Below are 72,089 nucleotides of genomic sequence, written 5' to 3'. Positions count from 1 at the left end.
CTGCCAGGATATTGCAATATTCTTGGATCAGTATATTTAATGTCATTCTGTTGTAGCTCAGAGCAGATCTGTGCAATGCCATTTAGATTCTTGACATAGTTATAGAATGCTTTGTAGTTGTCTTTGGAATCTGGCAATTTTATTTTCATAACTAGCTTTGGAGGATTTTATGAGGGCCTCAGTTTCTTACTGAAGATGGTAAAGGAGTTTTTTGCATCCTGGAATTCATGATCATGAACAAAAAATCATCAGTAAGAATCATGTCTTTTGCCCAAGCATAAAGATAATTTAGGAATTGCTTAGTATCCCTTAGCACAGTGTCTATGGCCTCTAGCACTGGTCTTAACTGCTTCTCCACATAAATAGACTGGCATGTCTATAAAATCTTTGATTAATTTTTTCATGCAGGGAATTCCACAGCAAATGCATACTCCTGGGTCAAAGAGAAGGGTCAACATTAACCTTATGCATCTTGGGTAACCCATATATTATGGGAAATTTCAGTTGATTTACTACAAAGTAAGTATACAAACCATAATCTATTAAATCAGTCATTAATAAGTCATACAACTAAAAATCGACCCTATTTATAAGGCCCATTGTTAGAGAAAAATACTTTAAAAAGACCAAAAGCATAAGGTTCAGTTCAGGTATCTTTATTCTTGTGCAAGTAGGCAAAAATGCAGTTACAGAGTTTGTCTGACTAAATCAGGAAGTGTCACAGTTATTATACCTTTCTTTCAAGACATTGCCCACTACGACTGACGTAGCAGATCACCAGTTCACAATTCTGTTACTTTACAGATATTTCTCACGTTTCTAGCTGACTCTTCAAATTTAATAAATATTTTTTCAGTAAACAGGATGGCCTTGACGACCACCGGTCAATTATAACTTTCTTGTTATGTGATGTTACAAGTCTAGGTACTATGGCTAATTTAAGCACAATGCAAGTACAGATTTCTGAAGCAGTTTATTGTTCATAATATCTAACTATCTTGCAGCTTGTGCACTTTTTCATCAACACAAACAGAGCTTATTGTCTATAATGAATGGATCTGCAGAAATTATTATTATTCTCCTTTTAATTTCCTGACCTAGCAGAAAATCACCTGCTTTCCAGTACATTTCCAAGGCATAAATATGTATTTTGCTGTGCTAGCAAACTAGGTCAAAGTACATCTTGCAGTGTCAGAAAGCACAATTTCAGAAAAGCATATTTTCAGTTTCAAATAAAACCATGCTGCATATAGAATAAAAACGTGTTAATCTTCCCTTATTAAAATAAGCATTGCACACATATGTTAATACATATTTTTCTAACATTTCCCCCCTGTTAATACTTTTTATTCTATTTCAAAAGCATAAACAGTTTGTTTCTTCTCCTAACCTCTTCCTTTGAGGATTTGCAACTAAGAGAGTCATTCAGTTTAAACTTATGAAAGTGTTTCCTTTTTCAACAGTTCTTCAGTTTCAGTACTTTGATACAAAGTCTCAGAAACTGGCATGTCTATAAAATCTTTGATTAATTTTTTCATGCAGGGAATTCCACAGCAAATGCATACTCCTAACAATAGTAATCCCACACAAATGGCAATCAGGATGTTCATTAGGATGGAACCCCACCCCCCAAACAAATTCTGGAAAAAGTCCATCAGTGGGTTTGGGCCTGGCCTTTTCATGTCTGACACTTGTTGGATCACTTCCAAATGATCATTAATTTTGTGCTTATTGTCGGGAATGAATGAGCAGCACTCATCTTTGATTAAAGCGCACGTACCACCTCTCGCCGCTGGGGTGAAGTCAAGAGCCATGTGGTTTTGAAGTACCACAGTTCTCATTGCATTCAGTTTATCAGTCATTAATTCAAGAGCAGAAAAAGTTGCATTGCTCATGACCTCGAGAAGTTTGGATAGCTTTCTCAGTTCCCAAATTGATTTAACTGCACTATATGCAGGGGCTATGCCAGCCCAGGATATGATAGTGTCACTCAAGTCTATGTGTGCTAGTTTACTTTTGTCTTTCATGGAGTTATGGTTTCTTCAGCCTGCTACGATCTGTCCCTCTGGATTCTCAGGTTTCTTGATTGGATTTTCAGGTTTCTTTGCGACATCTCTGACGTTTCGAATTCTCCCATGAGGCAAATCTGTAGTGTGTCGTATGGCCGGGACCAGGTAACCCAAAAAACAACTGCCGGATCAATTCTCAGGCAACCATTTGTATGCCTTTTTCCCACATATGAAATAAGAGTTTTCTACCTTAGTATTGATATACACCTTCCCTGCATGAAACATTTTCTTATCTATAATAGACAGTTGCTTTAAAAGAACAGGATTATGTTGTATATCACTGACAGTTTTATGCAAGGACTCAAAGTATGAGTCATAATCTGCATCACAAATTGTTTCTGTATTTTTAGCATTTTTAGGTTTAATATAACATTTATAAGAAACAGTCACATTACATCTACTCCAACCTACTTGAATCGTGTCAATCTTAAAAAAGCATACAATTCCTGTTTGTGTAACAGGTAGAAATAATGCAATTTTGTCTCTAGATTTCACAGGTGTAGTCTCAAAAATCAAGTTTTCCCAGGTCTCATTGACTCCTAGGGGGACAGCAGCCATCAATAATCCCCCGTATGCTGTTGGTATAGCTGTGCAAATCCAACAATTTGAAATATTAAAAGTCTCAGCATGCACATATTTGATTGCTTGGTAAGTGTTAAAGTTCGGATGCCAGTCTATGAGTGTTGAATCACGTTTGTTCAGTCTAGCTGGTGTGGCTGAAGAAAAGAAAAGCCACAGCAAAAGCCACAGTAAAAAGAACATTGTCACTAATGCAGTTATTAAGATGATTATGCAACACTGCTGAATATACTGCTGAAATTGTTCAGTATTTCTATTGTCTCTAGGTCTTGTCGTCATTTTACTGCTGCTGTGTGTTAGCAAGAGTTTTATCAAGTTCAAAGTTTTTGACTAGTTTACAGTGTGTCAAATGAATCCAAGATGAACATTCCGCAATCTTGACTGCTGTGGGCGTGCTCAGCAGTACTTGATACGGACCTTCCCACTTTGGTGTCATCCAGTTCTTCTTTTTGATTGTCTTCACCCAGACCCAAGTGCCTGGAGCTACTGCTACTTCAGATGGGTTAGTTTGGTCTTTATCTGAAACAGAATTAAACTGTAAAAGATGTTTGTTATTTAGCATATTCCTCATGTAATCTGCAAGTGTCCAATCTGCTTCCTGGTCTGCAGGCATGAGAGGTTTCCACTGAGGTATATAATAAGCTCTTCTGGAAATCTTTTTGAAAGGTGTCAATCCTTTTGCATTTGGAACAGTTCTCATGCTCAACAGTGCCAGGGGCAAACAGTACACCCAGTTCTTTTGTGTTTCTACTATAAGTTTCTTAAGCTTATTCTTTAAAACTCCATTGTGCCTCTCTACTAACCCTGCAGATTGAGGGTGATATGCACAGTGATGTTTTAAAGAAATCTCAAAATACTGACTTAGCTGTTGTATAGTTTGGTTAACGAAATGTGTACCATTGTCACTGTAGATCCTTTCCGGTATGCCAAATCTAGGAATAATCTCTTTAACTAGGGTCTTTGCAACAGTGGCTGCATCTGGTTTACTAGTCGAAAAGGCCTCCACCCATTTGGAGAACATATCCACAATGACAAGGCAGTACTTTTTGTTTTCACATTTGTTCAATTCTATGAAATCCATACAGATAGTATGAAATGGATATGGTGGTATAGGGAAACTACCTTGCTTGGGCTTTAATGCCCCTTGTGCATGATGTTTATTACAAGTGTGACATGACAGGAAAAATTTTTTAGTGTAGTTTAAAAACCCATAAGTAGAGAACACCTGATTCACTAACTGTACCATCCCCCCTGTTGAGACATGGCTCTGCCCATGGCTCAACAAGGCTGCATATCTAAATAAATTAGACGGTAATATCGGTTTTCCCTCTTTGGAGATGTACAGCCCTTCCTTGAGAATTGCTCCTCATCTTTTCCATTTTTGTTTTTCAGCTTGTGTAGTAAGTGTCTGCATTGTTTTCAACATTTCTAAGTCTAAAATCTCAGAAGGTTGTAATTCCTCGTTCAAAAGAAATGCTTCTGAGGCTGCTTGCTTTGCAGCTGTGTCAGCTCCCGCATTGTCTTTTGAAATCCTATCTTGTTGTTTTGTATGAGCTATGCATTTACAAATAGCTACTTTCTGAGGCAACTGAATAGAATCTAACAAATCTAAAATAAACTGTGCATGGTTAATTGGTTTGCCAGTAGATGTCACCATTCCTCGATTCTTCCACTGTTGTGCAAAAACGTGTACAGTAGAAAAAGCATACTGGCTGTCTGTAAAAATGTTTACGCTTTTACCCTTTGCTAAGGTACATGCCCGTGTCAAGGCAATCAACTCTGCTGCTTGTGCAGATAAGTTATGTGGTAGAGATTTCGCTTCTACAATCTCAGTATCAAAAACTACTGCATAACCTGTTAGGTTCTGTCCTGTAGGACTCCTTTTGCATGAGTCATCCACGTAATATGTCACCTTGGCATCATCCAAGGGAACATCCGTGAGGTCTTTTCTAGGCAGTGTCTTTTGCTCAATTACCTGCAGGCAGTTTTGGGGTGTGCCATCCACAGGAGTTGGGAGCAAGGTAGACGATTCAAAGTAGTACATCGTTCAATTGTCATGTGAGGTTGGCTCAGCAATATAGTCATACAAGAAAGATGCCTAGCAGGGGAAAGATATGCTACTTTTTCTTGCAGTAAAATGATTGCGACTGCATGAGGCACTCTCAATGTGAGAGGGTGGAATAACACAACTGAGGCTGAAGCCTGCACTGCCATGCAGCTGCAACTACTGCTTGTACACAGTGGGGTAGAGACCGTGCCACTGGGTCCAGTTGTGATGAATAATAAGCAATGGGGCGTTGTTTGTCCCCATGCTGTTGAGTCAATACTGATGTCATATAACCTTGCTTGCAATCTACAGTTTAGAAAAAACGTTTGTGATAATTTGGTAATCCTAAAACTAATGATGATGCTATCAATTGTTTCAGCTTGCAAAAAGTTAATTCTGCTTCTGATGTCCACTGTATTAAATCTTGTGCTGCCATAGGCTTCTTAAAAATCAGGTCGGTTAAAGGTGCAGATTCCAAAGCATAGTTTGGGATCCAGCTCCGACACAAATTAGTCGTACCCAGGAAGGACATCATTTCCTTCTTGGTTGTGGGTTTTGGTGCTTGTAAGATCACTACTTTTCTGTCCTCATCTAATGTTCTGCCATCTTTGGATATTACATATCCAAGGTATTTCACTTTTTTTTTGCTTACTTTGTGTTCTTCAACTGCTAGGAATTTTAATAATGCTATAGTATCTTCCTTACAATCTTGCTGGGTAGGGGTGGCCAGCAGGATGTCATCAACATAAAGTAAAATTTGACTACCTTTCGGTGGGATAAATCCCGCTAAATTACTTGCCATCTCTTGTGAGAATATTGTTGGACTTTCACTATAACTCTGTGGTAGTCGCGTATATATATATACCGCTTCCCCTGAAATGTAAATGCAAACCAATACTGGCTGTCAGGGTGTATCGGTATCGAAAAGAACGCATTGCTGATATCTACCACAGAAAAATACTTCTGTTGAGGTTTTAAATCATTCAACAAGGTATGTGGATCTGGCACCGTAGGTGCTCTTGGTATTACTGTGTCATTTACAGCTTGTAAATCTTGGACCATACGCGATTCTCCATTTGCTTTTCTAACTGGGAATAAGGGTGTGTTACATGGCGAATTGGGAGATTCCACCAGTATTCCCTTCTTAAGCAAAGCTGCTATGATAGGTTTAATGCCTGCCTCTGCATCTTTTCTCAAGGAGTACTCTCTTTTGTGGTCTAAATGCTGACTTTGGCGTGATAGTAACTGGTCCTGCTGTGCGAATAAGTCCTACGTCTGATTTTCCTGTTGACCAGAGAGTTTCTGGTATATCTAACAAAGCTTTTTCTTCCTCTTCTAATAAGAGGGCTTCTCAGCTGTCTTTGCTGGACTGTAAGTGTACAGCTGGATGTGTTTGTGTTATCCAGTTCAGTTTCTGTCTTTGTATTCCTTGTTCTGACAGTTCTGATTCTGTCTGTTTTTCACATTTTGTAACTTTTTCTCCTAGGTCTATCCATTTTAAACCTTCCTCCTTAGTTAAACTAACATGCGGTATTAGATTCGATTTGTAAAGTGAAAATAACTCCTGGGGGTAATGAACAGCTAACTACACTGTTCGCTTTCATGTCCCAGTACAAATTACACAGTACTAATCTCTTTGCATGATTTTTAAACAATTCTTGTTCATATTCTTTGTCAGGTCCTGGTGTATTACAATAATACAGAGTACAGTGCAACAGGTGTTGTATGTCAATGCAAAGGGAGGGGAACTTACTGATAGCTACATTCATTAACTCTTCAGTTACTGCTCCAGGACCAGTCGTAACTAAGTCCTGGCTGTACCAGTAGAATGTTTCACCTTCCGTTTGCACTGCAAAAGTATTAGTTTGTTGCTGTGCTTCCATACCCTGCATGGTTGGAACTACTGCTATGCCTAATAGTTGCATAAGATCTCTGCCCAAAAGGTTCACTGGGCATTTTGCAGAAACAACAATTTTGCTTTTCTGGGTTAATTCTGAAACAGGAACTGTTATTGTAATGTTATGGGAGAGAGACTCCCGATACAGCTGTCCATTAGCTGCTTTTACTAGTATAAAGTCATGTGATTCTGAATTTTCTGGTAGTTTGGAGGGGTGTACCAGGGTTTGTGATGACCCTGAATCGCACAAGAATTTGACTTCCCTCCCTTCTACCAGGAGTGTCACTTCTGGTTTTGTGTCAGCCAAATGGAGCTCTAAACTCAATAAGGCTAGGTCTAATATTTCGTTTTCTTCACTATCGGTAGCTTCCTGCACTTCCTCTACTATCACATTCTCTGTTCCTTCTATCACATTGTCATTTATCTTTTCTCTATTATTCCTATCTAGTGATTCTTGACTTTCATATAGTCAGTCCTCACCCTCATCGCTTTTGTCTTCCACTGCTGCCTTCTTATTTTTCCTGCAATCCCTTGCCATGTGTTCTTTTTTCCCACATTTGAAGCACTCACCTCTTTTCATTCTCCCTTCAAAGTCCTCTGATCGCTGATCAGATTGTTTGTTTCCCTGGGCATTCTTTTTGCCCTTTTGTCCAGACTGTACTAAATAAACTTCTCCATCTTCCATAGCAAATACTTGGGCTTTCTTTTTCTTTTTATTGTTAAAATGCCTTTCGGCATGTCTAGCATATTCAAGCAATGATTGTAATCTGCTTGTACGATGGTCTACCATGTGTTTAGTAATGAAACTACTTATGGGTGCAATACTGCCTTTCAAAAATGCATTCTTTAACTGCTGCTCATATGGAGAATCTTGTGTCTGATCTTCAAGCACTTGCATTCCACAGTGATTGTTAAAACATTCCAATAATCTAGAAAAATATCTATCAACAGTTTCACTTTCTTGTTGGATGCATTGATTAATGCAAGTCCAGTCTGCCCTAGGCTTCCATTTCTCAGAAATTCGGTCTGTCAGACCTTTCACTCTGTTGTCTAGTTCTGCGCTGCTATGTGGGAGGGGCCTAAGTGCAGCATCACGGGGATTCCAGTTGTCACTGATCATGTGCCAATCTGGACCTACTATTTGCCTGACCACTTTTTCTACTTCCTCTCCGTTTAAGTGATAACTTAATCTCATGCCCTGTAAGTCTTCTAAGAACTTTCTAAAATTAACTTTTGGATGGGGAATTCCCTCTGTGGCTTTTCGGATGTCTTCCGGTGTCCACGGTCTGTATACTAAGAGAGTTGGGTTCTGCCCTTCTTGTCCTGGATGAGGATTTGGTACTTCTATGAGTGGGCATATCTCTTCTTCACTCATAGCCCGTAAATTTCCATTCATTTGACATAATTCAATATCCCCTTTTAAATTATGTGTTCGAGACCTAGTCTCGATAGGATCTCTAACAAACAGTAGTGGTTTTATAGGAACAACTGGATATCGTGGAGGTGGGTCAGTTTGTTCTTTTGCTTCATATTCCGGTAAGGGAGCTGGTAAGGGAACCAAAACCGGAGTGGGCAGAGGGGCCAATGCTATAACTAAGTTATTATCCTCTTTGTCTAGAAACATTGCTTTTGAATTTTTATTCTTTTGTTCTCTTCGGTTTGCTTCCTCAATTCACCTGTGTGCCTGAGGAACTCCTAATTTACGCTATTTTTTTAACCCGACCTTTAGAACCGGTTTTTAGCTGTCTAATAAGTTTGATAAGTGAGGATCTTTCTAGTTTCCCATCAAATTCATATTTATGAACCCATTTAGTATAATATTTAACGTTGTCGGCGCGCTGTGATTGCATATATTTTGCGTCTTTGGTTAACGGTGGGCTTTGGGGTCTTTTCGTTTTTGTGCACATATTACCCATTTTGTTCTAACCTTTTTAAATGTTATGTAACCCTTTTGTTTATTAATGTGGTACCACCAAGTGTTTACAGTCTCTTCAGACTACCTGCCTACTTATTCTGTTTCCCTGATCTATGACAAGATAGCAATATTTCTGTCCCTGAATTTTAAAAATTCTCACAGAACAAATACAATCAAGTCCCTGATCTAAAACAGAAAAAAGTAGATTCACCTTACCTGAGCCTCAGCGATTGGTCACTCACTGTTCAAATGGAACCCGCCTACAGTCGTAGATCAGAAAAGTGGCTGGCCTCTTTTGCACGACAATTCAGTGGGAGGTCTTTCAATGAAGAAGATCCGATGTGGTATCTTCCCTGCACAGTTTCATGCCACCTGGCCCATCTGATCCCAGGCTAAACGAGGGTTTCCAGCTCCAAAGGACCAAAAAATGTTGGAGAAAAATACTTTAAAAAGACCAAAAGCATAAGGTTCAGTTCAGGTATCTTTATTCTTGCGCAAAGAGACAAAAAATGCAGTTACAGAGTTTGTCTGACTAAATCAGGAAGTGTGACAGTTATTATACCTTTCTTTCAAGACATTGCCCACTACGACTGATGTAGCAGATCACCAGTTCACAATTTTGTTACTTTACAGATATTTCTCACTTTTCTAGCTGACTCTTCAAAGTTTAAAAAATATTTTTTCAGTAAACAGGATGGCCTTGATGACCACCGGTCAATTATAACTTTCTTACAATGTGATGTTACAAGTCTAGGTACTATGGCTAATTTAAGCACAATGCAAGTACAGATTTTTGAAGCAGTTTATTGTTCATAATATCTAACTATCTTGCAGCTTATGCACTTTTTCATCAACACGAACAGAGCTTATTGTCTATAATGAATGGATCTACAGAAATTATTATTATTCTCCTTTTAATTTCCTGACCTAGCAGAAAATCACCTGCTTTCCAATACATTTCCAAGGCATAAACATGTATTTTGCTGTGCTAGCAAACTAGGTTAGAGTGCATCTTGCAGTGTCAGAAAGCACAATTTCAGAAAAGCATATTTTCAGTTTCAAATAAAACCAATGCTGCATATAGAATAAAAACGTGTTAATCTTCCCTTATTAAAATAAGCATTGCACACATATGTTAATACATATTTTTCTAACACCCATGACCTGACATTTATGTAGTCTCATATAAACATCTCCATTCTCCAACATACTAAGCATCCTATCATGATACTTACATATATCCAGTAACACAATCCCACCCCCTTTGTCAGCTGGTCTTATAACAAGCTGTGAGGCTCTATTTAACTGGTTAAGGGCTTCATATTCTTTAAAGTTCAAGTTGTAAAAAACTATCACTATGTTGTTTTTCATGCAAACAAATTCTCAGATCGTCTTCACAAAGATTAATGAAGGCTTCTATTGCTGGTGTAAGGTCTGATAAGAACACACTGGGTTTCTTAAAACAATTGTTTACTACAGTTTTGTTAGGAAACAACAAATCCAACATGATGTGCCTAGCAAATAATTTAAGGTCCAATAATGTCTCAATCAAGTCAGCCTTAGCTGCTGGAACAAAGGATAATCCTTTGTTAAGTGAAGCAGTCTGTTCTTTTGACAGAGCAAATGATGATAAATTAAACACTAATTCACCTGCTTGCGACTTCTTGTTGAGGGTCCCATCTGGATCATTGAACTGTTCAAGTCTTTCCTCACTTGTCTCTTTCTGCTGCGGGAACATCCTTTCCTTGTATCCTGCCATATTAGCAATGCCTCGGCTAAAAAAAGGTTTCCAAATGATCGCGAGTCCTTTGAGATTAATGGAATTCCTGCTTGTTGCTCAATTCTCTCATTCATGTTACTTGTGGTTAACTTTGAGGTGTTTCCTCGGTCATAAAAGCTGCTGGGAGAGGCAGTTCGATGAGCTATCATCATTCAACAAAACAAGGAAACATATACCACACAACGGAAAAGCAGCAATCAAAACCAGGACATCAGACAGAATAAACAGTTTTATCTACTGCCTTGTGTTGTCACTGGCTGTGTGGTTTTGAAAACAAGGAAACATACCTAAAGGCAGGTCTACTTAATGGCAGACTCATGGCAATCAGACTCCAGTGTAATGATAGGGCAGTAATCATAATCTCAGCTAATGCCCCACAGCAGGGTTGTTATAGTGAGGAAAAGAGTGCATTCAGACAGCAGCTGCAGGAGCTACTTGACAAAGCAGGATATGAGGACTGCATGGGTCCACATGGGTGGTTCAACAAGAATAAAGAAGGAGAAGCCATTCTAAACTTCTGCCTACAAATGGCTTAATAGTAGCCAACACATGGTTTAGAATGAGAGACAATCACAAGATCACTTACAAGAGTAGGTAACATGCAACTCAGGTAGACTTCCTCCTAGTAAGGAAAAGGCACCAGGGTAGAATCCATGATTGCAAAGTCATCCCCAGTGAAACAGTCAGCCCACAGCATAAGCCACTGGTTGCCACAATCAGCTGCAAGCAGTGGTCAGAGAAGGCACTAAGGTCAATAGACCAGGCTGAAGACCTGGAAGTTGACTGGGGAGAAAAGCTCCAGTAGTAGACAAATTGATTATAAAATTTGAAATAAAAATACAAGTGATGCAAATCATAGTTGATACATAGTAAATGAAAGTAGTTAAGTAAAGATACTAGAAGAAGTGAATAAAAAAATGGAGATAAAAGATGACATGTACATTAATATAAAAGTTACAAATATTATGTGCTAAATTAATTACACAAAGAAGTGAGAAAAGGGTCTGAACAAATAATGAAAATAAGGGTGTTTTGTGATCAACAACAGTATAAAGTCCAGTCTGTTCCATTGTGTTCACCAGTTCATTTCTGCTTCAAAAAGTATGCAAAGTGTTTGCAATATATAGAAAGAGGCGCAAGTAAAAATTAGCAAAACCAGATAGTTAGTCAGGGTTATAAGGTAGAAAAAGCAGAAGGTTAGTCAGGGTTACTGCAGGGGCATAACCAGTGTGTTTTAAGGTGTTTTTTGAGGTTTTGTTTAAAGAGAGGCAAGGAAGTAAGTGATGTAAGATCGTTGGGGAGTAGGTTCCAGTTTTTTCCCACTGCATTAGAAAACAGGGAATCACCAGCTATGTTGTTAGTCTTGGTTATGTTAGCTAGAAGTTTACTAGAAGAGCGTAGGGAGTTTAGATTTTTATAGGGGATTATGAGATTGGATAGTACAGGAGTGCTATTAGGTTGATAAAATATCTTATGGGCAATGGTTAGTTGGGAGATATTCAGATGGTATTCAAGTTCAGTCCAGCCTAGCTGCATTCGATTTAAACAGTGGTGAGTTCTAAAGGCATTGCCATTGGCAAATCTGGCGATGCTGTTGTAGGCATGTGCTAGTTTGACAAGATTATTTTTTTTGAGGTTAGTGTATATGGGGCAGGCATATAGAAGAGTTGAAATTAAATGGGAGTGTGCAATTTTGGTTCTGGCTATTGGAGTTAGGAAACTTTTGATTCGATATAAGAAGCCTATTTTTCTGTTGACAGTTTTTATGGTATTATTTATGTGGATATCAAACGTAAGATTATTGTCAATAGTTATTCCTAACAGTTTGGTGGTAGAGTCGGGGTATATGGTAGTGTGATTATTGGAGATGATAGAGAAATCTATAGGGGGGGACTTTCTAGTGGGTGTAAAGAGAAGGAGCTTGGTTTTTTAGCATTAAGAAGGAGGCAACGTTTTGTAAACCATGTTTCAACTGTATTGAAAACATTTTGAGTCAGAGACTGTAGCTCAGATGTGGAACTTGCTGAGCATATTAATGTTGAATCATCTGCATATTGAATGCAGGTGGCTTGTGGGATTGCTACATGGAGGTCATTGATAAAAAGGGAAAAAAGAAGTGGGCCTAGAATGGACCCTTGAGGGACTCTAAGGGTGACTGGTAGAAGGGATGATATATTATTTTCCCAGAGAACTGCTTGTTGTCTATTGGTTAGGTAGGACATGAACCATTTAATAGCCAGAGAGTCAAAGGAATAGAATTCAATAATGTTGATAAGAAGGGTATGGTTTACCATGTCAAAAGCTTTTGAGAGGTCAATAAAGAGTGCAGATGAGGGGTTATTGTTGCTTCTATTTCTATTTATGACATCTGTAAAGGATAACAAGGCAGTAGTGGTGCTATGTGCTGGCCTAAAACCATGCTGGAACTTAGTTATTGTGTTATTTTGAGTTAAATGGTTTAAAAGTTGCTGGTGAACACATTTTTCCATGATTTTTGCTAAGGGTGATAAAAGAGCTATTGGTCAGTAGTTAGAGTAATCATTTGAGTTACCACCTTTGTGAAGGGAGATAATGTGGGAGATTTTCCAGATGTCTGGAACTTTTCCTTCTTTAATGGTTCTATTTATGAGGATGGATATGGGATAGGAAATTACTTTGGCTGCTTTTTGGAGGTATTCAGAAGGTAGCTGGTCGGCAGAAGGAGTACATGGCTTAAGTTTTTGAATGAGTTTGTAGATGAGGGTGGTAGAGATTGGTTGCATATAAAATGCTGGTAGAGTGCTAGGTGTGGTGGTGGGTAGGCTTGAGTTGTCTGGAGTAAGTTGACTAGCTAGTCCTTGTATGGTATCTGTGAAGAAGGAGTTGAAGGCATTGGCAGTTTGAAGGGGGGTATCAGGGTCTGCCTGAAGTGGGGTAGGAGTACGAGAGTGCCCTGGGGAAAGGAGTTTACTGATACTAGACCAGAACCTCTGAGGGTTATTTTGGTGATTTTGCTGTAGTTTGTAGTAGTAGTTCTTTTTATCCAAAAGTATTCCGTTTTTTTGTACTATTTCTTAGTTGCTTAAAAATTTGTTGATCAGAAATATTTTTGTTAGCTCTCCACTTAGCCCAGGATTTATTCCTAAGTAAGATTTTTTTGTCTGGTTTCTTTGGAAAGCCAGGGGGCTGGTTTGGCTTTAATTCTGATGGACCTTTTGGGTGCACGCCTGTCAAGGATAGTTAGGAATTTAGTGTTTAGATAATTGACAGCCTCTTCAAGAGGTAGGGTTTTTAAAGGGTTCCACTCACAGGCACTTAGGTAATTTTGGAATGATACTGGGTTGAAGTGTTTATTGGTGCGTATGGTTCTGTATATGGGTGGAACTGTGATATCATTCTTATGCCTAAGGATGTAGGTTAAGGTATGATCACTGACATTGTCAGTTAGAGTTCCTACATTGTAAGTTTGTTTTTGTATGTTTATAAGTATCCAGTCTAGGGTACTCTCTTTTTTGTTTGGTTTATTAATTCTGGTTGTAAAGGTGATAGTTTGACTGAAACCATGAAGGTTGATATGGGAGGTAGGATTATCGGCATTGATAGTTTTCCAATCAGTATTAAAATCACCAAGTATAATAGTTTCTTGGGGGTAAGTTAAGGACACCCAGCTTAGTATATACTCTATAGTACTGATATTATTACCTGGTGGAAGGTAGATGCAGATGATGTATAAAGATTTGTTTTGGTTGATTTGAAGTCTGGTGATAAGTACCTCTGCGTTACTATCTTGAGGTGGGTTGAATGGTAAAGTGGAGATCTGGAGTTTGTCTTTGAAAAAGACTGCTACTCCCCCACCCTTTCTTTTTATACAGTCTTGTCTCAGTACATTATACCCTTGGGGAATGATTTCATTGTCTTTGGTCTCAGGTTTTAACCATGTTTCTGTCAGACAGAGGATGTCAAAGCTATGGGTGTCTAAAAGGGCATGGAGATGGGTTACTTTGTTGTTATGGCTGCGGATATTTAGATGTCCTATTAGGAAAGAATTGGGGAGTATGGGTTGGTTTATTAGGGTAGGTGGATTGGTAGGGCCAGGGTTAGGGTGGATGTCACCATCTTTTAAGGAGGGTTTAGTGAGTCTTAATGCCGAGTTATTAATAAAGTTGGTCAGATATTTCACTTTCTTTACTGTGGGTATATTGTACTTAATGTGGGAGAGTCTATGGTATTTTGGTTGTAGATAGCTGGGAGTTGAGTTGATATTAATTTGACTACTTGGTAGTGTAGAAGTGTGTATTGCTGTCTGTTTAGTAGAGTAGTTAAAGTGGTAAAAGTATGGTTCTTCAAAGGAGGTGAGGATATATGCATATGTCAGGGCAGTTGATAGTATGGTTATGAGTATGGATCTGGTAATGTTTGTTTTTACTGTTAAAGTCATCTTTAGAGTTTATGTATAAACATTTTTAGGAGTAGAGAAGAGATGTAGCAAGCAAAGGGAAAAAGAATGGGAAGATGTAGCAAGCAAGGGGAAATAGAATGAGAAGAGGAAAGAGAAGAGAACAAATTGTTAGTGGCTGAAAGGAAGAATTAAGGTACAATAGGAGGGGGTTGTAGAAGTAATAGTTAAGTGGGAAGGGTGAGGATAGTTTAGTTAATAGGTTGGCAAGTAAGGTTGTTAGGATGAGGGAGGGGGTGTGGTAAGAGAAGTATAAGTCTAGGACCACTGGGGGTGCTTGGAATTTGGGGGTAGGGTAGGGGAGTGGAGTGAGCCCGCAGGGCGAGCGGAGCGGGTCACAGCTGAGAGTGGCTGGGAGACAATCAGTTATACAGTGAGAGTGTGTTCTATAGGCTAAGAGAAAGGTAAGAGTTGTTTCCTATATTTACTTATTAAAAGACATAAAGGGGTAAGCGTTTAGAAAAAGATGTATAAGAGAAAGAGGTAATAGTAAGGAGGTCTAATGCAGGAAAAGTGACTAGTTTAGAAAGTTGATTAAGGAGTTCTAGGACAGGAGTAGAAAGGGCAGTCAAATAAGCTTTCTGGTGAATGAGTAATAAACAATAAAAGGTTACTACATTTGCTGTCTGTCAGAGGAGTTCACTTGTATTAATAATAGACACTAATAAGGTTAATTCTTTACCTATCTGATAGAGGGAGGTATTTACATACAGTAATGGTTCTAGTAGGGATAACAGATGAAGGCTACTCCACAGGGCTGCAGGCGTTTGGCTAGCAGTAAGAAATAATTCTACTTGTTTTGAGCTCTGCTGCCCTCAAGTGGAGTAAGGAGGGAGTTACAAATTAAGCCTAAAATAGGAGGTAAGGAGGATAGAGTAAGTAGGAGATGGCCTAGGGGTAGGTCCTCAGGTGTGCAGGCCCTTACAATAGGTTCTACTTTAGCACTTACAAAAGTTAAATACCTATGAAAACAGTAGGTTATCCCCTAGACTGTGAGGCTAAACGAGGAGAGTCTAGGTAGTTCACGTAGGGTTTCCTGGTGGGTATCCCTTCTGTTCTTGATTGGTTTCCTTCTACCTTGCTATGTTACAGTAACGGAAGAGCCTGTAAGACTGTCACAAGGCTTATAAACTGAAAGAAAGATGGAGAAAAAAAGAGATATAAGATGGCAATTAGGTTAAAATCAATGCAGAAGTAAGATAAGAACTGGTGAAGCAAATGCAAGTCAGTAGATGAATGGAGTGTGAGATACAGTACAGTTTAAACACAGGTAGTCAAGATATACCTTTACAAAAACTATTAAACTGCAAACAGTAAAAAAATTTTAACACACATGCATTGGTTACTAGCTAGATAATGTGTACAGAATAAAAGAGCAAAATGCCATTAGATAACATCAACAATCTATGTTAAATGCAGAACACAGCATATAATCAGCAGTTATAATCATTTTCTAGTGTTCAGCTTTAATTTCAACTTTTGTGCGTCAACAGCATACCGGACAGTAAAAGCTCATTTATAAGCTGTTAGCAGTTATAAAAATAGAGTTTACAATTAGGTCTCTGAATAAATCAACTCCTAGTAACATGCAGAAGGCGTGCTACTTAATGAGAATAAAAGGACTTTATATGCGCATTGGAGTAGACTGCTCAAAATATGCACTCTCAGGGAAGCAGGCGGAAAAGAGCACAATAGGGTATGCTCACCACTAGCCGAAGCATTAAACAACAATTTATTACCAGTCAATCAACAACCAAATACTGGATAAAATCAGAATGCTTGAAATACGCACTCTCAGGGTAGGAAGCGGAAAAGAGCACAATAGGGTACACTCACCACTAGCTAGAGATAAAGAAAGAGTCCAACTGGGCATTCCTACACCTGGAGAAAGTATGTGACAAGGTACAAAGAAAGCTGATCTGGGCAGCACTGTGGTGGTTCAAAGTCCCAGAAACATTGGTTGAATTAGTGCAGGCTATGTACAAGGACTCAATGACTCAAGTACAAACAGTGTTCAGCCTTACAGAGGGGTTCCCAGTGGGAGTGGGTGTACACCAGGGTTTACCTCTGAGCCCACTGCTGTTCATACTGGTGATGGACTACATTAGCAAACAGGTTGGAGGGAACAGATCAACAAAGTTACAGTATGCAGACAGTGTGGCATTACAGACAGACTCTCAGCAAGAATGTCAATAAAGACAGGGGAAGGGAATGCAAAACTGAAGGCACATGGAATGAAACTAAGCAAAGATAATTCAGTGATAATGGCAGCAAACTGGGGAAATCAGAATAAGCTGAGATGAGATAGAAGGGAAGTTAGTGGAACAGGTAAATAGCTTCAAGTATCTGGGAGGGGTGGTTGAGGAGAAAGGAAGTCTGAATGAACAGGTCAAAGCTATAATCAGAGGGGCTGCAGCTGACTGACATAGAGTCTCAGATGTAGTCTATGCCAGAAGAATGCCAAAGAAGCTGAAAAGTAAGGTGTACAGACAGTGGTGTGACCAGTACTACTGTATGGTACAGAAACCTGAGCAGTAAAGGCAGAACAGTTGAAGAAACTAGAAGTGATGGAAATGAAGAGCCTGAGAAGCGTGGTAGAATGCACACTGTGGGACAGATGAAGAAATGAGGACATAAGAGCAGCAGCCAAAGTAGCTCCAATTGCAGAAAAGATCAAAGAGAGCAGAGTGGTTCAGACACATGTACAGAAAAGCAGAAGACAATCTGCTGAAGAAGGTTTGGGATCGACAGAAAGAAGGTAAGAGGAAACAAGGACATCCAGCAAAGAGATAGATGGATTATGTGAAAGAAGATCTGCGACAGTGAGGCATGAGTGTTGAAGAAGGCAGAAGTATGGCACTGAATCAAGAGAGATGATGACAGTTAACACAATGCCCCGACCCCATGTAGAAAATGGGAAAAAGGGGGCTGATGATGATGATGAATGATACCTAAAGAACATGACTCATATGACGACGCTCTTATTTACTGCCAGTGCCCTATACATATGAAAACATCTAGAAGCAAATTTTCTCTATAGAACTGCCCATAAAGCAGTACTTTGTAAGGCAGCAAGTGTATAGCAAATGCCTTGCACACTTTTAGAGCAGCTAGGTTGTGCAGCAAGTGACAATACAAATACATTTTGTACAATTTTATAGCCTAGTCTTCCTCCAACCTCCTCCCCCCAAAACACCCTTAATAGTCTTCTGTTAAATCCTGCACAACACGCCAATTAGGAGGACCAGACAGTATGGTTATGCAATTTTCTAACTTCTCTGCATCTAGCCAGGTGGATATGGGTATCTTGAGACAATGTGGCAATTGTGCCATGTTTATTGACAACTACATAATTCTTAAAGTAAAAGATACAGTATGCAAGAGGTGTACATACACAGTGTTACTGGTGGCTAAACTCCCACATACAAGCTCATATCAGGTTGTCAAAACCACGCACACAACACCCACCACCCATAGAACACAACACACACACACATAGATCAACATATGCTGAGGCACTTAAATGCAATCTTCTTAAACAATAAAGACGTCCTAGGCTGCCCATTGACAAAGATTATCCTCACCATACCAAAACACTCTCAACAAAAGCAAAACCTAACACTACACATGCAGTCTCAATCAGTGGAGCTCAAATACAAAATCTGGAGGGTAAGCAAGCACACTTCTTAGGACTCTAGTCATAGGGGACTCTATTGTAAAACATAATGATGCCCCTCTAACTAGGCTGACAAGTTAAAGATAACAGCTATTTGCCTGTCTGTAGCCAGGATCCACCAACTTGCGCACACAGTCAAGCCACTGCACCACAAGTACTCATAGGGTTCCTATTAGAAGAGTGAATGCTTAAAATAGCAAACTCTCTTCTATCGAACTTGAAACCTGAAACCACAAAATGTCGAAGGCACAGAACAGTGATTTTTTTCCCAGGGAAAAAAAATTGCTGGGCTGTTTCCGGGACTTTGCAGTTTTCTCCAGTGTGGTGTGATCTGAGTTGGTATATTTAAGTTTGGGGTGTATGGGGGCACAGTCCCCCACATTTGGGGGTGTGGGGTTAAAGTCTCCCACTTTATTTTGTTTGTACATTCTTTTTTTTTTTTTGGATCAGCGATTTTTTTCCCTGGGAATCAAATCTCTGATCCATGCCATCGGCATTTTAAAGTTTCGCTATTTTAAGCATTCGCTCTTCTAATATAGACCCACCAGTATGATTCTATCATAGTCCATGCGGATGTTAATGACCTGAGACATACTTACCTGTACTATATGAAGAGAGACATTATTGATCTCTCTGAATAGTGTGTCTTAGGCAGGTATGTGTCATGCATTGAGCAGAATTCTACCTTCACCAAGGATTATACCACAGTATGACAAAAAAGCTGACTGACTTCAATAATTCACTTCTTTTCTGGTGTCTTTCCTGGGGGATTCAATATTTGTCAGCATGGTAGGACATGGTTAACAAACCACATTGCTTTGCAAAGGATGGTCTGCATCTTTTTCCCTTAGGCTTCTGAATATTGGTTAAAATTTTATTCACCCCCTTAGAGCCTTTTTTAAACAAAATTGAGAAATGTACCAACACAGCAAATAAAAACCACAAAAAAAAAAAATAAATAAACCTAAAGGATTTACTGCTCAGTGCTAGAAGCCTAAACAAGAAACACCACAACCTGCAAGATCTCCTCACTGTAAACAATATAGACATTTGTACCATTACTGAGACTTGGCTTAAATCTGCAGAAATTAGCCCGGCAATGGACTCAGTGCCTTCCACACAGTTAGACTATCAATTGCACAGACAAGGATAAAAGGTGGAGGAGTCTCAGTCTGCATTAGCAACAAGTATGACTCTAGGTTGATTAAACAGGATTATGCCCTGGAGTTTATTCATGTGAAAATCACCATAGACATAGTCCTATACCATATCCTTGCAAGCGATAGGTCACCCTCCATGTCCTAAGAATGTCGCTAGACCTACTGGAGCTGCTCACCATTAAACCAAATACCTGTTCATGGAAGACTTTAACTACTCCTCTATAGACTGGGAAAATTACACTGCCTCAAACTCACAGGCACAACAATCCATTGACTTTATCAGCACAAATACCCTTGACCAGATTGTGTGTACTCCCACCTGAGGTTCAAAGACACTGGACCTGGTACTCACCAATGTAGCAGAGTACTGCAGACTCTCCAGTGTCACATCCTCACTGCTGAGTTTGGACCACAAAGCTGTCTCCCACAAAATAAAATTAAACTGGGTAACCACAGCAATTGATGTAACAGTTGGGAACTATTCCAAAGCAAACTAGATCCTATTAAACAATATTTTGTCAAAATTCGATACCCTCCTAACCTCAAATTCACAGCAACCTATGGGGAATTGTTCACAGAGATTTTTTTAACCATGTAAATGGCTATTAAGAGGCTGTTGTACCTACCAGAATTAAACCCCAAAGAAAATCTAAAAACAAATCACAGTTGTGGCATCCTACCCTTACTAAAGTATATAACAAAAGGAAAAAAGTCATGGTAAAATCAGGAAGATAAACTCCCATAATGATAAGAGCTCTCTAATTTAACAAAACAGGAAACTAAGAGGACTAATTAAGTCCAACAAGGCTAATTATGAGGTCATGATAGCCTCATAGGCTAAAGACAACCAAAAGGTCTTCTACAGCTATGTCCATAACAACAAAGGCTCAGTGGTCAGTGGTGCCAACTTCACTGAACAGAGTGAGATAGTGAATCTGCTGGTTGACAACTTCAACTCAAACTTTACCCCTGCACTCTCCCTACCTCTCCCCATGAAACACCTGCTAGCATAACCCCTCAAACTATTAGCAGGAGGAACAGGTCCTAGGAGCGCTCATTAAGGACAAAGGCACCATCTCAGTGGGCATGGACAATATTCCCATGATGCCTCCTGAGTAGCCTGAAAGAAGACCTATCAGAACCAGAGTCACTTTTCAACTATAGCATCAAAAAAGGCTTTGTACCATGAGAATGGAGGACTGCAAAAGTTATCCTACTTCACAAGGGTAAACCATCAACTGACTCCAGAAACTACAGACCCATTAATCTGAATAGTGTAATATGCAAAGCCATGGAACAAATTATCATGGAAATGATCAGCAAAGACAAAGGCAATCTTCAGGCACTGGATCCAACCCAGTTTTATTTTGTCAAGAGAAAGTCATGCCTACGAAACATAGTGGACTTTTTTGAGAAAGTCACTAAGGCAATGAATGAGGGGAAATGGTGCATACAACATACTTGTACCTGGCAAAGGTGTTCAGTAAAATACTCCCGCTCAGGAATAGTTGACAAACTTAGCAAATTGGGCCTAAACCCCTACAAAACTCCCTAGATCACCAGCTGGTTCACAGATAGGACCAAAGAAGTCAGGATTGGTGAGACCATCTCCAATATGAGACTGGTCACCACTCACCAGTGGGGTATGTCAGGGGTCAGTGCTGGGGCCACTCCAATTTGGCATCTACTTCTTGGAGATAAAGACTAATGTCAAAGGCCTTTGGCTGACCAAGTTTGCAGCTGAATGTAAATTGGGAGTTACCATAGATTCTGCCCATGACACAAACATCTTAAAACGTGTCTAACACAGACAAATGACTGGTGCCAAAGTCACAGATTAAAACTCATTGCCAAGAAAATAATTATAGTTCTGTGTGGGAAAACTGCCACCTGGACTAATTACTCCATTAATAAGACACCCCCTAAGAGCTGACCCAATAGTTAGGGATCTGGAAACATATATCGACAGTAATCTAACCTTTGACCAAGATGTGACCAAGGTAGTGAAAAATCATCCTACTTCACCCAATATATAAGTAAGGGCATTGCATCTAGGTCCAGGGAAGTCATAGTGCCACTTTATTTGGCCCTTATCAGACCCATCATTGAGTCTAACACTCCCTTCGGCATTTACCTAATCAGACATATGCAACAGACTGAATGCCCACAAAGGTTCCTTACCTAGAGAATCCGGGATATAAACACATTGCACTGTTTGGTCTCCTATAGGTTTCTGAGAGGTGATCTATGCCTGGACTAAAAAGCATCCTCAGATCCATCTCTGATAGACCTTTTGCAGATCTGCAAAATGAGCAGCATCAAAACAAGTAGACCAAAGGATTTAAATTTTGTTTGCAACATAAATAGGACATATTGGTGAGACAGATATGTGTCTCAGATGATCCCCATGCTCTGGAACAGGCTACTCATGCATGCAAAGCAGAGGCCATTCCTTACTCTATTTAAGAGTAACCTTGACCAACAGATGAGAAATCAGAAATTCATCATTGGTCTGGGCCCCATGTCTCTGATAGACAGAGGGAGACAGTAACTATCCCTATGGGACACCACTTGTAAGCCTCACTGGGGCAGACAGATAACCCCTCCCCCCATCTTGATGTATTACATCCTATTGCTTAACTAGTATTATGCTCATTCAGCTATGTATTAACATTTAATGTTACAAATTTGGTAATCATTATCCTGTGTAGAATAATGGTGAATGTCCTAGTAAGGCTAAGTTAAGCAGTATGCACTGTCAGTTTCTCATCAACTGCTGCCATTAGACGTTCATACATCTTTAAAGAATTTCATAAAAAAAACAGGGCACATCGTTCATTAACAAACCCATACAATTCTATTTCTAACAAAAGTAGAGCCTGTGTGTTATTTTAGATGACCTCAATTGTGACTCGTATCATGATTTTGCAGTGAATTTTTGTTTGTCTGAGTAATCTATAAGTGTTTGCCTCTGATGTGTCAACCCTCTTGTGTTGGCATAGATCAGGAACACATCCACATGCTAACATCTTGTTTAGCATGATTGATGGGGTTTACTTTATCACATTTGCTCTCTCTGTCTCTCACTTACTATATATATGTACTGTAAACCATTAAGAGTTGCATGGTCCTTGCAGTCTGAATTTTTAATTTGATATCTGACAGTGGTTATAATACATTTTGTTAAACGGATACCTCCCTTTCTTTCTGTAGTACTCTGACAAATGTCTTCACTTGTGAGGTTTGCACAAAATGTTTCTGCATGTCTGCTTGCTTTGCCTAGCAGCTACATGACTACTTCCTTGTTTACTAATAGTATATAAAATTGATAGTCTCCCTTTCAGTTTTCTGGGGTAATTGGCACCTCATTAGTGATTTCAACATCTGACATAAGTTAAGTTCATAATTATGTCTGGAAGATTTGACAAATAAGTACTTTATGTATTTTAATCTAGATTTTTTTTATAACTATGGTAATATTTGAAAGCTAACTAGTATATCTTTTTTAACATGTCTTACATATCTTATTTATTTTCTGATTCCACCAAAGGTATGTTTCTCTTTAATTTAACAGAATGTATCAAAGAATGTAGAAGTTAATACCCTATAACCCATTTATTGTATATGGGGAATATTTATTTGGTTCATTAAGGAGAGTTTTATTGTATGTTTTCTTGATATGCCATTCGCTTCATAATAGTTTTCATTGATAAAGTCTAGCAATTATTTAGGAGTGAGTTTGATTTTACTCTAAGTTTAAAGTTATGATAATCTATATTAATTACAAAATATATAGCCAAGGATTAGGATGAGCAATATTCTAGAATTTGTAGCATAATAAATATGATACTATTGCCTTTAGTTGTATTTTGTATTACTTGTTCCGGAGTGTTTTGATTAGCATAGTTGCTTGATCATATTTATTTGATGATAAGTCGTTCATCACATTAACATTTTATGATATAAGGTCACTTTTAAGGTTTGCATTATCAACAAATTCTACAGCCTACAGTTTAATTAGAAAATTCTTGTGTTTTTTTTTTGGGGGGGGGGCATGGATCGTGTACAATTGGTTATTACTATATTCATTTAATGACAACACATATACTAACCCCGGGATTCATGAACCTTACGCCAGGCGCACGCATGGCGTAGGCGCCACAACGCCAGACATGGCCGCCGAGCGATTCAGGTACGATCCAATTCCACGTGTACTACCGGCGTGCGCCTGAGTTGCGCCGCCTCCGGCATAGGTATGTTAAACACCCCATGTGCGGTGTTGCACCATGCAAATGAAGGCATGTAGTGATTCACGAAGTGGCGCAGGCGTAGCATAAGGGCACGGCAATGTAAACCAAAAAAAACAGTTTACATATATCCAAACATGACATAGGAGTAACGGAAGGCTGTCAACGTCAGGTATCATACTGGTGCAATATGCCACCGAGAATGTCAAAAGAAAACATGCAGAAAATGTAAATAATGACATAAATGGTATGTACGCAGAAACCACAGCAGAACCCCAGGACATGTCCGCGGAAGGTGCGAAACAATGAAATAATATGACAATGTCATAAAAGAGCAGTATAATACACATCAGCTTCACAGCCACAATACACCATAGTATGCATGGAAAGCCACAACCACAGCTCAAGGGTTGCCAAGGAGTGGCGGCAGTGTCCGGCGCCGTAACCATGTATTAGTAGTCAATGCCATGCAAATGAGGCAGATAATACTGAATCGCAAAACCCCCGCTGGCGTAAGGCTGCACCAAACGGCGCAGCGGTAATACACCGAGGAGTGGCCTAGAGGGAATACATGTCAACCGCAGAAGGGTGTGCCACTGTAGGAGGAAGCACATTGGAGCCCAGCAAACATGGGCTGTACAATGCACATCACAGCAGCAGGACCGGCGTGTGAGGAAATAGATGCGCTGAGAGTACACAATGCGCGCACAGATGCATGTGCACGAGGATGACTACGTTCCCCAACCCAGTCATGTGACGGCCGCCCGTCAACAACCACGGATACAGGAAGGTGATGCAGAGAATATGAGGAAATGCGGAAGCAGTGTAATTGGAGTCGTAATGAGCAATCAACACCAATCAACCCACGAAGGGCAATTGGCGGCAGCTGACAACTCTGCATGCAGAATCCCGCAAAACGGGAAAGGGGAGGCATATGAATGCAAAGAAAATAGGGGATGTAGCAGAAGTGCAAAGAGTGAAGAACCGATACAGCACAGCCAAGTAGAGAGGTAGCATAACGGCGGCGGCAGACAAAATGCATGATATGCCATGTGCCTGCAGGATGCACTCCAGGCAATAGTAGGTGCAACATGCAGAAACAGTAAGGTAAGGTGTAAAGCTAACCAATGCAGGCAAGTGTAATGTAACACCAAAGGCAACAGCGTTGCAGTGCCAACGGTAAAACACGGAAGATAATCCACAGATACGGCCGCACAGACACACCCAATGACATCACCGGGTGTACAGCACAACAGTATAAAGTGTGAATGCACACAACACACAGCGCGTATTCCCAAACGCTACACTTTAGGGTGTAAACACATGGGGAACTTTTAAAATGTATATGTTGGGTGCCGCCGTGGCCGTGATACATCGGCATGTGTCAGAGACAGACGGAGTTGCGGAGGAGGGTGCCGACAACTACCGTAGGCCTCAGAGGAGAAGGAGAGTGTTCAGACCAAGGGTAACCTACCAGGGGCTTCAAGACCTGGAGATAGTAGAGCGTTACAGGGTGGACAGGGACACGTTACAGCAAATAGTGGAGCTGTGCCGGCCACGCCTGAGAACAAGAAACAACAGAGGGGAGCCCATCCCAGTGGACACAAAGGTATGTGTAAGCTTGCGAATACTGGCTACAGGTACCTTTCAAAGGCCAACCGGGGATATAATGGGCATCTCACAGGCATCAGCATCCAGGGTACTACACCAGTTTCTGGATGCCATGTTACGACATGCCCATGAGTATATATACTTCCCCAGATCTCAGGAGGAGTTGGCTAGCAATATGTGCCACTTCCACCGTGTGGCACAATACCCGGAGGTACTGGGTGCGATAGACTGTATGCACATAAAAATCAAGTCACCACCCGGGGAGCAGGGTAGACGCTACATAAACCGCAAGGGATTCCCCTCCATCAATTGCCAGGTCGTGTGCAATGCGCAGGGCATTATCATGGATGTGTGTGCTGGCAGCCCTGGAAGCTACCACGACTCCCATATCTGGCATGCCTCACAGCTGTATCAGGTATTCGCCAGGGGGGACATCACACAAGGTCACCTTGTGGGGGATGCTGGCTATGCACTGGAGCCGTGGATGATGACACCCATCAGAAATGCACACACACACATGCAATAACACCATAATGAGGCACACGCACAAACCAGAATAATCATAGAGCGTGTGTTTGGGATGCTGAAATCACGGTTCCGGTGCTTGGATTCATCCGGTGGAGCCCTGCAGTACTCTCCATGCATATGTGCCCACATATTCATAGTATGTGCCATGCTACATAATATGATCCTGCGGAAACAGCTGCTGCAGGGACATAATGGTGTAGGGCCACCAAGCCCGCCACAACTGCCAAGGCAAGCACAGGCACAGAGCGTTCAGCACCATGAACACACTGTGCCAGCCCCAGTAGGCAGACGGAGGCGTACCCAATATGCCTATGCCTTGGCAAAGAGGGAACGTATAGCACATACTCTGACAGCGTAGGCCCCATGGACTGACACCTCCCTACCTGCACACACAGTGAAATGGACGGCACACAAACATGGCCGCCCGTAATGTGTACCGTATGGGCAGTCCCATGTGTGACTCCAACATAGGTAGCACCCAAACACTGCACACCCAACAGCCAGCGGAGCATGGAACGCCAACACCTCAAGGGTCCTACAGCAGACGGCGTAACCGTATGCTGCCACGTTTGCCGCAAGGTGTATACATATGTACATATGTGCATACACAGATATGGAGATAGATATCATTACACATGTAGAAATATATGTACACATACACAGATATAAAGTACAACAGGTAAGACAGGGAATCACAGGGATGCAAGGTGACAGAGAAGTAAGACGCGATATCTCTACATAGTAAACATAGTGAACGACAACCCGAGTATCTGGGAGGGTTGACAAAACAGGGAACGGCACCCATGGAAAGGTCAACCTACCTAAATGCATAGTCGCGAGTCGGGATGATCACCAGGCCACGGTACAGTAACAGGACATGTGCGGGTAATATTATTAGGATATGAGGGCGGAGGTAGACACCGCCGCCGGTGATGCGGGCAACGTAGGTACTGTGTGCAACCATCTCTGCAACAGCGGCAGTATGTGTATGTGTGAGCTGAGGGTGTCGTGTGTTCCGCTGTGCGAGTGTAATGTGTGTGCCACTGTAAAATGTGTATGTAGGTGACATGTGACAGGCGGAGTGGAATAACATGTGTAGGCATACAGTATAGGAACCACAGGCGTATGTACAGCAGTACCCCCAAAGTAGTACTGAGAGCCCCTCCCTGGCTAGGCGCGTGGCGACGTAAAACGATGCAAAGCGAAAATGTCCCAGAATGTACCACAGGAGTATAGCCAACATGAAATGCAAAGGACGCATGTACAAACCATGACCGTATGTATGGCACCGATATGTTAATTCCGAAACGATACATCGGCAACGTTACACAGCAATAGTCATGTACCGCGGAAATACGCATGTGCTACCCCGGCACCGATCGTGGCTACGTATTGGCCCGTAAACACCGCTGTGTGTTCTACGAGTGTTAAACAAGCAATCGCCACCCGAATAGGTGGCAACCGGTAGCATACAGGCCATCCCAAGTACAGGACCACAATGACCGTAAATATCCGGGACAAAATGCCAAGGGATAGTCGGCACGTACGAACAGCCGCAGATATACTACCGATGTGACAGAGGAATACATGCAGGAAGCACACATGCAGGCGATACCGACACCAGACGACATCAACAAAACCTACACTCCTAGAACAACAGACAGGTAACTTGCAGCTCCCCAGGCAGGGATGGAGCACACACACAAGCATACCGTGTATGTATAAATGCAAGGCCCACAACCCGTACCCATCACCCACAACCGCCGATATACCCCATCGCACATATCAAAGGGATACAAGCCGCAATAGCAGCAAAAACATACAGGCAGTCAATGACAGCGGCATAACCGCAACATCTCGCGTGGGAAACACTATCAGCAGCGGCTGCATACCTGCATCCGTTGTGTAAAGGAATACAAGAGCTATGTTACACATCCGAATGCAAAACACCATCGACAGACGCCGCCAGGACAGGGACACCCACATGTCGAACATAATACCATACCCAACACACACAATCCACGGCTAACACCACTGCGAAATGTACCTGACGCCACACATAGCGGCTGCAGTCACACATAACATAACACAATACATACCATCCCCATGAAGGTAGTGCAACTAACCAACGCCCAGCCGAGGAATGAACCATGCCCTAGTTCCGATGCGTACTGTACAAATGGAGTAGATGCACAGGTGATATGCGCATAAGTACACACCGAGGAACAGCTATTGGTGTGATGAACCCACATGTCACAGGTGACGACGGATATAAGGAAGACTCCTAGGATATTCAAACTGTATGTTCATACCGAACCAATACTACAAAACGGCTCGACTGAGACTAAAGTATATAGCGAGACTCGAACGGAATACGGAAGTCAACACAGGAAAGGTATGTAGAACCCACGAGATGTACTGGTGTGTAAAGCATGATACGTATGACGAAGCTGCACTGTATGTGAACGGTGTTTGTAAGTAAAGATACCTGTCCATAAAGCAGAGAGTGGTGAAAGGTGGTTATGTAGTGCTAACCCGCTGAGCATACCAACGACTGTGGGCACCATGTGCACAGCAGTGGGACATCATGTACACAGCTGGGATAACCCAAGGGCTGCCATAGGGGGGCAAAACACAGAACAATGCCGCCACCCATGCCGATGCTGGCAGTGGATGTCCAACAAGGAAGTGCCACAGCAGGGGATAGGACATGTATGTATACTGTCACAGCACACATGTGTATGGGCATATACCGTCGATGTCATACATAATGTGCGCACGACGTGCACGTATGCCTCGCAGTAGGGGTTACTATGTCAAGTATGTGTAATGTAAAGCTGTCATGGTGGATATGACAGACATCATACACAGTATCACAGGCATAGCATGCATAATGGAGGTATGGCCTAGTGTCATGTACACTAACAGGATATGTATGGCCTGTACATATGGGACAGAGTAGTAGCACAATAGCCACCCGAAATGGAAGGAACACCAAGTAACCATGTCCAAATGATCTGTAGCAGGTGCAATGTGTGCAACAATGACGTCCGGCAGGTCCATGTGTAAACACATGTGCAGTGTACACAGTAGTGTCACCTCCCCATGGTAGTGTCCACTGAACAGCAGAGGTGGATGTCAACTGCATGTCTACACAGTACTGCCGCTGTGGTGGTACCATGTCTATGTGTCACCCTATCAGCAAGGGAGCTATCACATGACCAGTGCCACAGTGTGTCCCTGTGGGATGTGCACAGGACCTACGTTCCACAGCATGGTGTGTGTCGTGTCTGCGGAAGTAACACAGAAGCCCAGGCTAAGCAACATGGCATGTGTGCACATATGCAGGAGTGCTTCATTCACCCCGCCCACTGCAATAGCCATGTAGGAGTACTACATGCATCACTAATGCGGAGGACATGGCCCATTTCAGAGTAGATGACACCCCTGTGTAAGTGGTATGCAGATGAGTACAGATGTGTTCCCCGTCTGTCATCTGCATATGTAAACTGTCTGAGCCTGTTATACATCATGGCATGACTATACCGTGCCATGTAAAGTCGTAGCCGTTGTGGAAGGTACACCACAAATGTGTTATTGTAACCCTGCCCGTGTGTAGATGTGTGTATGGCACAGGTAAAAAGGCTACCAATGTACCAGCAACACACACAGTACAGATATGTGTGGCCCTGCAGTTGTGTACCCATGCCACAGTGGAATATGGCAACCACAGCACCATGTGGGGCATGTGTGTGTACAGCAACCATGTACAATGTGATATGCATGTATGTGGACAGTATCCATGTGATACCCAGTGGATGACTGTTGCTATGCAAAGGTGATGTGTATGCACCATGTGTGATGTATCCAACGCAATGACATCTACACGATATATCTGCCACACCGACACCTGCATGGTTGTTAGCAGTGTGAGCTGGTGGAGCTACAATGCTGCCAGGTATGTAGATGTGGGATATCTAGGCATGGACAGTACTCTGTGACAGCATGTTGTGTATGTAAGCAAATAGTGAACATGAGGGGCCACATGACTGAGGACTGTGTAATGCCACATGTACCTGACATGTAGTAGGTAGCATGATATGCTTGCACCACTATGTGTCCTGTCCAGGAGTCATATAGCCTAACATCCTGAGACACAGGGTATGATGTGATGGTGGATGTGTACATTGCCAATACCAGAATGTGGAATGGTGCTGAAGGGCAATGTGGGGACAATGTCTGATCTGTTACCCTCTGTACCACACCAACCACCCATGCAATGGTATGACAGGTGGCCAGCATGTGGATGTGGCGTGCTGTGGCACACAGAGGCCCAACAAGGGTGCCAGTAAAGGCATGGAGGTCATCAATGAGTGTGTGAAGCACGGATGTGAGGATGTGCCCCAGTGCCATACTGAATGGTCCAGTCATGGGTGTACGAATGCAGTCCCACATGTGCAATGCAGTACCACCCATGTGTAGTGTGATAGATGCGGTAGTGTGGTGGTCAAGGTACACAACGTCCATGAACAGGCTAGCAGTTAATTCAGTGGGCTGCTGCGGAGACACATACCAAACAGGTTGGCGGGACATAACAGCTAGGGAGATTGGAGGTGACATTGGGACAGTGCCCTAGGACATAACGTGTGCATGGCAGTACCATGTATGTGTCCACAGGGACAATGCGATGTCCATGTATGGATTGGAACCCTGTAGTGAGTGAGAGTGTGTATTGTTGGTAGGTACCCCATTGGCTGGCATGTTGCCAACAACATCTCAGTTGGCAATGCCTGGGTGACTGTTGTATGCTACATCAAATGTGGATGTAGCCAAACAACACAGACATACCACCACACTGCGTGAGGGCCCACACTGCAATGTACGGCAGTCATGTGTAGGTAGCTAGCTGTGGAGCATGTGATGGACCACGAGGACCCACCATGACTGTCAAGTGATGCACCCCACACATGTGAATATACCCACCGTGCAACAGCCTGCATATGTGCCCATACAGCAGATGTGCATGGAACATGACTACCACCGTGGTGTCTGTGAAAAGGCCAGTACCGCCATGTCTCTGTGTGGAATAGCATGGTCCCTACCATTGAGTACATGTTGCGGAAGTGCACTGTGATATGTGTCAGCATAGTCACGTATACTGCCCAGCTGCCGGGGTGCCATGCCATTAACCACCCCCGTCAGCAGACGTCAGTAGTACCGGCCGTTGAGCACATGTACCATGTATGCTGCGATGGGTGTGTGTCCAGGGTGTGGCTAGCAGGGCCGCGAAGCATATATGTTCATCTACCAGAGGGGGGATATCCCTAGGTTTAACACACAGACACATGGAGGTATGGTGCATGCCGAGGGTAGTGTAGGTATAGTATGTGTTGTGTAATGTGTCACCCAGCTATGTGTAGTGCATGGCCAAGCATGTGTGGGTACATGGGAGTCCATACTAGGGAAGTGTGGGTTGCTGTCAGCACATGGCAGTAGCAACTATCCGAGGTGCAATGTACAGTATGACAACACAGCCAGCATGTAACCTGTGGTGTACAGTGTACTCTCTGTTGCGTGTCACAATGTGTCTAGCGGTCACAAACATGGGTATCCGAACATGGAGTACCTATGATGCATTGTGTTCGGAAAATATACAGTATGTGTGTAAAACATTGTGTGATGTGGGATCCCCTCACCTGTGTGTGTTGCAGTCCAGGCATGTGCCTGGGAGGTATGATCTGTGTACAATCTGGACTGGCAGGTGTGCTGTGCAGAGCATGGAGGCAGGTCCCAGGCACCACAGATAAATGTCAGGCATGCCTTACTGTGTGTGCAGTGCTTGTGTGCAGCACAGTGGAGGGTGCAAGCATTGTCACACATTACTGCGTGCTGTGCCTGCCTGTTACAGCCCTGCTGGAGACAGACATGTGACACCGTCGCAGAGTCAGCATAGCATGTGAAGATGTACATGTGGGCCACACACCCTAGGCAGATGTCCGCAGGTCATGTGTGCCACAGTAGTGTGGTTGACCACGACTGTCATACTGGACAGATACCACATGCCTGTATAAGTACAGTATGAGCATAGTCAACAGTCGCAGTGACAGAGTAGGCCAATGTACAGTATCCCCGTGTGCAGACCACTGCCTACTGTACACCTGGCTAGACACACACCCGGAGGGTGAATATACCTTTGAGCCATCACATGTCCCAGTCCACGTAGCCTGTACAATGTCATCACAGGGTGGTCACAATAACGTGTGGTAAGACAGACACCTTGTACCAGGTGATGTGTCATGTGTGCATATGTTGAGTTGCACAGCCGTTCACATGTCCGCAACATATCGGTGCATGATGTATACTGTTACATGATGTGTGGAACTGCACTGTGACCCACAACAGGGCCATCTGACACAGGTGTGTTGTGAATGGTGTAACCCATGGTCACACAGGATACACACTGCTGCTGTTGGCAGCCATACTGGTGGCTACCAGTGGTGCCTGCAGTGGTCATACAGACATACTGCACACAGTGTTCAGGCAGGGATGTCCATTGTTGGGGATGATGTGTTGCTACGTGAAGGTAGGTGTGTGTTGTGAATGTTACACATCCAGATGTCACCATCTGGCGCAGTCATGGTCGTCGACAGCATCACACACATCCACAGCGGTCAGAACCCTGTCCTGAGAATGTGTGTCAGCCACCCTCGTACTGTGTGACATATGTGCACATGGCAGAACACCTCCCACTGGCTGGATAACAGTGTCAGCTAGGATGGCTACGTGATGGCTGGAATATGCCATGATAATGTACAATGCTGGTAGCCCAATGAAGTACCTGGAATCACACACAGTACGCCATGGCTGCCATGTAAACCATGCACAACAATGACTGTGTGACAGACACAAACAATGCGTAGACATGTTGAACATGCACACATGAGAACACCCAATGAGGTATGTTGCACATATCGATGTACAACTGTCATCTATGGCCATAGCATGGATGCAGATGCACATGCCCCACAGGCAGTACCATGTGATGTAGGTAGGGAGGCATTGCACGTGTACATGTGACAGTTGCTGTACCGCCACATGTCCTGCATAGCCGTCATGTAGGGGTAGCAGTGGCATGTGACTGTTGGACATGCCTGTACATTTGACCATGTCCCACAGGACATGTGTTATGTGTGTACAACATGTGTTGTGCCGTCATCAAGCTGTGAAGTGTACAGCTGCCAGTGTACCTGTGTGACTTGTTCTTCGATGGGTGCAAAGGCACGTAGTACTGCATTGCATGCCCACATGCCCCACACAGGTGCATAGCCTGAACATACAATACAAAGAGGGTGTTGGATGATAGCAACCCACAAGAGGAGATGGGTACGGGTGGCAACCCACTACCACCTGTTCGGGTACGGTGTGCATGTCTATGACACATTAGCACCCGAGAAGCTAGCGGTACAGCAGTACAGGGTTGCATGCATATATGTTCAACAATATCCCTGTGTGTCCCACCACTGGCCCGTGGACAGACAGACACCAACACAATGTGCAGATATGATATGTGCACAGCACATCACCGATGCCTACTGTAGAACAGGCTTACTGTGTAGACATGTGCACAGTAGGTCTGTGCCAGCTGCACTCAAACACGTTATGTGCCGAACCACACCAATAGTCCAGCCCATGCCACAGACGGATGTGCACGCATCTGTGTATGTACGTCTGTGAATGTCTCCAGCATAGCGGTATAGCTGTGTCAGTGTTGTGAACAACATAATGAATGGGTTGTATGTGTGAGGGGTGCGTCATACGTGTATGGTCAGATCGACGATACCATCAGTGCCCCTGCTATGTGAACATCCCTGTCCCCATACATGGATACCTATGCTGTGCCCAATATCACGTTCCCCGTGGGAGGGATGGCGGTGTGCAGTGCACCAGCAGACATGGGGGTGGCAGCAGGCACTGGATGTAGACATATGTGGTACCCATGTCAGTCCAGGCAACCATCCATGTGCACGGGATAGCAGTGTGTGGGCACATACAGCACTGTGTTGAACAATATCGCAGCACATAGCACCTGTCAGGGTTAAAGTGTATGCATGGATGTGCGATACCTGCATGCACCAGACACACCCCCACCAAGCAGCGTGCAGCCTACCTTGCATAAGGCCAGTGTCCACACCATGATGATAGACATGTGTAATGTCCATATACACATAGCAATGACATATGGAATGGACAGCCACCCTGCCAATATCATTGCCCCCAGGTGGATCACATCCCAGTGCTATGTATGTGGCATACCCTGCCATACCATGCAGCCCTGCCCAGCAAGGCTGCACATGCTATCACAGTCCTACATGGTGCGATGGACAAAAGGCACTGTCACTATCAACCGTCCACAGCAGTAATGTGGCGGTGATGCACCCTGTGGTGTTACAGGTGCTGTGTGTTGCTGTGGACAACGTGCGTGTGCACATGCTATGCATGACCTTTCCTGCTAATGTGACATGGTTACACATTGTCCCATGTGTATCACATGTGCAACACAGGTGAGCCGTGGCAGGTTGCCCAACACCCGTACAGTGCTGTGTGGATGTACATGGCACAACACATGCATGTACAGGTGTCCATGTGTATGTGTGCAGTGCCACTGCTGATGTTCATAATGGCTGCGTACGTGATGTCTAGTGACATATACACAGCATCCAGGTGAACAGTAGAACTGTTGTCACATGGGGACCTGTGCCAACTGATATGAACACAGGTGCAGGCAGGTACACATGTCCACAGCAGGCTAACATCAACATGGTGCGTGTACAGTGTGATGAGGTGACACACAGATATGATATGACACCCACTGCTCAATGGTGTGATGGCAACACGTCGGCTGTGTCACTGCCATGATGCATCGCAGAGATTACTGTGCAGATGTTGTACATGTCATAGCAATGTATGTCCAGCAGTATGCCAGCACAGCAGTGTAAATGTGACCTGTCAACATCATTATGTCTTACAGATAATGCCACGTTCCCGGCTGCCTGCCTTTAGCCGACAGGAAGATGAGGTGATAATACCGTTGCTCCATGATAACTATGACATACTGTTCAGCCACGTGCCACTACAGGCACAACAACGTGAAGACATGTGGCAGGATATGCGCAGGAGGGTGAACACCCTGGGCGGCCACAACTGCACATATCAACAGATCTGCAGGCACTGCACAGACCTAATTCGGCATGCGAAACAGTGTGCCGCTGCAATCGCCAGACAACAAGGTGGGACAGGTGGTGGGCCACAAACCCAGCCCCCACTCACACCCACGGAGGAGCTCCTGGCCAGTCTGGGGACACCCAGGGAACAACATGCTGAAACCCTCGCATCTATCGTGGAGGTGGGTGTCTCCCAACCAATGAGCTTGGAGCTGCCTGGTAAGTCAGTGTTGCATGTTTGTATGATAAGCGACGTAGGAGTGGGTGTCATAGTACAACACATAATGTAGCAACACATGCCAGGTATATGGCCACACAAGCTGCATACTACAGTATGCTACGTTGTGTTTGCAGACATGTGCATAGCACATGCTAACACACAGGTGCATGATGTGACATGCACAGTGCTTACCGTGGCGATAGTAATGGATAATGTGTATACTTTTGTGTCGTCCCTATACAGGTACGTCTGGCGTGTCGCACAGACATGGGTCTGTCGCAGGTAAGACTGTTGCTAGTAATAGGCATGATACGGTGTATAGATATTCCCCATGTGTCCAGGTATGACATGCACACCTGGGTGTGCCCCAGTCACGGTATACAGGTTGCACCACCCGACACACACACCACCCATGTACAGTAGATACAACCATTAGTATAGACCGGCATGACACCACATAACCCATCGGTGTGATATGTGCAGTCAGCTATGCATACAATGGTTGAGGTGTTCCACAATGGCTGCATGTGTAGTATGCATCGGTATGCCTTTGCGGTATGCACACAGTACCACATAGTGAGCTGTGATCTGGCCAGAACACAGGTGTTACCACTGTGACCTATGCCTTTGCATTGGGTGCACACGTTGTGACATGGCACATGACATGTCCCATGCACGTGGAGGTCTGTTCGCAACATTGTCACACCATGACATGACCTATGCACGACATAGCAGACATCCACAATGTCTGCATAGCCTTAGGGAATGTGACACCTCAGACTTGTATGGTTGTATGTCACATGGGTCACCACAGGGCTGTGTGCACGATGCCCATCACACACAATTGTCCATGAACCAGACAAACATGGCCATGGGTGATACCTACAGGCATGTTGCCACACAGTACATCCGCAGTGGGTAGTCACCGTTGCACCCTGTCCACACATAGTGGGGTCATCACTGTAGTGGACCCCCTGGACATCCGATGTGGTACACCAGACAAATGGAATGCCTGTCTGCAGCCACTAGAGGTGCCACCAATGTCTACCATATACGTGCTGTTGAACAGCAGAACTGACTTGCAGACATGGCAATGCAATGCGCCCAGGTTACGCATAGCACAGAAACATACCTGTGTCCTGCTGCCGTGCAGTGGCACAGTGCCCGTACTCCCCACTGTACAGCTATGTACACAGCTCACACCAACCACACCTGCACAGACATCCTTGTTACACATGCATTCTATCTGTAGACTGTACACATAACACTGCACTGTGACAGCCGTTGTGATGTGGTGCATGTGGTGGGACACCATTGTCACATGTCCACATGATATCGCACATGTTTGCGGTGTACATGACATAGTGACGCCAGCCATGTGTACTGTTAACCCGCCCGTGGCCACATGGTGTATCACGGTGATGCATGCAAACTACCATGAATGTGTGTACTGCAAGCCTACTAAAAGACACCTGCCTGATGTAGTGTGCACTCCAGGGCAGTATGCATACTGCCACTATTAATGTCTGGGCTGCATTCACTGGGCTGTGGTGTGGGAATGCTGCATGCCACCTGCAATATCACATGCATGATGTGTCTGCATGTGTGTGTGTGTCCGCATGTGTATGTCAGCGTGTGTGTGTCCACATGTGTGTGTGTGTGTGTGTGTGTGTGTGTGTGTGTGTGTGTGTGTGTGTGTCTGCGTGTGTGTAATGTAACTTACGGTATGTCTTTGTATTCACAGGTGCTGTAGGTGCGTTCCCCTCCTGCGGTCCATCTGATGCTAGTGTCCCCACAGATACTAGCGGTGATGACCATGTGCATGAGGCACAGGCAGGGTCGTCACGGGCAGAAGCTGTGCCATTGGAGAACATCCCACTTATGTCCCCTTCATCCCCGCACACGGTTCAGATGCCGACACATACTACATCACCGTTGGCCATAGATGAAGGACAGTCAGCGTCTGTTGGCACCGAGCAGGAATGTGTGGTGGCTGCAGAAGGTGTGGGTACACACCATGTTGCCAGTGTAATGACTGGTGAAGTGCCAAACAGGCATGTGGCAGGTGCTGCTCGTAGGAGGAGCACTGCTAGACATTCACCTGCCATACAGGGTGCAGCAGCTGGTATAACCAGACGCATGTTTCAGACTGTAATGGCGGCGCAGGCACGTGCCGAACGGCAGAACCAGGAAGGGCAGAAGCTGCAGAGGGCCGCAATCCGTTCCTTAAATGAGAACATCCAGTCATTGGCGAATGCCCAACAGCAGCTTGCCGATGTTCTGGATAGGAGATTAGGTGAGATGGTTGGGATCCTCGACCGAGGCATGGCCATCCCTGAGCGTGAGCTGTCCGTGCTGGAACACCTGGTAGGGGTGAGGAGTAGGGCACGTGGGCGTAGGCCAGCAACACCACCTAGTGCAGGTCGACGTGTGCGTGCCACCTCCCATGCCCACTCACACAGTGCTGGTAGCAGCAGCAGTGCAGCTGCTGCTACACCAACCACACCAGGACACAGCAGGCCACGTGGACGTGGCCCTGGATGGTCCCAGCATGGACACGGTTCCAGCGGACATGTGTCATCAGAGAGTGGCCACTCTATACCTCCACCCGGTAGTGCCCGTGCGACCCCAGGCAGGCACGGGTCACGTGGCCACAGGCGGACACAGTGAGCCATACCACCTGCACTGTACAGTCTGGGGCTGCCAAGTATATCCCGTGTAGGCATCACAGATGACTGAACTGTGTACACACATACCCACGCACAGCAGACACAACTGTAGGGCTCCACCACATCCACATGCATTCTGCACAGTCATGCCCAGTAAATGCACAGGCCCTTACACACACACATGATGTCATCCATTGGTACAGCCTATGCCCGTGGCACACATATCACCCTGTGCATATGATGAAGCCTCTGCCGCAGAACCGTGATCTACACCATCGGTGCACGGTTATGCAAACATATTCTGATGCACAGGGTGGACAAGATAGTGAGAGGTGTATGTGATACCTGTGTCCACATAGTACGCGATGTGTATGTTGCGGTGGTTGTGTATGGCAGGTGGCAGGTGCGTATGTGACGTGGGTCGTGCACTGACATCATGCAGCAGACATACCATGTAGTGCAGGTGCAGCATTCATTGTTTTGTGTACACGGTATGCGTGGTGGTTACATGTGTAGCACCATGTTGGTTCAGTTAACCCGTATGCCAATTATGGTGTACTTGCATGTGCCTACTGGGAGCACTGTTATCAGTTCCCCACGTGTAGCTGTGGGGTACCCACAGGCACATCTGGCAATATCAGCATAGCACAGGTACCCGCAACCTGCATGGACCCCTACATAGGTACATAGGCACATGTACATACCAGGCTATGTGCCCTACGGCATGTGTAATCCTAGCCAGAGTGTGTGTGGCTGCTAACACCCCTTAGGATGAGGATACCACATCCATCGGTCTCCTGTCCCCCTGTCCAGCACTGACACAGAGATGATGCCTGGCGCATACCTATGATCACACATCCACACGTCATGATTATTCCTGGACAAAGTCAGTCAGGGCCTCTGCTTCACATGGGCTGGCAATCCTCTCCATGTTGTAGGGGGTCTCTGGGAGTTGACCCTGTTCCCCCAGCACGTCCTAGTCATCTTCGTGGTGAGGTTTCTGACAGTCGCTTCTGTGCCCGTGTTTGCCTGGAGCCTAGGAGGTGGAACATGTCCATGTCACCCAGGTCGGACATGGCCGTGTATGTCAGGCACAGATCACCACAGAGCAGACGTGCTGGGAAGGTATACAGCCGGAGTCCCCTTGGTCGGGCAGCGTGTGACACATGTCCCAGCACCTTTATCCCCATGTCGTGGAACGTTTGTGGTCCTTCCGAGTGCTGCAGATGTCAGGTTAGGTACAGCCCAGATGTGCCATTGTACGCAATCATTGGTCTGATGTGTGAAATGTACAGGGGTACAATGAACTCCCCTGATGTGGATGTGATTCCTTCCTGACCAGGTGGCCACAGTGGAATGTCTTCCCAACCACATTGGCATTGTGTGTGTTGACAGAGGTTACCGACAGGTGTGGTACCCATGTCCCTGAACACGTCCACCATGTTGAATGGATTACCACCTACATGTTACGTCGGGGCGAACATGTCCTTCCCACTGGGTAGGTCTGCACCTTCCCTGGCATGTAGCAGCAGGCCATGGCTCTGGCACCAGTTATCCATGTCTATGAGGCCCCAGGTGGATGTCCGTGTCAGATGGGGTGTTGGGTATGGTGGCCGGTGTGCAGTCATCTGCATACCTTGTCTGCCACAATCCCCTATGTTTGCATGCACATTGGAAGGTCGAATGCCGAACGGCAGGGGGCCCAGGACTGAGCCCTGTGGGCCTCCACTTGAGACCAGCTTGGAGTCTGACATGGCACCAGGAACACAAACCCTGTGTGGTGTGACCTCCATCCATTCTGAGAACCATCGTGTGACATAAGTCCCCACATGTACGCTGGCGAGCCTTTCCATGAGTCCCACGTGGAGTGTGGTTTGAATGCTCCCGCCAGGTCATGGTAGTCTGTGCAAACCGACGTACCCCCATCAATGGCCTTAGTGACCCCTCCAGACAGGCCGAGCAGGTTTGGGAGGCAGGTTCTGCCCTTGACTAAGTCGTTGTGGGTATGTTCCGGTATTGGCTGTATACCACTGTCTGCATTCATGGGCCCCAGTATGGACCTTCCCGCAGCTTTGCAGACAAGGCTTGTCAAGCTGATAGGGCAGGAATGTCTACAGTCCATAAGAGCACTACCCTGGCGTAGTGGGACCACAGCTGCCGTATGCCATCCAGTGGGGACCTAGCCCGTAGTAAGGCTAACATGACACAGCGGCCTTATGTGTGGGGCGAGGGCCTCAATGAGGTTGGGTAGCACACAGCCAGGGACACCATCTGGGCCCATTGGTGCTGTGTTCACCGCCTAACAGATATCAGATAACTCCAGGGCATACCAGATGTTTGGGAGGCTAGACTCTGGTGGGATGGATACGTCCCCTCTTGGGGGGGGGTGGATGTATGCATGGAACATGTCCACTGGTTTGTTGACAATGTCTGTGGGTTCAGTGACCGTTGTACCATTCTGGATTAATTCCGGGCATGACTGTGCGCTCCCACCCATGTCCCTACCACAGCTAAGGAAGGCCCTATGGTTGTCTCATGTGCCCTCTGCAGTACCACTCCCACAAGCGGCCTTGGATGATTGTATGTGTGGCCGTATATTAACGCTGGTATTAATGAGTGATGCCTTCCCTGGTACTGATATTGCTCTGTCATGTATTAGCTCCAACTGTTGTTGTACAGTTTGTCAGTGGCTGGGGTCCACCAGACCATGTGCCTGCCTTCGGTGGACAAGGTCCTGATGTTATCATGATCGCTTGGTGCAGACATCCCTGGGGGTGCTCAGAGAAGGCATTTGTAAGGGTTTCGACAGTGCGGCCTGTGTTTACCACTGGCATGGAGGCCTTGTAGGGTACCACACCGGTCGTATGATGTGTGTGGTTTGCTGTGGAGAGGTTGTCACTTAGGTCTCCCATGCCGGTGTTGGGTGCAGGATGTGGATTACCAGTGGATCCACTATACGGTCTGACATCACCATTGAAGGATGTACATCCTGTGTGGAGCATATCCTCCCCATGTGTGATGATCAGAAATGGTATACGTCCCCCCCTAGTGGGTATGGTCCATGGCTGTTTCACAGCAGTCAGGTGTATGAACACCTGGGACCTGTGGCGTAGGGTGTTGTGTCTTGGGTAATGTTCTCGGTCTATGTATGGGTGGTTGATGTCACCCAATACGGCGGTGTTGTGAGAGCATGCACACTCACCAGTGTCCTCAGGACGGCTGTGCAGGTATCCTGGGTTTGGGAGGGTGGTCTGTAGCATGCAACAAACTGTAGGGCAGTCCTACCCATGGTTAATTGCACCTGGATATTCCCCGCTGCAATGGCCACGTCTGTGGCATGGCCGGGTTGCTGTTGTGTGGCTGGACACACGACGGTCCACAGTCTGCCACCCATGCCGTCGCACCATGTGTATGCATGTCTGCTCTGTGCCGAGTCTAAGTGTCTGAGCATGCCCAGTAAGCAGCTGTGTAGATGGACACACATTACAGTGCACACTGTGCCCGACTGCATTGATACCCCGGGTGCATGCCTGTTTCCCCTTCGCAACGGCCACGTCTGTGGCATGGCCGGGTTGCTGTTGTGTGGCTGGACACACGATGGTCCACAGTCTGCCACCCATGCCGTCGCACCATGTGTATGCATGTCTGCTCTGTGCCGAGTCTAAGTGTCTGAGCATGCCCAGTAAGCAGCTGTGTAGATGGACACACAGTACAGTGCACACCGTGCCCGACTGCATTAATACCCCGGGTGCATGCCTGTTTCCCCTTCGCAACTGCCACGTCTGTGGCATGGCTGGGTTGCTGTTGTGTGGCTGGACACACACGACGGTCCACAGTCTGCCACCCATGCCGTCGCACCATGTGTATGCATGTCTGCTCTGTGCCGAGTCTAAGTGTCTGAGCATGCCCAGTAAGCAGCTGTGTAGATAGACACACAGTACAGTGCACACCGCGCCCGACTGCGTTGATACCCCGTGAGCATGTCTGTCTCCCCTTTGCAACCGCTAGGTGTGAGAGGCATGGCCAGTACACCCGCCGGGGGTACACACGACAGTCGGCACCGATGTCTGCTACTAGGCGTGTAGCCATGGCCAATGACATCCTGCATAGCCATGGTGACCATCCAGGTGACTCATATGTGGCTGTCATGCCACATTGGATGCCTACATCCTGCACGCCGGATGCCCTCTTATAGGGTATACTGTCATGTGGTGCATCCCGTATTCATGTCGTGCTGTACTGATCAGTAGTTATTTGGTATTCCCGACTGCAGCACTACCGTGTTACTGTACGGCCACCTTGTGATGGTAACAGGCTGCGTGACTGCACACTCTGTCTTCATTCCCTATCGGACGCATTGCCTCTGCAGATGATACCACCCTCCTAGGGGTATGCCTCCTGACAGTGCTGTGCTCAGTAATCCCGGTAGCACGTTCTGTAAATGCTTCATGCTGTAGTGAATTCATTTAGGTAGGCGGAGGTTCAACTCTCGGCCCTTTCCTGTGTGTGTGTGTTTCCAGCTGCCTCTGCAGATGAACAAGCTTTTAGACGCTTCGCAACACATACCTTGGCTATTGCCAGCTATTCTCTTACGGGTGATGTCACCCACCTAGAAGTATGCCTCTGACAGCGCTGTGCTCAGTAATCTCAGTAGCGCGTTCTGTAAATGCGTCATGCTGTAGTGAGTTCATGTAGATAGGCGTAGGTTCGACTCCCGGCCCTTCCCTGTGTGTGTGTGTGTTTCCAGCTGCCTCTGCAGATGAACAAGCTTTTAGACGCTTCGCAACACATACCTTGGCTATTGCCAGCTATTATCATACGGGTGATGTCACCCGCCTAGAAGTATGCCTCTGACAGCGCTGTGCTCAGTAATCTCAGTAGCGCGTTCTGTAAATGCGTCATGCTGTAGTGAGTCCATGTAGATAGGCATAGGTTTGACTGTCGGCCCTTCCCTGTGTGTGTGTGTTTGTGTGTTTCCAGCTGCCTCTGCAGATGAACAAGCTTTTAGACGCTTCGCAACACATACCTTGGCTATTGCCAGCTATTCTCTTACGGGTGATGTCACCCACCTAGAAGTATGCCTCTGACAGCACTGTGCTCAGTAATTTCGGTAGCGCGTTCTGTAAATGCGTCATGTTGTAGTGAATTCATGTAGATAGGCGTAGGTTCGACTCCCGGCCCTTCACTGTGTGTGTGTTTCCAGCTGCCTCTGCAGATGAACAAGCTTTTAGACGCTTCGCAACACATACCTTGGCTATTGCCAGCTATTATCATACGGGTGATGTCACCCACCTAGAAGTATGCCTCTGACAGCGCTGTGCTCAGTAATCTCGGTAGCGCGTTCTGTAAATGCTTCATGCTGTAGTGAGTCCATGTAGATAGGCATAGGTTCGACTCTCGGCCCTTCCCTGTGTGTGTTTGTGTGTTTCCAGCTGCCTCTGCAGATGAACAAGCTTTTAGACGCTTCGCAACACATACCTTGGCTATTGCCAGCAATTCTCTTATGGGTGATGTCACCCGCCTAGAAGTACGCCTCTGACAGCGCTGTGCTCAGTAATCTCGGTAGCGCGTTCTGTAAATGCGTCATGCTGTAGTGAGTTCATGTAGATAGGCGTAGTTTCGACTCCCGGCCCTTCCCTGTATGTGTGTGTGTGTGTGTGTGTGTGTTTCCAGCTGCCTCTGCAGATGAACAAGCTTTTAGATGCTTCGCAACACATACCTTGGCTATTGCCAGCTATTCTCTTACGGGTGATGTCACCCGCCTAGAAGTATGCCTCTGACAGCGCTGTGCTCAGTAACCTCGGTAGCGCATTCTGTAAATGCGTCATGCTGTAGTGAGTTCATGTAGATAGACGTAGGTTCGACTCCCGGCCCTTCCGTGTGTGTGTTTCCAGCTGCTTCTGCAGATGAACAAGCTTTTAGACGCTTCGCAACACATACCTTGGCTATTGCCAGCTATTATCATACAGTGATGTCACCCGCCTAGAAGTATGCCTCTGACAGCGCTGTGCTCAGTAATCTCTGTAGCGCGTTCTGTAAATGCGTCATGCTGTAGTGAGTTCATGTAGATAGGCGTAGGTTCGACTCCCGGCCCTGCCCTGTGTGTGTGTTTCCAGCTGCCTCTGCAGATGAACAAGCTTTTAGATGCTTCGCAACACATACCTTGGCTATTGCCAGCTATTATCATACAGTGATGTCACCCGCCTAGAAGTATGCCTCTGACAGCGCTGTGCTCAGTAATCTCGGTAGCGCATTCTGTAAATGCTTCATGCTGTAGTGAGTTCATGTAGATAGGCGTAGGTTCGACTCCCGGCCCTTCCCTGTGTGTGTGTGTTTCCAGCTGCCTCTGCAGATGAACAAATGAAGGCTCTGCCCTGGGTCCACTCTTTTTCTACATCTACATTTCCACAGTATAGGCACACACAGGGGTGTTATGGGTGACATTGTTTGTAGATGACTGCGAACCGGGTGCCATAGTGGGACGGACATCTGACACAGATATCCTTCAAGGGGGCCTCCCAGATATGCATATCTGCTGTCAGGGACATGGCCTACAGCTAAATGTCGGGTAATGCAAAGTCATACCCATCGAGGAGAACGAGATCACCCCTGTCCGGCATATGGGTGGCAGTCCACTGAGCACGGGGGTAATTACCAGGGATCTGGGGACACAGGTTGTCGGTCACCATTCGTTCAACACACACGTTGCTATCGTGGTTTGGTAGGGCTTCTACATTGCCCACCTGTTTGTGCAGGATTCACATCTAGATCAGGGTAGGTCATTGTCTCCTTGTACTCATTACGTGTTACACCTATGATTGAGTACATTGCCCCATTCGGAGGGTATCTGACCCGACACCTACAGCAGCTGGGAAGGCCCCATAGGTTAATTGTCATACAGATGCAGGGTGTCAGGGATTTGTGTAATGCTGCCCCAGTGTTAGGACTCCTGCTCCATTCAGTCACATACCTCTTGTTCGGTGTTGACCTGTGCCTGACATACGAGGCCATGTCGACCCATATTTGATGACTATGCTTCACCTACTGTATCTACATCCCTCGGAACCACAAGGGCAGGTGACGTGAACCTTGACGCAGTCATTAATAGGATGTGTTGGAGTGACACATACGTCACCCAGACACTCACTATGCTGTGGATCTACATCACAGTACATGTGAGGCAGAGATCCTTGCTAGCCTTGTTCGAGGGGGATCTTGTCCGTTGGATGGGGATTGCAGATATACCCCAGGGATTACATCATTGTCACTGCTTGACAGAGGTACAGCAATATCATAGGCATTTTATCTCGGACGGAAGGTTGGCAAAGGAATCCTAACTATGGCCTAGGGTTATGGCTGACCTTGGGTAGATAGCCTACCCTGTACCTATGGACCTATGAACCTATGTTCATAGTTTGTGCCATTACACTTGTCTATCCCTATCCTCTTTCTCATGTGTATATTTCTGTGGCACGTGATTGACCTCTGTATTACCTGCAGGTATGCTGTCTACAGTGCACATACGTCACGGTTGATTACAGTGTATCTGTGTCCCTACCACTGTGATACTGAGGACTACCACACATCCTTCACAGCATTACATGCATATGTCCATTCTATTATTCTTTGGCCTATGGGGGTGTTAAGGCAGCGGTTACACGTGTCCCTGTTTGTGCGGCGTCATGGTGGTCTTTGACCAGCCTCCGTTCTTGTCGTGGATGGACAGTAGTGTTGGTCTGTGTTTGGCATGTGTTTTCACTGCCGGTACATCTGTGGGAGGTGTGGCTGGCACATGTTCCTCTTTGCAGGAGCCCCATCCTGGAGTTTTGTGTCATGCATCTACACTTGGCACGTGCCATATGTCCTGTGCTATTCCCACAGTCGTGTATGCCTTCATGCATTACTACTGCGTGTTACTGGCTGTTTGTATGTGGTACACATGGCGATTGTGGTGGTTGTCTTGGCCTATTCCCATGCTATGACATACACATCTGTCAATTAAGTTGTTAAAATCAGACTGTAACACTCATTAGGCTTTTCAAAATGACAGTCAATAACACAGGAAGCTCAGTTTCACAACATTTTAATAGTGTACACCAGGAGGCAAATAACTATGCAGTACAAGTATAGAGTTTTGTCTGACTCTATACAGGAAGCAGCTTTATTTATATTGTGTTTACAATCAGCTTTTGCCCACCTTAATGACGTGGTCAGTCACAGGGCATTTACATCACTATAGTCCACAATATTCTATTCATACGACGGTGCTAAGGTAATGCTTATTAAATGTTTTCCCATGAGAATAGCACAGCCTTGCAAGGCACCTGGTCAGTTAGAATGTCCTTCTGTAAATGTTGCTCTTTCAAGGTTCCAAGCCTGTTTGGATACAATAGTCAGTTCATTTCCTAATACGTTCCTTTGTCTCTCTGGTGAGCAGCTGTACTCTATCTTCGATAGAGCTCACAAGGCCATCCTCCTCAGTGGAAGGAAGAAAGATATACATGTACATACATTTATTATTCTCTAACCCAGCGGATAATTAATGCTGAATGACATACGCCTGCTGAACTGGTTACTGCCAGGGTCAGAGTTCAATCACACTGCAGCTATGCTTCAGGCAATTACATGCAAGATCATTTCTACTGCCATATTGTAAAATAGAATAACATGCATTATATACTATTTGCTTCTAAAATAGCACTTCATATATGTTTAGATATATATATTTTTCTAACATTCTCCCTCCTTTTAATGCTTTTTATTCTATCCAGAAACATAAACAACATTATTTAATTCCCTAGCCTCTTCCTTTCTGGAACTTTTAACTAGGCAAGTCATTTGTTTTACATTTCAGAAAGAATTTCATTTGGTATTGACAGATTCAAATCCAGGTCATGATACCTAGACTCGGTTACAGATACGTCAACAAAGTCCCTAACTAATCCTTTCATACAGGGTATCCCGCAACAGACACATGCTCCCAATATGAGCAAAACAACACAAATGGCAATTCCACAAAATGGATTCTGGAAAAAGTTCGTCAGTGGGTTTGGGCCTGGTTCCGCCATGGCTGATACCTGCTGTATTACCTCTAGGTGGTCGTTGATGTCATGCTTCTTATCTGGTATTTATGCACAGCATTCTTCTTTGATAAGTGCGCGTGTACCACCTCTCGCCGCCAGGGTGCAGTCAAGAGCCATTCGAGTTTGCAGCACAACAGTTCTCATTGCATTCAGTTCATCAGTCACAAGTTCGAGAGCAGAAAGGTCGCACTGCTCATTACTTCGGGAGGTTTTGACAACTTCCTCAGTTCCCAGATTGATTTGACTGCTCCATAGGCTGTGATTATTCCAGCCCAGGATATGACACTGTCACTCAAGTCCATATGAGTCAATTTTCCTTTATCTCTTACGGATGAATGATCTTTCCAACCAGCTTCGATTTTACCCACTGGATTAGTAGGTTTCTCGACTGAGTTCCCAGTTCTTCGAGCTATATCTCTTACATGTCGTATCTTACCCAGAGGCAATTCTGCAGTATGTCTTATGGCTGGAACCAGATAACCCAAAAAACAACTGCCGGACCAATTCTCAGGTAACCATTGATATGCTTTTTTCCCACAAACAAAATAACAATATTCTACTTTAGTACTGATGCGGGTTAACTCTGAATGAAACATTTTCCTGTCTATAACAGACAACTGTTTATACAATGCAGGATTTGTCTGCACATCTTTTAACGTTGTTCTCATTAAGCTTATATACGACTCCTATATCATGCTACAACTAGTACTCTCATCTTTGGCTTTTAGATAACATTTGTAAGACACAGTTATGTTACAATCACTCCAACCAACTTGGAGTGTATCATTTTTATAGAGACAAACAATTCCTTTTTGTGTAACAGGTAAGTACAGTGCCACTTTGTCCTGTGATCTCACAGAACCTGTATCACAAAGTAGATTTTCACAGGTCTCATTTATCCCCAAGGGGACAGCAGACATCAAATGTCCTCCATATGCTGTAGGTATGGCAGTACAAACCCAGCAATTTGAAATGTTCATAGTCTCTACATACACATGCTTCATGGCTAGGTATGTGTTAAAGTTGGGATGCCAATCTGTGGCCAGTTCATCACGTCTCATCATTTATATCTGTGTAGTTATATGCAGGAAAGATCCCAGCAAAAGAAAAGTCACCACAAACATGGTTGATAGGTGTATGATCAGTAGGACAGTAAACCAATGTCTTTGGGGTTGCTTTGTATTTTCATACACTCTGGCCCTGGTCATTCTGTCTCTGTGGTATATCGGCTATGAAATGTTTCTTAAACTGAATATTCCTCACCGGTTTGAAATGGGTCAGGTGAACACAGGACGACCTCTCCGCAACCTTTACTGCAGTGGGCGTTGCCAACAGTACCTGGTACGGACCTTCCCACGTTGGACTCGTCCAGTTGTTTCTTTGGATAACTTTCAACCACACCCAGGATCCTGGAGTCAGCACTGCGTCCGGCTTCGTTTGTTCTTTATCTGAAAACGGGTTTAACTGAAAACAAATATTATTGGTTAACAATCCTTTCATATAACTGGCTAATGAGCCATCGACCTCCAGCTCTGCAGGCATGAGAGCTTTCCACTGTGGCACATAATATGCCCTTCCAAATACTACTTCAAAGGGGGTCAAACCCTTTACATTTGGAACTGTTCTCATGCTCAGCAATGCTAGAGGTAGACAGCAACTCCAATTCTTCTGAGCCTCACTCATCAACTTCCTCAACTTATTTTCTAAATCCCATTGTACCTCTCCACCAGTCCTGCTGACTGTGGGTGGTATGCGCATTGATTATTCATGGAAATCCCAAAGAATCTCCCAGATTGCTGGATTATCTGGTTCACAAACTGCGTTCCATTACCACTATACATTCTTTCCGGTATGCCAGATCTAGGGATTATTTCTTTTACTAGGGCCTTTGCCGCTGTTGCTGCATCCAGATTCCTGGTTGGGGAAGCTTCTACCCATTTTGAAACATATCTATAATCACTAAACAGTATTTCTTCCCTTCACATTTATTCAGTTCTATAAAATCCAGACAAATAGTATGGAACGGCTATGGTGGTGTAGGGAAACCCCCTCGCTTCGGTTGGAATGCTCCCTGTGCATGATGTTTACTGCAAATATGACACGCTGCACAAACTGTTTGTGTGTAGTTAAGTAATTCCGTATGGTGGGAATATTCTGTTAACTTACTGTACCATCCCCCCTGTTGAGACATGGCTCTGCCCATGGCTCAACACAGCCGCATATCTAATTAAATTAGACGGTACTATTGGCTTTTTCTCTTTGGAGATGTACAGTCCGTCTTCAAGGATTGCTCCTCGTCTTACCCACTTCTGTTTTTCTGCTTTCGTAGTTAATGTTTGCATTGTTGTAAACATTTCTAAATCTAACATCTCTGAGGGTTGTAATTCCTCATTCCAAAAGACAGTTTCTGAGTGTGAGGCTGCTTGTTTTGCAGCTGCATCAGCTCGTGCATTACCTTTCGGAATCTTATCCTGTTGCTTTGTATGAGCTGCACATTTACAAATAGCTACTTTAGTAGGTAACTGAATGGAATCTAATAAATTCAAGATGAACTGCACATGATTAATCGGTTTACCAGTGGATGTTATCATTCCCCTATTCTTCCACTGCTGCGCAAAACATGCACTGTAGAAAGCATACTGACTATCAGTATATATGTCCACACATCTGTTTTCCGCTAGAGTGCAAGCACGTGTTAAAGCTATCAATTCTGCTGCTTGAGCAGGCAAGTTATGCTGCAGGGGTTGGGCTTCTACAATCTCAATATCAGTAACTACTGCATAACCTACTAGATTCTTTCCTGTAGGACCCTTTCTACATGATCCGTCCACATAAAATGTCACCTCTGCATCATCTAAGGGTATATCAGTAAGATTCTGTCTGGGTAAAATTATTTGCTCCATGTCCTGTAGGCAACTGTGTGGTGTGCCATCCACAGGAGTCGGAAGTAACGTTGATGGATTTAATGTTGTACAACATTCAATCACCATATGAGGTTGACTCAGCAGTATGGTCATACCAGACTGATGTCTAGCACGGGACAGGAATGCTATTTCCTCTTGCAGCTAAATTATCGCAACTGCATGAGGCACTCTCAAAGTGAGAGTGTGGAATAATACCATTGATGCCGAAGCCTGTACTGCCATAGCAGCTGCAACAACTGCCTGTACACACTGTGGCAATGACCGTGCCACTGGGTCCAACTGCGATGAGTAGTAAGCTATGGGGCGTGTCTTACTTCCATGCTGTTGCGTCAAGACTGACGTCATATATCCCTGCTTACAATCTACAGTCTGAAGACATCTCTTATGATTATTCGGGAGCCCTACAACTGATGATGAAGCTATCAATCATTTTACTCTGCAGAAAGCTGTTTCTGCTACTGGAGTCCAATGTAGTATATCATGTGCTGCCATAGGTGTATTAAAGATTAAAGCAGCCAATACAGCCAATTCCAAAGCATAGTTTGGTATCCAGCTTCGACAAATGTTAGTCGTCCCCAGGAAGGACATCATTTCCTTCTTGGTAGTTGGCTTGGGTGCTTGTAAAATTGCTGCCTTCCTATCTTCATCTAATGTTCTACCCTCCTTGGATACCACATATCCCAGGTACTTGACCTGTATTCTCCAAAGTTGCAATTTATGCTTGTTTACTTTATGTCCCTGTTATGCTATATATTTCGATAATGCTATTGTAGCTTCCCTACATTACTGCTGGATAGGGGCCGCAAGCAGGATGTCATCCACATAAAGTAGAACTTGACTGCCCCCGGGTGGAGTAAACCCCGCCAGGTTGCTAGCCATCTCCTGTGCAAATATTGTTGGACTTTCACAGTATCCCTGCAGTAGCCGAGTATAGGTGTATCTGTTACCCTGAATGTAAAAGCAAACCAATACTGACTATCTGGATGTATAGGTATTGAAAAGGAAGCATAGCTTATATCTACCACGGTAAAATACTTCTGTTGCAGCTTCATATCATTCAATATAGTGTGTGGGTCTGGCACCATCGGTGCCCTAGGTATTATTGCATGATTTACAGCTTGTAAATCCTGTACCATCCGCCATTCCCCGTTTGCTTTTCTAACGGGAGATAGAGGGGTATTGCATGGTGAATCTAAAGATTCTACCAGTATCCCTTTCTTGAGTTGTGCCGCTATGATAGGCTTGATTCCCTGCTCTGCATCCTTCCTCAAAGGGTATTGTTTCTTTTGCGGTCTAAATGCTGACTTCGGTGTAATGGTTACTGGACGTGCTGTCTGAATAAGCCCTACATCTGATTTCCCTGTTGACCAAAGAGTGCTTGGTATGTCACACAAGGCTCTCTTCTTCTTTTAACAGGAACACCAATCAGCTGTCCTCACTCTGCTGTAAGTATACAGCTGGACGTGCTTGCGTTAGCCAATTTAAGTTTTGCTTCTGGATTCCCTGTTGTGACAATTCTATGTCGATTTGCCTTTCCCATCTTGTCACTTTTTCACCCAGGTCCACCCATCTGACATTTTTATGTTTGGTTACACTGACATGTGGTGGCCTGTTGGACTTATATAGTCCCATGAATTCCTGAGGTAATGAACAACTCAGCACACTATTACCCTCAGTATCCCAGTACAAGGTTCGTAACACTAGTCTATTGGCAGGATGTCTGCACAATGTTTGCTCATATTCCTTATCAGGCCCTGGTGTGCTACAGTAGTACAGAGTACAATGTAACAAATGCTGCTGATCAATGTGAAGGGGCGTGCCTTACTGATAGCTCGTCAATAGTACAGAGTACAATGTAACAAATGCTGCTGATCACTGTGAAGGGGCGTACCTTACTGATGGCTATGTTCATCAGTTCCTCGGTTACTGCCCCTGGACCAGTCGTGACGAGGTCCTGGCTGTACCAATAATGGGATTCACCCTCCGATCACACCACAAAAGTATCCATTTGCCTTTGTGCCTCCATACCCTTCTTGGTAGGGACTACTGCTATGCCAAAGAGCTGCATAATGTCTCTCCCCAGTATATTTACTGGACATTTTGCAGAAAGTACTATTTTACTTCTCTGGGTCATACCTGAAACAGGGTCAGTTATTGCTATATCATGGGAAAGTGGTTCCCTGTATCGCTGCCCGTTTGCTGCTTTCACTAATATGTAGTCAGGTGATTCTGAGTGTTCCGGTAACTTTGAAGGGTGTATCAAAGTTCGTGATGCTCCTGAATCACACAGGAATCTCACATCCTTCCCCTCCACCAGACGTGTAACTTCCAGTTTTGTGTCCGCCAAATAGAGCTCCAAGCTCAACAAGGCTAATTCTAGACCTTCGTTTTCCTCATTTTCTACATCTGTTTGCACTTCCTTTATTCCTTCTACTGTGTTTACATTTTCTCCCTGCCCATTAATCTCTCCTGATGACTGTTGAACATTATGACTGTCATATAGTCAATCCTCATCACTCCTATCCTTCCCTTCCGTAGACGGTTTTTTATTCAACCTGCAATCCCTTGCTAAATGTCCCCTCTTCCCGCAGTTAAAGCACTCACCTTTTCTCTTTCTTTCCTCAAACACCTCCGAGTCTCTGTCAGAGCATTTATTGCCCTGAGTGTTTCTCTTACCCTTTTTACCTGACTGTACTACAAAGACTTCTGCTCCGTCTTCGGCTGTGAAGATCTGCGTCTTCCTTTTCTTCTTACTGTTAAGATGTCTTTCAGCATGCCTAGCATACTCCAGTAAGGCTTGTAGCCTACTCGTTCGGTGATCTATCATATGCTTTGTAATATAGCTACCGATAGGGGCAATGCAACCTTTCAAAAATGCATTTTTCAACTGTTGTTCATATGCACTATCATTTTTCTGATTTGCAGGAATAGGCATACCACTATGGTTATTGCAACATTCCAATAATCTACCATAGTATCCATCTACAGTTTCATTATCTTGTTGTATGCACTGATTAATACAGGTCCAATCTGCTCTAGGTTTCCATTTTTCAGTAATTCGGTCCGTAAGACCCTTCAACGTGGTGTCTACTTCTGCGTCACTATGTGGGAGTGGTTTAAGTTGTGCGTCACGAGCATTCCAGACGCCACAAACCATCTCTACTTCTTCCCCATTTAAGTGGTAACTCATTCGCATACCTTGTAAATGTTGTATAAACTTTTCATAATTACTTTGTAGATGGGGAATTCCCTCTGTAACTTTCCGGATATCTTCCGGTGTCCACGGTCTATACACTAGGGGAGTTGGGTCCTGGCCTTCCTGTCCTGCCTGAGGGTTCGGTACTTCATTTAATTGACAGATTTCCTCACTCTGTTCTAGTGACTCTCTTCTTAGTTGAGTGTCCCTAGGTGTTTTACGTGTTCGGGATCTAGTTTCAATAGCTTCTCTTACAAATAGTTGTTGTAATACCTCTGTTGCCACAGGATAACGTAGGGGGGGACTAGCCTGCCCTCCCGCTTCATATCCTGGATGTGGTATCGGAGGGGGTGGTGGAGGATGGGCCGTCGCTACTACTGTATTATTATCTTCTTTGTCTAAGTATGATGCTTTCGCATTTTAGTCTTCTGTTCCCTTCGGTTCACTTCCTCAATCCACCTATGTGCTTGAGGGATACCCAAATGTCGTTGTTTTTTTGCCTGACCAGCTGCGTCACATTTTAAGTGTTTCAAAAGTTTCACTAACGATATTTTGTCTAATATACCAGCAAAGTCATATTTATTAACCCATTTTGCAAAATATCTCACATTATCTGCTCTCTGCAATTGCATATACTTCGCATCATCCGTCAAGGGCGGATCTCGCGATCTCTTAGTGCACTGATTTCCCATGTCTTCAAAATGACTGTTACGTAACCCTTCTCTCGTACCACGTGGTATCTCCTTCCCTGTATCCACTGTAGTGTCTAGAATGACTGTTTACTCTGCTCTGTGTTCCCCTGATCTATGACCAAATGTAAAACTACTTGAATTGGTCCTCGACCTGCTATCACAAATGTTAACAAAAACACAATGTAACCTGGTCCCTGATCTACAACAGAGACAAAGAGGGAAACTCTCCTTACCTGAGCCTCCCGTTTATGACTGCACGTTTTCTTCTTGGGATCCAGTTTTCCGCTTTTCAGCCACAGATCAGAAAGTGGACAGCCTCTTTACACACAACAATTCAGTCGGAGGTCTTTTCACTCAAGAAGAACCATTTAGGCAACTTCTCCTGCACAGATTTCTTACCACCCATGCACTCTGACCTGTAGCTTACCAAGGGAATTCCGGCTAAGAAGGACCACAATGTCAAATAAGTTGTTAAAATCAGACTGTAGAAATCAGTAGGCTTTTCTAAATGACAGTCAATAACACAGGAAGCTCAGGTTCACAACGTTTTAGTAGTGTACACCGGGAGGCAAAAAACTATACAGTACAAGTATACGAGTTTTGTCTGACTCTATACAGGAAGCAATTTGTTTATATAGTGTTTACAATCAGCTTTTGCCCACCTTACTGACGTGGTCAGTCACAGGGCATTTCCATCACTATAGTCCGCAATATTCTATTCATACGAAGGTGCTGAGGTAATGCTTTTAAAATGTTTTCCCATGAGAATAACACAGCCTTGCAAGGCACCTGGTCAATTACAGTGTCCTTCTGTAATTGTTGCTCTTTCAAGGACCCTGGACTGTTCGGATACAATAGTCAGTTCATTTCTTAATACGTTCCTTTGTCTCTCTGGTAAGGAGTTGTACTCTATCTTCGATAGAGCTCACAAGGCCATCCTCCTCAGTGGAAGGGAGGAAGATATACATGTACATACATTTATTTTTCTCTAACCCAACAGATAATTAATGCTGAAAGACATAAGCCTGCTGAACTGGTTACTGCCAGGGTCAGAGTTCAATCACACTGCAGCTAAGCTTCAGCCAATTACATGCAAGATCATTTCTACTGCCATATTGTAAAGTAGAATAAAATGCATTATATACTATTTGCTTCTAAACTGGCACTTCATATGTGTTTATATATATATTTTTCTAACAACATCCATCCGGCCATATGCATGTTATTCCGTCCTTTGCGTTGGCCGTGGGTGTTTGGCCGTCCGGCAATGCTACTCTCAACATGTGATGTCCCACCTTCCCCTTCTGTGCCTGTGGCACCCTGTTAGGGCATCCTGTTTGGTAGGCAGATGTTCCGCTATATGTGTTTGACATGTCTGCATAGCTAATCATTGGTACGGTGGTTGAACATCCCACCTTGTCCACATGTGTACAGTTATGTCCACCGTGGCGTGTGCAAGCCTATGGGGTTTGGACGGGTCCATACCACATGCGGGATGTACACATTCTGCCGACACATTCACATGCAGCCATTTGCATATCTGTACCTGAGGTGGGTTGTTAACATGTGGGGTACATATTTGCCCGCGTGGCACTGCCTAAGACAATACTTCTTACCACATTTCAGGTATGCCCATTGTGTGTAGGTGTGTAGCTGCGCAAGGCTGCTAGCTGGGTTGAGTGCACGGTCGTACATGGGTGCGGGTTACATGCTATAATGGGGCTATTGTGTATTACATTTGCATGCATGGGTTCTGCTTCTGGATATTACGCTTAGACATACGCCATCCTGTGTATGCGACGAGCACGTTGCTGGGTGTGGTACATGTTGCTATGCACATGTTTGCCTGTGTTTAGGGTATCTTGTTTCCTTCTTGTTGTTATGTTGACACGGCTACCCGGCTGTGTACTCTCACTACTGCTGGTGACCATTAGGGTTGCCACCTTTTCCAATGCCCAAAGTGGGACATCTTTTGTGGAAACATCGGATTTTGCAGGACAACACATACCCACAGCAAGTAGAGATGAAAGAACTTTACTTTTTTGCCGAAATAAACTCTTATTCTCATAGCATTTGGGTTGCTTATTCTGTTTCTTATGCCATGTATGTGTTTCAAATACAAAATAATTGTTTTATGCTACTATTAAAGGTATAGTGAGGGAATATTTTTGTCTGGAAATCTCAGGACATTTGCCATTTTTCGATTTTTTGGCGGGACACAACTGTCAAATGAGGGACTGCCCCTAGCAAAGTGGGACAGTTGGTAACCCTGGTGACCATGCCCATGTTGCTACTTCTATGTCGGTGCGGCGCGCTGACATGCTGCGGTACACCTTCTTTGGGTATGCCCACTGACAGTGCATTGCGGGACGGACACGGTATTACGCGTATCCTTTGTTCCTTGGACGGGTACACTTAGGGCTTCGTGGGTTGTGTTTGCTTCTCTGTTTTGTTGGGATGGGTACTATGTTGCATACTCTGGGTGCGTTTCATTCTCCACGGGCCCTGGCTGGTGCGGTTACTATTATGGGCAGCCTGTGGAAATCAGCACTTTAGGTTGCTCATCGCCTGCCGGCTTAGCCACGCCTCCGGACGCATCCTACTTGGGCTCGCTCACGTTCTCTACGCACGTGTCTGTGGTTGCGGCGCGCACTCATTACTATGCATATGGCGCTGCTACACCGACTATTCACTGCACAGCCGGCGCAGGCCTTACACCGGCCTTGCGCCGAGCTTCATGAATCCCGGGGTAAGTGTTGTATGAGCACATTCTAGTCCTGAATTCTTTGCATGCATGATTTTTACTAATATTGAGACACCACAATGTATTTCATCACACTTGCAACTATAAAAAGAGGTCTGCTCTGGCATTTGTGGTATGTGTTTTTGCATCTTCAAACTAGGTTTTGTTAGTAGTACTGATATCAGTATGTTCCAAGCAGGGAATATCTTGTAAACTATCAGTTTTATTGCTGTGACCTCTGACATTCCACCATCATCTCCATTTTTTAATATTTATTTATTCATTTATCATTCTAAAGACATCTACCTGGAACATTTCTACCAGGGCCTCCAGTTAAAATGGGCTTTGTCCAGTCCCAGTTGGACTTTTCTGGTAAACAAACCTAAAATAAAAATAAATTTATTTTTAAATGAGCTTTAAAAGGGCACATGAGGTATAGAGCTGGAGGATTTCTATTAATTTCCTGTTTAAAACTACATTCCCCAAGGAAAGTGATGAAACTCATTGAGTATAAAGTACTTTGGATATATATTTATTCACTTTCTGTCTCTCACAGCTGCCAGCTACTGAATCTCTGGTCTATGAAACCATGCCCTTAGCCACTGACTGAAGTCTAGCAGTTTGCCTTGATATTCAGGTATCAAGTAAATTCAGAGGAGTGTTCCACTAAGCAATTTTTTCCCATTTTAGCAAGGATGTTTGATAATTCCAACATATACTTTTGCATATCCAGGAGGGCAGATTGTTCACTCCACCATGAAGAACAAAGTGTCATAATTACTTTGAATCATTTTTAAACTAATTTAAGATGTCATCAGCTTTGGTACCAGGCATACAGGCATGACACTAGCATAAACTCTTGCAAAGCTCATTGAGGTGTGAATAACTTAGAAACATAATGCCACACTATGAATAATTAATTACAAAGAGGCTTTGGACATTGTCATCTCAAAATGTCTGCCTTTGAGTTTGTCTTTCTCCAATTTTAACCACTTTATTGTAATGGTATGCATCATTTACACTAGTGGGAAGTCTGTGTAATGTTTTAGGTGTATGAGGTTGTAACTGTCACATGCACTAGTCCATCTCTAACTATTTTCAGCCACAGCCCTGTCCACACAGCAAAAGCAAATATAACGCATAAAAGTGTAACCAACCAACAAACATATTTCTAGTAGGTGGGAAGAAACCAGAGTACCAGGAAAAAAAACATGCAGATGTGGTAAGAACATGCAAAACTCAAACACAGAAAGTGACTGGAGGTCAGGACTGCGCCCTGCACCCTAGACTTGTGAATAAGAGATCTTACCACTAACTACTAAGCTGCACTAGTTTAGTTGAGCTTATGGTTTATTCAGATGCAGGTGAAGTTTTTGTGGGTGTTTTCTTCAGAACTTCTGCGTATGATAAGCATAAAACAGTTTAAGAGGAAGCCGTGCATATCATATATCAAATATTTAATAATATAGACTATTTCTCAAAAAGTTAAGATTTGTATCTTACAAGAACTTTGAAAGAGAAAATTACAAAAAAAAATGATATTCCATTAGGCATTGCCTTCTCCACATCCTCCTCTTCTAAGTCCAAAGTATGCGATTTATCCTTAGCTATTATGATCTGCATCTGTAGCTGACATGCTGGGCTAACAAAACAGATTTCAGAATTACTATGTTATGAGACAAGAATCCTTAAAGAGGAACAAACTGGTCATGGTACTAGGAAACCACTCTTAAAGCTTGTACCAGCAGTGATTCACAGAAACTGTTGATCTTCACTTGAGTTTGCACCAAGTATGCCAAAGGGAAGGAAAAATGCCCCCTGCAGGCACAGTGCCTTTCTCAAAGAGAATGTCTGGTGTATTGATCTGGCTCCATATTAGGGATGATTTTTCTAAGTTAAAACAAGAAGGTCACCAAACTGGGTTGAAATGTAAGTCTGTTTGAGTACAAGATCCTTGTTGGCATGCGTATGCATGTGTGCTTGTGTTAAAGATATGAAGGGAAGGCTGTATGTGTATATGACGGTGACACTATTATGTGTATTTGTGAGATATTTTGAAATGTTTGTACTTGTTTATGTACAAGTTTGGTAGTGAGTAAATGTGAGTTTAGCATCTTATTGTTGGATTTGCAGACATGAAGGTTATAGAAGTGTCTCCTTTTCCCCATTTTTATACAATCTCAGAGTTAGTATATATTTAAGTTGTAGGGGTGTGGGGATTAAATGGGGTGCTGTAGGGGTTTTGACCCCCACAAAATCCTTTTTAATGGAAGATATCAGGCAGCACGATGCCAGGGCACTTCTATGGGCTAGGCTTGTAAAGGCTCCAGAGCCATTAGCCTAGTACACAACTATGAACCTATGAACCTATAAACCCTGACAGCAACCCAGATGCCCCATATTAATTACTGGCATGTTCATCTGAAGACCCAGGGAGAGCAGGATGAACTTGAGGTGGTGACACCAAGTTTATCATCTTTTAAAGGCTGCCAGACTTGTGACCTCTACAGCACCTACCAGTGGTTGGTGCAACAAATGCCTTTTGTGGACATGTGGTCTCATGGTGTATCAGGCAGGCACTTCCTTGCTAAGTAAAGGAATCGGATGTGTGCGTAGAAGCATCCTCATCTTCTTCAATGAGGCAGGAACTACAAGTCTGAAGAAAGCCTAGATGTAGACTTCTCTGAAAGACCAACTAGTTGACCCACTCCTTACCACCCATCTGTTAGTGCAGGGGTAATGATGGGTAGATAGTGCTCCTTGTGGGGCTCCTCCCACCTCCCAAAACACATGATGGGTGTCTCAATCGTCAACTTCTAACTCACCAAAAAGAGTGAAAAATGTTGTGGGTAGCAGCACAGAGTCTATGTGGTACCTTTCAGTGGAGGAGGAGTTGCATAGACCAACTACTTTAGCCATCAACTGTTGTGCACAGTATTCTCTAGATAGGAGAACTTGGATCACAGACTGTGCACCATGTCAGGATAAGCTACAACATGATATTGTAAGGTAATGCTACTCAACGCTAGAAGTCTAAACCTCAAAATGCACTCTCTCGAGGCACTCCTAAAAATGGAGAACATCGATATCTGTGCAGTAACTGAGACCTGGTTCAAGGCTCCAGAGAGCACCCCTGCAATACCAGGCTACAACTCTTACCACACTTTTCGGCCACCAAACCAGGACTGAAACACTAAAGGTGGAGGAGTGTCAATATTCACCAAGGATATGCGCACCACCAGGCTAGTTGGCCAACACAATGTGTCTGAAATTTTCCAAGTGCAAATAGCACTAGGTAAGACTGCATTCCAAATTGTAGCTTGCTACAGATCCCCCACCATACCCCAAGATTCTCACTACACCTTTCTAAACATACTGGAAAATATTAAGATAGAACCAAACACCCTAATACTGGGTGATTTTAACTACCCTGCCATTAACTGGGAAAACTACTCATGTCCTAACACCTTTGCGCAACGGCTCTTGGAATTCATAAATTCCAACGCCCTGGATCAACTAATCCATAGTCCCACCAGGGGATCCAATATCCTAGACCTGGTCATTACCAACATGGGAAATCAATGCTCCATACCTATGGTCACCCCCTCGTTAGTCAGGTCTGACCATAAGCTAATCACCCTTAACATCCACATCTCCTCCCCACCCCCAGTAAAGAAACCACCATAAAAAACTTCTCCAAAGCCAGCTTCATGCTACTCAAGTCAGAAGTGACAAACTTCATGACACCCATGCAGATGGGAACTGAAAGTTCAACTGCTGAATCCTACACTAAGGCACTGTATGAGCACATCCACTCATGCATGAATCGTGCCATCCCAAATAGAACCAAAATGCTCTCATCCAAAAAAAGGAAGCCAATCTGGTGGTCCCCTGCCATAAACAAACTTTACAACAAAAGGAAGAAACTTTTGCAGAAAAGAGGAAAATCCCAGGATGCAAAAATCTCCCTTACTAGCCTCAGTAAGAAACTGAGATGCCTCATAAAATCCTCCAAAGCTAGTTACAAAAAATTGCCAAAGATTCCAAAGACAACCACAAAGCATTCTATAACTATGTCAAGAATCTAAATGGCAATGCTCAGACCTGCTCTGAGCTGAAACAGAATGGCGTTAAATATACTGATCCGAAGGATATTGCCAATATCCTGGCAGATCGATTCAGTGCCAACTTCACCCCCCTCTCACCCCCTAAATGGCCCATCTCAATACCGGAAGATTGCCAAATTCCAGTAATAATGGCCACACAGGTACAAAACGCACTCTCTAAAGCCAAGAATACAGCATCCATGGGATGACATCCCAGGCTGTGTACTACATGAACTACAATATGAACTGGCACCTCACCTAAGTGTCATGTTTAATCATAGCCTCACCTCAGGTTTCGTGCCCACTGAGTGGCGCAGAGCTACAGTTATCTCAATCCACAAGGGGGGATCCACCTTGGATCCCAGAAACTACTGTCCCATCAGTCTGACAAGCCTTATCTGCAAGGCCATGGAGCGTATTATCATGGAACTTATAAACAAAGACATTGGCAACCTTCAAACACTGGACCCCACCCAGTTTGGGTTTGTGAAGGGCCGATCTTGTCTTCTGAACCTGATTGACTTCTTTGAATCAGTCTCCAGAGCCATGGACAAGGGTAAGGTGGTCCACACAGCCTATCTAGACCTTGCCAAGGCCTTTGACACCATCCCCCACTCTGGAATCATAGATAAACTTACTAAGTTGGGCATTAATCCCTATGTCACCCAATGGGTTGCTAAATGGCTTACTGATAGAACCCACACTGTAAAAGTAGCCGACTCCAAATCCAGCTCCAGACAAGTGACAAGTGGAGTACCTCAGGGTTCAGTCCTGGGGCGCTCTTGTTTGGCATCTACTTCTCTGAAGTACAGGTCAACTCTAAGGGACTCTGGCTAACAAAGTTTGCAGATGACTGCAAACTGGGAGCCATTATTGAATCCCAAATGATGTGGATACTCTACAAAAGGGCCTTACAGAAACAGATGCTTGGTGCCAGAGCCATGGGCTCAAGCTCAATGCCAAGAAATGTATTGTTATCCCCTTTGGGAAAAAACATGTATCCATGAATTACCATATAGGTGGCAGTACACTAAACACAGAAAGTGTGATAAAAGACTTAGGGACACAGGTGGACAGTGGTCTCACCTTCGATAACCACATCGCCACAACAGTCAGGAAATCCTTCTATGTGGCACACCTCATCATGAAGGGCTTTTCATCCAGAAAAAAGGATGTCATTGTCCCACTGTACTTATCCCTCATTAGACCCATTATAGAATACAATGCCCCATTTGGTATGTACCTCTCAAGACATCTGCAACAACTGGAAAGGCCTCAGAAATACCTCACTAAAAGAATCACAGGCCTAAAGCAGATGCCCTACGCTGACCGCCTTAAAAACTCCAGCTATACTCTGTCGCATATCGTCTACTCAGAGGCGATCTCTGCTTAACATACAAGGCCATGTCAAACCCAGAGCTGTTGGACATGCTATACTTAAAGAAATCCCAATCCCTCAGAGCTACACGCTCCAGGGATCTAAACCCTGTCATCACAATAAACAAAACATGCTGAAGGGATAGGTTCCTGACCCAGGGACTCCCCAGACTCTGGAATAGATTGCCCATACATGTCAAGCAGAGTGCCTCTTTGGACCTCTTCAAGAGGAACCTTGACGATTGGATGGGAGAAAGGAAATTCACCCCAGGGATCACGTCAGTCGCCCTGCTAGACTGGGGTCCAGGAAAGTAAATAATGTGGGAAGAAATAGCCAGGGAATTGTTATGGCTAGGCTTGTGTAGGCCCTAGGGCTGATAGCCTAGTACCAACCTATGAACCTATGAACCTATATAAAACTTGGCTCAAATTGATTTTTATGTTGCCAAAAGTGGGCATGTGTATATACTGATGATAAGTGGGTTAAGGACTTGACATCCGACCTATGCTATCGACCCATGTTAATGGCAGGAGGGGTCTATATGGCTCTATTAGTGAGTGTGTGTCTGCCATATAGTACAACACCCTGAGTCAATACAGTACTGGCTGTTTGGTTTTCAGTTGCTGTGATACAAATGTGATACTAAAGAGGGGTACATTGAGTGAGTGTGATTATTTGACTGGCGCCTCGTTATATCTCGACATTCTCTTTATTTTCTTTATTTCTTCCTTGACATATAAAGTATGTTATATTCTGAAAGTCAAACAAGGACCACGCCAAACTAGTCAAACTTAAAACACAAAATACCCGACAGTTGAGGCAAGACACTATTGCAGTTAACCTGTTTATTGGCAGAATAAAGTGCTTTTCATTGTCGTGAAAACGGCAACTTCATCAGATTCTGATGTCAGATATTTTGTGTTTTAAGTTATATTTTGAAAATGTCAGCAGGCATGAGTAATGATGTGTTCCTGAACAGTTTAGTGATTTCAGCAAAGTCACTACATTTGATTATGAAATATGTCTTGTATGTGTATGTGTGCTGGGATATTCCAGTACAGTACTAACACTTACAAAGTCATTGGAATATTCCAGTGTAACACTTGAAAATTGCAAAATCTTTGTATTTGGCAGGAATTGCTGTTCCTTCTGGGGTGGGTGGCCAATACCATAGAATGATCTAACTCCAGCCTACACTGAAAAGTACTGATTCTCATGATTTCTGATAAACAATTTGGTTATATATAGCTGGGGCTCCCTGCACTCAGGCTGAAGCCTCACCTGTGGAATGGACACACTGTCCAGTACTGTTTTCCCGATGAAGACTCCTGCCTGACTGCAACGGGGCTTCCCAGTCAAGACTGAAGACAGGATGAAGCTTTCTCTTTATTGGTGATGTATACCTTTTTCTTTAAATGTACTGTCTAATTTCATATTTTAGTTAAATAGAGTTTATTTAGATTTCTGTTTAGTAATATAAATAAAGTTTGTTAACAAATAATGTCTTTAGTGTGAAGTGAATTATTCTGAATCCTGCTCATTAGGTTCATAGGTTCATAGGTTCATAGGTTCATACTAGGCTATCTGCCCTAGGGCATTTATAAGCCTAGCTAGAGTGTGTTTGGCTTTCGCCACCCATTTTAAATTAATTTTGCTATGCCCTTTTTCGAGGTTAGTATACTGTGCCTCTGTCTAACAGTGACACAGAAGTGATACCCGGGGTAAACCTACAATCTCCCATCCACTCATCAAGATTCCTCTTGAAGAGAGTCAATGAGGGACTCTGCCTAACCTGGACTGGGATTTTATTCCAGAGTGAAGGGAGCCTCTGGGTTATGAATCTGTCCCTCCAGCATGTCCTATTTATTTCAGTGCTGAGGTTCAAGTCTCTCGCATTAGCTTAATGGGATTTGATTTTCTGAGGTGCAGCATGTCCATTAATTCCGGGTTGGACATGGCTTTATACGTCAGGCACAGATCGCCTCTGAGCAGGCGGTATGCCACTGAGTAGAGCTGGAGTTTCTTTAACCGGGCAGCATATGGCATCTGTTTGAGCCCTTTGATCCTCTTGGTGAGGTACTTTTGGGGTCTTTCCAGTTGATGCAGGTGTCTGGTAAGGTACATCCAAAAAAGGGCATTGTACTCAATTATGGGCCTGATGAGGGATGAGTAAAGAGGCACGATGACCTCCCCTGATCTAGATGTGAATCCCTTCATGATTAGGTGGGCTATATAAAATGTTCTTCTAACCAGTTTGGCCACGTAGTTGTCAAATGAGAGATTGCTATCAACTTGGGTCCTCAGGTCCCTAATTACTTCTTCTGTACTTAATGGATTACCACCTATGTGGTAATTTGTGGGCACTTTGTTTTTGTCAAAGGGGATGACTATACACTTTTTGGCAGTACATTATTTTGGTGTCACGGACAGGATTCAAAATGTTTAAGAAAGGGTTTATATGTGTAACTGCATTCATTGTTTTGATCAGTGTATAAAGGAGTATGGCACTCCAATTAAACTGTGAAAACAAATATCCTTGCTTTTGTTTAAATCACGCTAAAGTTTACAATTTGTAGAGACAGCTGAAATGTTTCAGCCCTACTGCTCACACTGGAAATTTTTTTAACAGAGGTAAGGAATATCAGAACATAATGAAAAACACATGCTGGTGTTAAAGAAACATGACATACTGGTTAGAAAGTATATGTGCTAAGTTACATGAATACAGTTTTTTTCCCTTTTCAGGATTTAACAGTGTAACAGCTCCATACTAACAGAAATACATCAGGATTTAAAGGGTTAAAAATTAAAGCAGCTAACAGCTCAAATGGTAATATGGACATGTCATTAGTGTTAACTACAAAGTTATTAGAGTATTTTAATATTACAGTTTCCGACATGATTCTAGAATGGGCAGTGCATGACAACAAAGACATTTTTAACATTTTTACAAAATGCAAGCAGGGTACATTTTAATACAGTCAAAGACTGTAAAAAACATATAACAGGTGAAAAAAGTTCTGAGACAGTTGCAAAAGGCAGGTTTCAAAGTAAATACAGACAAAATACAATTCTTGTCACAAAAGTAATATTTTTAGAAATCATTATCAGACTGAGAGGGAGGCCTCCTTGCTAGGAAAGGATATGGGGCATTTTGCAATTGCCAAAGCATTTCACAATTTTAGCTTTGCAAAAATTCATGGGAAACATAAAACATGTTAAAGCAAAAGTTAGCACAGGCAATGGAGCTGATAGCTCCCACCAGTAAATTAGGTCTTGTTTTGCAAGCTGCAGCACGGAAGGACACACTCTCAGTGGTGTTATTACAGGCTTGGCCATAAGAGGCATCTCAGAAAATGGACACTAAGGGCCAGATTCACGAAGGCTTACATGGAGTCTAAGAGTAGAGTAAGACTCCAACCAGCCAACATGTCTGCCGAGCGATCCAGGAACAGCCGGCAGGGGCGTGCAAGACAGCTCCTAAAACGACTCTTGCACGGATAGTGTTAGTTTATGCAAATTACCTCATTTGCTGCTGAAAGCTATCAAATTAGGTAAATTTGCGATCCAGGAAACACTAACCTGTCCAAGTAAGAGTAGTGTTATTTGCAGAAATGTAGTCAGTTGGCAACTGAGTACCGTTCTGCAAATAGCAAAACGGAGCCATGACAGCTCCAAATAAAGGATGCATCCAGTTGAGGAAGCATGCCAATGGCCAAATATATGGCCATTGGCATTTTTATCTGTTGCAAAATAATAAAAAATATTTTTTTTTCCTCGATCTTTGATGTTTAAGCATAGCGCAGCGATGGGCAAATGCGCGGCACACTAAAAACCAGAAAAACAAAAAATAAAAACCACAAATAGTGATTTTATTCAAAATATTCATCTGCCATGCAAGTGAATGGCAGGCTGAAGACAACATGGCTACTGAGTAGTGGTTGCTAAGGGGGGAAGCTCAGTCTGAGAAATGTAACCAAGAATTAGTAGGCAATCCTATGCAAATGAGTATAAGGATAGTGAATCCCAATTTTTTCTGCTATGTGATCCATGTCCCTAGAGTGTAAGAGTAGGATTAGGGGAGTAACAGAGTGGAAGATCGGTGACATCATGAGTGGGTATGTATCAAAAAGACTGTAAGCTTATTGGAGCAGAGTGGCAAGTGTTTGCTGTGAGTTACTCAGGACTGGAAGAGATGTGTCTACAGTTGTCTAAACTGAAACCCAGAAACTGAAGGTGTACGCCATGGCTATCACTATGTGTAAGGCTGTCTAAGCCTGTATACATGAATGTGCCCCCACCTAAGCCTGTGTAAGCTTGTGTAAGACTGTGTGTGCGTGTGTGTGCTCATGTGCGCATGTTTGCACTTGTTTGCATGGCGCTGTCCCCTGTGGAAACAGAATGGAAAAGGAAGGAAAAGAAGTAGTAGGAAATTAACCAAGGAGAATTAGCAGAGCTGCCAGGTGAAATCAATCAGAATCAGCCAATTACACAGGCAGTACACTAGCCCAGCCCAGCACTTAAAACTCTGCAAGCAACATTCCCCCATGTTTTTCTCAGAAACACTGCAACACTGCAGTCAACAAAGAGAAGTGAAAACTTAAAAAGCTTAAACTGAGACAATAAAATGTTAGGTGCTGCCATTGTTGTTATAAGGCAACATGTGCAAGATGTGCAAGATGCTGAGGGTGCTGCCATTGCAAATGCTGCTGAGCAACCCACAGTGAGGAGACGGAGAAGAGTGTACAGACCCAGGGTAACCTACCAGGGGCTACATGAGCTGGAGATAGTGGAGCGCTATAGAGTGGACAGAGAGCTCCTGCAGCAAATTGTTGAGCTGTGCAGACCACGCCTCACACACAGAACCAACAGAGGGGAACCCATCCCAGTGGAAACCAAGGTATGTGTTGGCCTAAGAATACTAGCAACAGGTACCTTCCAGAAACCAACTGGTGATATGATGGGGATTTCGCAGGCATCAGCATCCAGGGTACTGCACCAGTTCCTGAATGCCATGTCAGCACATGTCAGTGATCATGTATATTTCCCCAATTCCTGTGAGGTATTGGCCAGCAATATGCATCTCTTCCAGCAAATAGCGGAATACCCTGAGGTAGTAGGTGCAATTTACTGCACGCACATACACATCAAAGCAGCAGCTGGTGAGCGGGGTAGGGCCTACATCAACCGCAAGGGCTTCCACTCCATCAACTGCCAAGTCATGTGTGATGCCCAGGGCATAATACTGAATGTGTGTGCTGGCTGCCCTGGAAGTTACCACAATTCCCATATCTGGCATCTGTCCCAGCTGTACCAGACATTTGCCATTGGGGACATCCCTGACGGTCATCTAGTGGGGGATGTTGGATACGCACTGGAGCCGTGGCTGATGACACCCATCACAAATGCACACACACCTGAACAAGAACTCCATAATGAGGCACACGCACAAATACAAAATGTAATCGAGCGTGTGTTTGGGATGCTCAAGTCATGGTTCCGGTGCCTGCACACATCTGGTGGAGCCTTGCAGTACTCACCAACTACATGTACCCAAATTTCCATAGTATGTGCCATGCTACACAATATGATCCTGTGAAAACAGCTGCAGCAGGAACAGCATGGGGCAGGGTCAAACAGCCCCCCACCATTGCCAAGGTCTGCACAGGCACAGCGTGACTCAGAGGAGGAACAACCTGAGCCTGCCCCAGTAGGCAGAAGGAGGCGTGCCCAGAGGCAACGCATAGCACATACACTGGCTCAGTAGGAACCCTGGAAATGATACCTCTCTCTGACTCGCACATAAAATAAAAGGGATGCCTAACTTGACACTACCTGTTTCCAAGCATGTATAGGGAGTGTAGTATGTGCATCTGACATAGGCAGCCTTGCAGCACCACCTGAAGCATGATTGCCATGTTTTAAGCAATATAAAGCAGTGCTAAGCAGCTTTTACCAATATCTAGTATATGTAAATAAAATTGCTCGTGCAATGTTGGGCAAGGTCAGGGAAAGTTGAGCAAAGTCAGTTAAACATGCTCATATCTGCTTTACTGTTCCTTAAGGAGTCTGGTCTGGCCAGCATGAAAATAAAAAGCAGTGACAGGGCTTGAACCCAGGATACTATGCACTACAGTCACAGTACTGAACCACTAACCCATGATAGCATTTCAGTGGCAAGACACAGCAGGACAATTGTACACTAATGCAAATGCAAAGAAATGCTGTATCATGCCCCTAAAGAGGCAAATGGGTAACCTCCCCCACACGCCTATGCAGACAGAGAACATCAGGCCAGGCGGTGTGATGTGGGTTGTGAAGTCGCAAGCTAATATACGTGACATTGGACGTTAAGATCTGTAGTACAGTAGTATACCTCAAGCCAGTATGATAGGCAACAGTACAGACTGAAATGGTGTCCTGTACATAGCAGTGCAGGCATAGCAAATGTGTATAAGTGTCAGGTGAAATCCACATCCTATGTACACCCACAGTAACAATCCAGTGTTCCCCCATGTAGAAATGTACAAAGAATAGCTGTCCCCCCTGTATGTAGAAATGTTGATAAGTCTATGCAAAGTGTCTCATGGAAGCCCTGCAGGCACAGCATGATCCCTGTTGATCTATGAAACAAAGGTGAGCCCTGCTGTAAAAATTCAACTTGATTTACCATACACATATAGTATAAATGTGTATACTGTGCATGCTCACACACTCCAACAATGTAGTGGATTTCATTCAGCATCACACTGAAAGGTCATACTGGGCATGCTCACACAGGCTAAATACGGATGTGATAATAAGGGATCTATGGACAAATGTGGATAGTCATCTCTACTTCCAGAAACACATTCACAAAGTGGTCGGAAAATCATGCTATGTGTTCACACAAACTGCCAAGGTCTGTGCATGTAGGTCAAAGGAGGTTGTAACTACTTAGCAGTCATCAGACCTGTCAGAGAGTACCACAACATACTTGCGATGAATCTGACTAGGCACGTTCAGCAGCTAGAAAGACCAATGAAGTACCTTAACAAGAGAATTACTGGCCTCAAATAGTTGTCCCATGCAACAAGACTGAATGTAACCCAATCTGTACTCTGTTGCATACTATCTACTCAGGAGATCTCTGCCCAACAGACAGGACCATGTCATGGTTACACTCAGATCTGTGCTGAGTTACAGCTCAATGGCACTAAATGTACAGAGCCAACTGATATTGCCAACATCCTGGCAGATAGGATCAGTGTTAACTTTACCCCCTCTCACCCATGAAAGAGCACATCTCTATAATGGAAGACTGCAAAGTTGCTGTCATCACGGCTGCACAGGTAAAAAACACTCTCCAAAGCCAGTATCACAGCAGCCATGGGACTAGATAACTTCCCAGGCTGTGTAGTATCTACTTCCCTGAAGTAAACATTAACATGGAAGGTCTGTGGCTACTGAAGTTTCCAGAGGACTGCAAACTAAGAGCCATAACTGTAAACACTAAAGGTGTGGACATCCTACAAAAGGGCCTCACTGAGACAGATGGCTGTTGTCAAAGCCATGGGCTCTAGCTCAATGCCAAAAGGTGCATTATCATCCCCTTTATTAAAAACTCTGTAGCCAAGAACTACAACATAGGTGGTAGTATACTTCACACTGAAAGTGTGACAAGCGACCGTGGGTCACAGGTGGACAGTGGATACAACTGTGATAATCACATTCCCACAGTAGTCAGGAAACCCTCCTATGTGGCACACTTCATCAAAAAATGTGTCTCGTGCAAAATAGAAAAGGAAATTGTTCCCCTCTACTCATCACTCACTAGAACTATAATAGAGTACAACGCCACTGTTGCTATGTACCTCACAAGACAACTACAACAACTGGAAAGCCAGCAGCAATACCTCACAAAGAGCATTAGCAGCCTGAAATACATGCAATACACAGACCATCACAAAATGCTCCATCCGTACTCCCTTGCATATCACCTACTCAGAGGTGTTCACTGCCTAACATACAAAGCTATGTCAAACACAGAGCTGTTGGATATGCTCCACGTAAAACACTTACAATCCCTCTGACCTTCGAACCCAAAACCACGAGTGAAATACAAAAGGAAGGGGTGTACCCATTTACCTTATGGATACCCACACCTTCAGGTTAGTGGCACAGCATGAGGCCTTGGAGAACATGCAAGTGCAACTAACATTGGGCAAAGCTGCCCATCAGATTGTAGCCTGCTACAGATCATGTACCTTGTCTCAGGAACCTCACTCAGTATTCCTGAGAACAGTGGCAAATATAAAGGTCCTATCAAACACCATTATATGAGGAGATTACAACTACCCAAACACTGAGTGGGGGAATTACTCATGTACAACGTCCTTTGCCCAATGTTTCCTAGAGTTTAAAAACTCTAACACCCTACAACAGCTGGTCACCATGCCCACTAGAGGTGACAATATACTGGACACGATCATCACCAACATGGGGTACCAGTGTTCCACAACAGAGATAAACCCCTCTCTGGTAATATCAGATCATTAAGTAATCACACTGGACATCCACATCCTGCTCCCCCCACCCAGTCAATGAAACCACTGTGAAGACATTTGCAAAAGCAAATTGCACACTTCCCAAGACCAAAGTGGAACATTCTGAAGATCTCTTGCTATAGGATAATGGTATACAAGCTGCAGAATCATTTACAAGTGCATCCTATGAGCATCTACAGGGATGCATGGAATGAGACATCACAAATAAAACCAAGATGCAGTCCTCCAAAAATAGGACAACAATCAGGTGGTTGTTGTCCATAAATAAGCTAGACAACAGAAGGGAGAAACAAACACATGATAGATCCAACTTCACTAAAGGAAAGGCATCAATGATCATTATCAGGATGTAACAATGATTGCTCATAAAATATTCCAAGGACAGTTTCTAAAGACAAATAGCCAAGAAATGTAAGAATAACAACCACAAAGCCTTTGGTAGCTATACCAGACATGCAGGTGTCAACTTCCAAATATGCTGTCAGCTACTGAAAAAAGGAAAGAAATGCACCATACCAACTTTCATCGCCCACATCCAGGGGGGACAAGTTCAGTGTAAACTCCCCCAATCACCCCCAAAAGGGCCTGTGTCTATCACAGAAGGATGCAGAGACCCAAACGTCATGGACATGCAGGTAAAGACAGCCCTCACCAAAGCTAACAACATAGCATCAATGTGACTGGATGGTGTCCCAAGCTGCATCTTACACTAGACCCATAAGGAACTACACCCTCACCTGCAGTCACTGTCCAGACTCAAGTGTACCACAGGCTATGTACCCAAAGAATGGCATACACTAACAGTCATCCAGCTCCACAAAGGGTGTACCAAAACAGAACCTGGAAACCATTGCCCAATACATCTACTCAGCCGGGTCTACAGAGCTATTGAGCAAATTGTCATGGAACCCATAAACTGAGACATTGGAGACCTCCAGACACTGGACTCTACACAACTTCGACTTGTTAAAGGCAGATCCTGGCTCCCAAACCTAATTGACTTATTTAAAACAGTTACCAAGGACATAGATGGAGGTGAAAGTAGTCCACACAGCTCACCTGGACCTCACAAAGGACTTTCTACACCATTCCCCACTCTGTCATCATGGACAAGTGTACCAGCTTGAACATTAACAGCTATGTCACAGGATGGGTGGCCAAGTGGCTCACAGATCAAACACACATGTTCAGAGTTGTGGGTGCCATGTCCAACTCTAAGCCAGTCACAAATGGCATCCCACAGGTCTTTGTCCTGGGACCCCACCTGTTCAGTAGATACTGCTCAGAGGTACAGGCAAGCATGGGAGGTGTATGGCTGAACAGGTTTGCAGATGAATGGTAACTGTGGTCCATAATTGACTGTACAG

Source organism: Protopterus annectens, chromosome 6.part0 (genome assembly GCF_019279795.1).
Source record: "Protopterus annectens isolate FY-2018-M chromosome 6.part0, PAN1.0, whole genome shotgun sequence".
Classification (NCBI taxonomy): domain Eukaryota; kingdom Metazoa; phylum Chordata; order Ceratodontiformes; family Protopteridae; genus Protopterus; species Protopterus annectens.
The sequence above is the reverse complement of the archived record's forward strand: the minus strand, read 5'-3'. Positions refer to the sequence as shown.